General features: G+C 45.7%; 4 protein-coding genes across 7 annotated transcripts; 3 read left to right on the top strand and 1 right to left on the bottom strand.

Moving 5' to 3' along the window:
• The first annotated feature begins 36,485 nt into the window (after positions 1 to 36,485).
• LOC124688337 (F-box protein FBW2-like) lies at positions 36,486 to 38,641 on the top strand. 2 transcript variants are annotated; one of them, XM_047222026.1, is made up of 4 exons: positions 36,486 to 36,767; positions 36,851 to 36,949; positions 37,259 to 37,586; positions 37,669 to 38,641. In XM_047222026.1, exons 3-4 carry the CDS (start codon positions 37,267 to 37,269, stop codon positions 38,339 to 38,341), a joined length of 993 nt encoding a protein of 330 aa, XP_047077982.1. In that variant the 5' UTR covers positions 36,486 to 36,767; positions 36,851 to 36,949; positions 37,259 to 37,266; the 3' UTR covers positions 38,342 to 38,641. The 2 variants fall into 2 exon arrangements, with proteins under 2 accessions (XP_047077982.1, XP_047077981.1); XM_047222025.1 differs by having other exon boundaries at positions 36,486 to 36,949.
• A 7,870-nt stretch (positions 38,642 to 46,511) lies between these two features.
• LOC124693139 (ATP-dependent DNA helicase DDM1-like) lies at positions 46,512 to 51,657 on the top strand. Of its 2 annotated transcripts, none has more exons than XM_047226595.1 (6): positions 46,512 to 46,609; positions 46,812 to 46,864; positions 48,412 to 48,859; positions 48,928 to 49,114; positions 49,205 to 49,419; positions 50,416 to 51,657. In XM_047226595.1, exons 3-6 carry the CDS (start codon positions 48,444 to 48,446, stop codon positions 51,257 to 51,259), a joined length of 1,662 nt encoding a protein of 553 aa, XP_047082551.1. In that variant the 5' UTR covers positions 46,512 to 46,609; positions 46,812 to 46,864; positions 48,412 to 48,443; the 3' UTR covers positions 51,260 to 51,657. The 2 variants fall into 2 exon arrangements, with proteins under 2 accessions (XP_047082551.1, XP_047082550.1); XM_047226594.1 differs by having other exon boundaries at positions 46,518 to 46,609; positions 48,444 to 48,859.
• Positions 51,658 to 52,794: 1,137 nt separating this feature from the next.
• LOC124693137 (polyadenylate-binding protein 3-like) lies at positions 52,795 to 57,133 on the bottom strand. Its single transcript, XM_047226591.1, has 6 exons — positions 56,995 to 57,133; positions 56,801 to 56,894; positions 55,582 to 55,652; positions 53,370 to 53,561; positions 53,138 to 53,265; positions 52,795 to 53,059 (listed from the first exon to the last, which is right to left on the bottom strand). The coding sequence occupies exons 1-6, from the start codon at positions 57,097 to 57,099 to the stop codon at positions 53,011 to 53,013; spliced, it is 639 nt and encodes a 212-aa protein (XP_047082547.1). The 5' UTR covers positions 57,100 to 57,133; the 3' UTR covers positions 52,795 to 53,010.
• Positions 57,134 to 57,514: 381 nt separating this feature from the next.
• On the top strand, positions 57,515 to 58,459 carry LOC124693138 (24.1 kDa heat shock protein, mitochondrial-like). 2 transcript variants are annotated; one of them, XM_047226593.1, is made up of 2 exons: positions 57,515 to 57,746; positions 57,856 to 58,459. In XM_047226593.1, exons 1-2 carry the CDS (start codon positions 57,515 to 57,517, stop codon positions 58,275 to 58,277), a joined length of 654 nt encoding a protein of 217 aa, XP_047082549.1. In that variant the 3' UTR covers positions 58,278 to 58,459. The 2 variants fall into 2 exon arrangements, with proteins under 2 accessions (XP_047082549.1, XP_047082548.1); XM_047226592.1 differs by having other exon boundaries at positions 57,515 to 57,749.
• The last annotated feature ends 12,627 nt before the right edge of the window (positions 58,460 to 71,086 follow it).

The raw sequence follows: 71,086 nt of genomic DNA, 5'->3' as shown, positions 1-71,086 counted from the left end.
TTTCAATTATTTAAAATACAATTTGAATTCAATAATTAGTGAAGTTCCAAAATTAAATTTTAACTATTCAGTAACTAAGTAAAATGTTAAGATTAATTTTATTTCCCATATTTGCATTAATTTAAATATTAGTGGTAATTCATAAACCCTAACTAGTAATTATTTTAATTCTTAAAACCTCTAAAAATTAATAGCATGTTAAAATTATTAATAACTTTATTTCAAGTACTTAATCACATTAATTCTAGTACTAAGTATTACTTTAAGAATTGGATCATAATTTAGAAACCCTAGTTTTATTATAAGTTAGAATCTCGGATCCCATTATTTCATGTGCTCATGTGAATTTCCTTTACATAGAGAACCATATTATGTGACCAATGAATGAATGCTTATGATCCACTAGCATAAACCAAGTCACATGAGATTATCATTCCATGTTTCTATTTCAATTAAAAACCTATATGATTCACTAGTATCACCTAGGTATAAACCCTAACTTGTTAATTGGATTAGTACCATTACTCACCACTCCTATATATCATACCATTAGGATCAACCTCAATCATTAAACCCTAGTAGAACCATAATGATAAACCCTAGTATCAACTTTGTGTAGCAAATCACATCACATGTTCCTATCCAACTAAACCTTACTTAGGAAATGATAAACCACTTAGCTAGAAACCATTAGAGACTATTTAGTAAAGAAATTGTGAAACCATAGTAAACCCTAGTAGCTAATTTATAGAACCATCTGGATAACCATCCTTTGATATGATATCATAATCAACCATAGTAATAAACCTGCCCATACTTGTTGTACATAGAACCAATTCAACTTAAGCACCCAACTAGTTCCTATTAGTGGAACTAAATGAATTCAATAGTAAACCCTAAAAGGCCATAGCTCCTATGCATAGTAGTTCATATTCTTATTTAACTTTGTTCTTCAAAAGTTATTCTTTTGAAGTACAAATGTCAATCAAACCTTAGAAGCCCTATCCTTCTTTGAATACTCATTATTTCTTAAACAACATGTTCTTCAAAAGTTATTCTTTTGAAGTATAGTATAAGTACTCATCAACCATGTTCTGCAGAACCTAAAATTGACAAGCTTGTTCTTTATATATTATTCCACCACTACTCTTTATATGTATGATTGTTATGATGTCTTATATCACTTGATTATGATGCTAATATAACCAAACCCTAATAAGAACCTTGTTTGAGAACCATTCTAAAAGTGCAACCAACCCTAAAGAAATCTTTACAACTCATACATCCTAAATCATCGAGGTTAGGTTACGCTCGGGACGATTGCATCTCATACCATGCATTATAGCATCTTTGCCAGTTCTTTAAACATTGTCCTTACCGGACGATGATGGTATTTCAGCATTTGGAGTTATCACGTATCGAAGCTTTTGCCCGCATAATCTTGCGGTCAAGAAAGGCAAGTTCATCGCTTGCTCATGTCATTTGATTATTTGTATCAAACTATATGCAAAGTACTATACTTATCACTCATGCATTGAAAAGCAAAGTATTATTTTACAATTATGAATATGACTATGTGGTGGGCAATGGAACCATGGTATGTGTTGATATGGTGGAGGTTCCATTGCATGGGTACTACTCATCTAGGACTAAGTACCAATGCCGTCCAGTGATTCTAGCGCCGTACATATCGCGTTATCCATAAGATCTATGAGGGATTGTCCGGAGTACACCATGAGTAAAGCCGTATTATCGGGGGAAGTCTACTGGAGGTGTACGGTTGGACAAAAGGGTGGGTTTGCAGGGTCGCGGAGAAGGCAGTGATTGGCTTGGATCTTATACTGGGCCTCACACCAAAGGAAGTGTGGACGAGCTGAGGACATACTCTCGGCCGGCAACATGGTTAAGATCTCTTGTGGGGTAAAGTAACGCACCTCTGCAGAGGGTATCAAGAATTGTGACTGTCACTCCCTGTTCCGGAAAGGAACTGCGAACGCGGCAGGAAAGGAACTCCACGAAGTTCTAGTCAACTCTGTGAAGACCGACGGGCATAGTTTTCGAATAAAATAAACCTTTTGAAGAAATGATTACAAAAACTTGCATTGGCCTATGACTTTCTGGTCTATGGCTGTAGCTAGTGCATGATACACATATTTCCTAATATGAACTTGCCGAGTACGCTCGTACTCATTCTATCCCATTTGAACCCCCTTCTTAGATCAAGGCACCGAAGGAGAAACTACCGTGGAACTCGAAGACAAAGGAGTCAACTGCAACAAGATGAAGAATCCAATCAAAGAAGTCAATGGAGTCAACTTCTGCATCAGCCATGATGGAAACCTAGACTAGTAATAGAAGGGAACCTTTCCCTAATCCTAGCACCTAAATAGCTAGAGTTCTATAGCAAGCCAATTAGCTCTTAAACTTGAGTTAGCTATAACATAAACTACGAGTCGTTCTTCTGGAGCTTATTTGAAGTTTTACCTCACTGTAAAGTAGGAGGTCTGTGTGGATCTTATGTAAACGAGTTCGTGTGTACTTCTATAGACATACCTTGGACTCGCATATGTTTCTGTTGTACCACTCTGAGAGATGTAATATGGGTGGAACGGTGTTTCACTTGTGTTATGTCAACGACTTGTGTACTACACCATGCAGTGGTACGCTGGGTCACCACAAAAGCTGTCCTTAGTTGTTGTTGCTCTGCAATGGCGTCTGTCGCCTCCATTGCGTAGGCGGCGTACAACAACATGGGTCCTTCTTATCTGCATCAAATAAAGGTGGCCTGGCCCCGCCGTTATTTGAGCACCAATACGTCGATCTACCGTTTGTCAGCGTCCTCGGTCTGACCCCGTCAAGTTCAGGCTTCTCTTGGAGATTTTTGCGGTTTAGGCAGGACGCTACTGGATATCTAACGTTGAATCGAGGCGGTCGTGTGCGCCCTTATCCCTAGCTAGAGTGGCTTCATTGGGCGATGCGCAAAGCTTCGTCTTTTTTAGATTTCCATGAAACTAACAGAGGTAGAGAAAGTCATGGTGTCTGTGAGCGAAGATTTGTAATGATGGAGAGGGTACTGGTTACGAGTTCTCTGCGTGTCGGGTGTTTGGCGACTTGCAGGAGCAATCTTGGCACGCGAGGGTGGCATCACAAGTGGACTGCATTCTTGGTGGTGCTACTCGACTACCGAGGCACGATTTACGCGGTGAAAATTCAAGGTTTAATCTTCATTGGTTGTATCTGACAGGGCTTTGAAGGCATTGTTTTGGAAACTGAGACTTTCTCCGGGATGAAACCAAAGATCTATAAGCTGGCGATGACATTGTTTGTGCATTGTTTTCTCTTGGAGGCGTTGGTTTTGAAGGATCTCGTTCGTTGTATGGGTATTGTGTGTGGTGGTGGTTAGAGTGCTACTGTTGCAAGTAGTCTATAATCGCGACATGGTCTTGTTTTCATTTTCTTTTAGCTGTGTGCATTCTAGTGTAATTGGTATTTTTGTGGTATAAATTATATTTTTTATTAAAAAATACAGTACGTCGGGACATTTTTGTGGACCAATCTGCACCGCTTAGCCAGCGGTGGTGTCCTGAAAACAGTTTTGAGCCATTGGCTTGGCTGCTACTGCTGCTCTGATTTTGCTCTGCTCCATTTCATGGGGAGAAAGGAAACTGTGTCCAGAAGGAACAGAATCGATCCAGTCTCCAGGCTCTGCAGCGGGTCATCATTTGTGATGCAGAAGTAGGGACCCTAGCTGGGCTGTGTCAGTGTGGGTAGAAAACCTGACCTGGATGGTGGTAATGAATGTGAAACTGTGAATTATGATTACGGAATTGCTAAATTTCAGCTAATCGAGACGTAGCTTATATCTCTCTAATGTTAGATTTTATTTCTGCTTAAAGATTCATGTTTGCTCATGTTACTACCTCCATACCGATTTAATAGGCAAATACGCATTTCGAGAAAGAAGTTTAACTACAAATTTGATCAACAAAATAAGTTAGTTTCAGAAATGGTCTGGTTTCTTCTAGTTGGGTATTGCGATCATATCACCATCCGTTTAATTATACACTCGGCTCGGTCGCTTCAGAAATGGTGCACAACTGAAGATTATGACGAGAAATAAGAAAACAGCAGACTGCCAAGGACAACACAGCTATCGCCCATCAGACCTCTGTCACTTTCCCGTATGGTATGATTTTCTTTGATAACGTGTAATTTTTTTACCAAGTTAGAGCATCTCCAGCCGCGTCCCCCAAACCGTCCCCCAAAGCGCGCCGGATCGAGCGTTTGGGGGACGTGTTTTGTTCGTGCCGCGTTTGGGGGACGTCGCTCCCCAGCCGCGTCCCCCAAACGCCGCCCCCAAACATTAAAAGTACTTTTTTTTGCTAGAAAAAAACTATTTACTAATATTCAAATCGGTTGAACATAAATAAATTATATATAAAACTTCGGAAAAATATAATTAAATACATATAAACTATCTACTTCTTCTTCTTCGCTGATGGCCCCGCCTCGTCGTCGTCATCGCGGTGGCGCTTCCTGCTCGTCACCTCTTCCGAAGAGGCGGTGTCGGCGCCCGACGCGTCGGAGTCCTCCTCCTCGTCGGCGGTGCTCGTCGACTGCGCCTTTTCCTTTGCCTTTGCCTTGGCCTTGGCCTTGGCCTTGGCCTTGGCCGCCTTCGCCTTCGCACGGGCCACCGCCGCCGCCGCGTCCTCGCTCTCTTCTTCCTCCGCGTCCTCCTCCCAGCCCAGCCATTCCTCCTCGCCGTCAACCGGCGGCGGGGAATCGTCGCCGCCGCTCGGCGTCCCGGCTCTCTCCCACCAATGGCGCCGACCGACGGGCTTTCCTCGCTCGGAGGTGTCGGACGGGAGCCGGGAGATGTAGCTCATCGTCGGCCGGAGGTGTCGGATGGAGGCTTGGATGAATGGTGGCGTACGTACGGCGTACGTACGGGTCTTATTGAGCGCGGATGAACGGCGGCGCGAAGTCGAAGAGAGCGGCGGTTGCTCTTCCGAGGAGTCGGCGCTCCATTCCGGCGGGGTTGGCGCGTCGTCGACGCGGTTGCCAATGCGACGGTTCCGCTTCCTGGCAACTGCACCGTCGCTACGTATGTGGCGGTTGAACGTCCGAGCCGCTGACGCGTCGGCCCCGCCACTCCCCGCCTCGCTTTTCGTTGTGTCCGGCGTCCCCGGTACGTCCCCTGTGGGACGGGGACGGGCTCGGGACGCCGGACACCGTATAGGGGCGCGCCGGACAAAAAAGGGCTTTGGGGGACGCGGCTGGATAGCATTTTTGGTCCGGCGCACCCCAAATCCCTTTGGGGGACGGTTTGGGGGACGCGGCTGGAGATGCTCTTAGGGTCCTTGTTTTTTTTTGAAAATACCAAGTTAGGGTCCTAGTACGTCCCCACTGCCGACCATCTCCGTACCACTAGACTGTTTAGCCGGTTACTTTAGCATAACAAGTTTTTTTTGCGAAAACATCACAGCTTTTCAAACTGAGAAAAGTCTGCTGACGCTGTTGGTGATGATGATCACCCGTCATTACAGTCATATCACCGTCCGTTTAATTATTCACTCGTCTCGGCAGGGCAGGTGACCGACTCTACTGTAATGCAGGTCGTGTGGTCGCACAGTGTAAAGCTGGGCTTAACAGAGCGTCTACTTGTCTCATTTGGAAAAACAAGAAGTGGCTGCCGATCGATGGGAGGAGGATTCTTTTTGGCATGTGAGCTGTTGGTGATGATCGATAGCACGGCACAGGGCCCAAGTACCCATCGATGGCGTTGTGTTTTGCTGTAGCGTGCACACCTCCGCTCCCCTGTTGTCGATCCGGTTCTTTTCTCACTTTCAGCGGTTGGTGAAACTGTCAAACGAACATTGCTAGCTACCTCTCCGACGAACCCATGAGACCGATTAGTTGCTCACAGCGTTTTCACGTATTTGGGAAATTTGATTTCGTAGAGGGTGTGTGTGGAAATGCAACATCTAATTCACGTTGTGTAATTTGTTTGGTAGCTAACAATTTTTACCCAATTTGTTTGGTAGCTTACAATTTTTACCGGACATCATTGGTGAAGCTAAATCCCCATTGTTTGGTTGCTCAGAAATTGAGTTTTGTGAAATTGACGGGCTTTTTGTTACATCATGTTTCCAGATACCATAACCTTGTAGCCTTTTTGATGAGCTTACTCAGTTAACAAACAATGCTCACAAGGTGTTCGACGCAGTAACAAATGAGACGGCAACAATTGTATATCGCACAATCAACCATGCTAACATAGTTCTAGTAGAGATCAAAGTTATGATCCATGTTGAAGTTATGACCTTACCACCATCCAATCTTCTGCGGGCCACTAGTCCTCCTTGGACTTCCACTTGGGGCCTCGACTTGCTTTGTCCTCCTCCTCCCGACAATGGCGCCAGCTAGAGGTGGGGGATGGCTCCTCCATTTCATCCTTCTCGTTCGCTTCCTCCTCTTGTTCATCCTCGTCGTAGGCCTTGGAATTCTCTTGTGTAAACGTGGCGGCGAGCTAGTATAGGCAAGGTTGATGTCGGTATTGAACCTAGCGCGAGGAGCTTGATCGACGGCGAAACGTTCCTCGATGGGCTCCAAGAAGGAGTTGAGGTTCAAAGTGTGAGCTGATCGTTGTCGGGGTACTCACACGAGGGTGAGAACCTCAACCTTGGCGTCTCATGCCCGTGGCCCTTGGGGGAACATTTCCAGAGAGAATATCGAGAGGGTTTTCGGCGACACGCTCCCTTGTCTCCCCCAAACGTCGGGGCAGTGCTAGCCAGCATGAGATGGAAGCACTACCCTCTTCTTCGCTAACTTTGCTTTGATCATCTTCACATGGGCCTGCCTCACCCTGGCTGTTAGTCAAGAGCACCACCTGGCGTGCGGCATCCGCCGCCCACTCGACGTTAGTCATGACAGGCAAACGTTGCTTTGGTATCCTCAACTTCTTCAGTGGCGTGCTCGTCGAACGGAGGGCGAGGAACTTCTTCAGCAGCATCGCGGCGCGGGCACGACACGACGTGTGAAGTGAATTGGCAGTAGTGGTGGCGGAGTGGCAGGGGAAAATGGTCAATATGGGAGAAGAGAGAGAAATTTTCATCTATCTCCCCAAGAGAGCTAGCCCGCCAGCATTTTAGCTATCTGGTGCTCCCGCTCACTCCCCATAGGCTGGGTATAGCCTCAAGGCGCCAGATAGGAAACTAAGGGCATCTTAGCAGGGCGACTCAAATGGTACTGGGCTGTTTGAAACTGTCTGCGCGGACAAATGGACAACCCGTACACGCTCCAGCGGTGCGACCCAAACGAACTGACTCGAGCAAACTGATCCATTTATGCCCCAAGTTTGGGTCGTCGATGCGTCAGGCCGGACAACGAGCATGTCCTCCCTTGTCCTCTCTTTGGCCAACCCGGGCCCTCTCGCTAGTGGGATGAAGGCCATTGAGAAGACGTCCTATGTCCCAAACTCCTGCTCGCCTTCTCCGTCGTCACCCCCAGGCACCGCCGTCGTCTGCACTTTCGGTTGCCGTTGGCGTCAGCCCGTGGTAGTTATCGATTGTCGGGTAGCGCAGCAAGTACGCCGACTGTTGATGCCAACTACACCGTTGACAAACTTTTCTGGTCGACAGCTGCCTTCCCCGTCATCGTCGACTACTCCCCATTTCGAGGAAGGACGCGAACCTCGCGCGTTGCCGGAGTTGCCTGCGCACTGTCCTCCATGCCACCGGGCAGAGTAGTAAATCTTTTGCGGACGCAAGCTTGGCCGGCTTGCTCGGTTGTGTGTGATTGTGAACTATTCTTGTTTAAACAATATTTACTTTTCTACAAATTAAATTGCCTTGTTCATAAAATTACTATTTGAAAGGCAATGGCCAACTAGCCAGGTCTGGTCAAAGCAAGCACGAACCGTGGGTCGCGTCGCTGTGCGTGCTGTCCTAGCAGGCCGAACAAGCACCACCAAACTGTCCGCTGACCGCCCCAAACAAATAGAAACAAAATGTTTAGAGCATCTCCAGTCGCGTCCCCCAAACGGCGTTTGGGGGACGGCGGACAAGAAATGGGGAAAAAAGCTGTCCGGTCGCGTCCCCCAAAGCTAATTAGAGCCTCATTTTGTGTCCGGCGTCCCGGTAGAGACTCTATGTATAGAGCCTCTACGGGACGCTGACACAAATGAGACCTCATATGCATGCATGCAGCCCCTGGTCCCCACATGCTAGTCTCTTTCCCCACATTTTCTCTCACCTACTTTTCCCACATGGGGTGGTCCCTTTATTAAAATGCATGCATCCGGACGCTGTTTGAGTGACGCGAGCTGGAAAGGGCCTCTTTTTTGTACAGATTTTTGGTCTCTTTTTGTCCGGCGCGGTCTCAAACGTGCCCCAAATCATTTATGCCGGACGCTTTTTGAGGGACGCGACTGGAGATGCTCTTAGGTCAGCGTTTTGGATCGGCCCGCTGAAGATGCCTACACCGCGGTAGATGAAACTACATTGTGGGGAGTGAGCGAGATTTTCTGGTCCTGACACCGCATAGGGTATTTGAGAGGCCTATGGGGACGTTTGGAGATGCTCTAGGCTGCATCTTCGCAAAACAAATGTCTGTCTCGCATACATCGTCAAAGAATATCGACCTAGGCTTCAAAGTGAGAGCCCAGGCTCTCTCAGCTGTCGTCGGAACACCGCCGGAGGAAGGAAGCCGGGAGGACGAGCCGCGCCAAGGAAGCTCAGGCAGTGACACACCGCATATGAGAGAGGGTACCTGAACCTGAGTGGATGGCCCTGCTCGGTTGGCCAGTAGTTGAATGCCCATTTATTCCCCTGGCCGGTGCAGGAGCATTTAGCAATCTTGGATGCAAGCTTCATATGTGCAGTGCAGGGTGCACCTCACCACAGTGCCGTAGCAAGCCATAAATGAAAAGCTCCAAAGGCATCTCCCTGTGCCTGCACAGAAGCGTGCACGTATACGTCCACGCCTAGCTCGGCCGTATTCCTCACAGGTCGCCACCTCTCAACTCCGTCGGCCGATCGCTCTCCACCACCGCCTGCCGGTAGTGCTGGCTCCGAAGGTCAGGCTTCATTTTATTCAGCGGTGGTACAATTTTAAGAAAGGCCCTAAAAACATAAAATTACAGTCAAATCCTTAAAATTCGCACAAAGGACCTTAGAGCATCTCCACTTGTTTGCCCTCCCACGCCGAAATCCGGGGAAATTTACGTCCGAATTGGACGTAAATTTGGCGTGGGGAGGACTAGTTTCCCAGGAGCGATCTCAGTCGAAGACGCCGATCTAAATTTGAAAAACGAAAACTTGACAAAATACGGCAAAAAACGATTGAATTTAGACTAACTTTAATGATATTTACTATATAGAGAGCGAAGTTCATACATAGGGGACGAATTCGACTATATTTCGAATTCGGCCAGGGGAATACAACTCTAAATATTAAAACACGGCGCTCTACATGCCGAAATGGCGGTAGAACACCGTGTAGTCGTCGTCGCCGCCGGCGCCATCATCGTTGGAGCCGTCGTCGTCGAACTGCGGCGGCGCCGACGCCGCCTGGCTGCTGCCTTGGCCGGCGTCTCCCCACCGGCCACTGGTGCGACGCGGATACAGCGATGGCTTGTACCAGTCGTCATCGGACTCCTTGAGGTCGATGACGGGGACGGCGACGCCGGATGGAGGAGTCGTAGGCCGGCGGTAGCGAGCGACGTCCTCGAGGAGCCTCGCCTGCCGCTCCGCCTCCTCCTTCTCCCACTGCTCCCTCGACCAGGCGCAGGCCTAGTCGAGGGGCATGGCGTTCTCGGCGGGGACGAGGTCCTGGAGAGACCTCGCCATGACGGCCTCGAGGATGGCGGCGTCCTCGGCGCTTTCGGCCTCGAGGAAAGCGCGGGAGAGAAATCTCAGCGTTTCGCGCGCTTTCGCTTCGTCCGGAGTCCCCGAGCGCGCCTCGGGGGACCGGGGATGGCGTGGGCTCGCCGAATGTATTTAGGCCCAAATCCGGAGAAAAACGAGGAATCGGGGACGCGACTGGGCCGAAATTCGCCGTCCGGATGAGAAAATCGTTGCTCGGGGGTCTCTTCGGGGAGACGAGTGGGGATGCTCTTAGGAAGAAAACTGAAAAAGGCGATCAGGTTTAGCTCCTTCTCCACTGCAATCGAGCCCGACGCACCCAACCTCAAAGCCTCCAGGGACGAAACCACTTGGTGCGGAGAGGCGAGAGCCAACTGTGTCGACGATGGAGGGCCTCCGCAATGGTATCTGAGCCTAGAGATTGTACTGTTCCATCAGGTGCTGGCCGGAGATCGCCGTCACCCACACGAGAGGCGGATGGGTTGCCTTCCGAGTCTCAAGAACCACAGTGAGGTCGCCACCATGATGAATCTCCCTAGACAGGCATAGCTTCTCCCCTGCCATAGATCCAACCACGCGCTGCCTCTGCTCACCGCCATGAAGAGGAAGAAATGAGATTGAGCCCTCGAGCAGCAGCTGCAGATCTAAACGAGACTAGATCCGAGCTTATTAGAGGAGATGTCGCCTCTGTTCCTTCTGGTAGGACGCAACTCCACGGCGCTGCCACCAAGACGAGCATCGCCGAACGCCACCACATGCCTCTCGGGGACGACAGTGACACATTTCCAGAACATAAAATCGTGCCGAAACTTGGCATGACGCCAAACCCTAACCCTGGACTCCTACTACTACTATTTATAGAGGGTTGGCCTCCCTCCCCCCACCCCTCTAGCCAAAGAAGAGGGGGGAGGAGCTGGGGATGGAGGAGTGACTCTCAACGGTGGAGTTGAGCGAGATGCGGAAGGGGGGAAATGAGAGCCCCTATGCTGGCTCTGAAAAGGTAGAAGCATACATCTCTACACAGCTAAGAGAGTGTATCCTCCTATATTTCCAACTCCGAGTCAAAGGTACTTATGGTCTTCCTAAATTTTAAAACCATATATTGTGAAGTTACGAAAAGAAATGAAAAATGTGAAGATACAGCTAGAATTTGTATCAATCATGTCTAGAAAATGCAAATTCTAATAGAGTAGAGCTCTTTAGAAAAAAAGATGACAAATATAGCTATGAACGGTCAATTTGGGTTACAAATATTGCATATTAACGTTAACAGCGCTGAATTTGTCTCTTTACTACATAATGGGTTTGGTGCTGAAATTTTGTCACACGAAAGATACATGTAATCATGGGCGGCGCCAGGGGTATGCCCCTGTATTCCCAGGCATACCCAAGATTTGGACGAGAAAAAAAATACGTATACATATTCGCTCCATCAGAAACGTAAAAGAAGCCCATCTCGCTGCACTGCTCGCTCATTCGCTCCGTCGCTCGCATCGCACGCAGACGCGCAGACTGTCATTTGCCCCTTTCCTTCCTCCTTTCCTCGACCTAGACCAGGAGCCGCCAGCACGATGCAGATGCAGCCCGGAGCAGTTGATGGCCCCGCGGCGACGGCGGCGCGCGCCCCGCCTCCCGCCAACCCGCGCCCCTCCCGTCCGCCCAGCCCCGCCTCAGTGTCCCCGAGCAGCGCAGTCTGCACAGAAGGTACGGCCGCCTGCCTCGCCCCCAAATCCCCAATGGCCCAATTTTCGTTGCTTGACTTGCTTGTTGCTTCCTTGATTTGTTGATTTGTTTCATTGCTTCATTACCCACCGATTCCTCTTAATTTCTTCGGATTTCCGAAGGGGCTAGACGACTGCGGCAAAAAAAAAATTTCCCTGCGGAGCTGGTGGGAATACCCACCACGATTTTCCTGGCGCCGCCGTTGCATGTAATATTAGTCTTGCGATTTTATTTCATAGTTTTATATACTATTAGATAGTCAAAAATAATAATTGGTGCACTGGGAGTGCTAGATGAATGCATATTATTTTCATAGACAAAAAGGCCACGTGACTAGTTAACGCTGAGATGGCTTACAATGGAAAAACAAGAAAAAGGAGAAAAGCAATGTTCTTTAATTAAAGTGACTCCTTCCATGATTTCCATTAATAGAAAGCTCAGGCTACAAAGTTTCACCAAAATGCAACACCATCAACAGGAGAATCGGAACCTAGTGTTTTCTCGAAACTTTAGACTAATCATAGTGGGGAGTAACATAGAGTAGTAACATGATGCATGTTACTAGCATATGTTACTACCTTCATAGTGAGTAGTTACATAGACTTATCTTGTATATGTGGTATCATGCATGTTATATTTATTAGATTATAGACTTATCTTGTTTTGAGAAGTGTGATGTTATGGTAACATAGCTAGTTACCACCCCACTCTCTTTCTTCATTTATTATCATGTCACCAAAATGCTTTGGGGTGTGTGATGTTACTACCTATGTTACTCCCACTATGAGCAGTCTTAAACCGTTTTTTAATGATTACGTAAGACCAAGCATCAAGCTACACTGTACACTAAGCCGAAGAGACTACCTGCATCCATATTACAACTCAGAGAACATTAGCAGTGGATACCGGTCAGAAGTTCCTAAATCTCCCATGACATTGCAACCATCCTCCAAGCCTAGGTCTCCACATCGCCTAGCCTCTCCCCACCGAGAACACCTCATCTGCGACCCGTCCCGTCAGCTTTGCATCCAACTGTAGCTCCAACTTTAGGCCCTCCGATCCTTGCAAGTTTGCCCACTAGTTAGTCCCAGCAGCCTATTCGATGCAAAACCTTAATTTGTTCAGATGGCCATTTTTTTCAAAACAAGCTTGAATCATTGCTTTCTATATCTTCTAGGAAACCGCAGCCACTTCCATGCTCAACAATTTTATTTTTTATCCTTAAAACTTACCAACCAACCAATAATACAACTATCTGCATTACTAAACTGACGGTTGAATCCCGTGGCACACACAACTACGGTTCGCGTCCAGATGGTTTCCCTGCTGAATTTTATCAGACTTTTTAGGATACCATTAAAGAGGATCTTCTAGATATGTTCAGTGTTTTACACGCTGGACAGCTGGAATTATTCCGTCTAAATTTTGGTGAGGTTATCTTGTTACCCAAAGTTAAGGAGGCGGAAAGGATCCAACAATATAGACCCATATGCCTCTTAAATGTAAGTTTCAAGATATTCACGAAAGTGGCCACCATTAGATTATGTGGTCAGGCCATCACAAACCGCTTTCATGCAAGAACGTAATGTCCTAGATGGGGTTGTGGTTCTACATGAGGCGGTTCATGAATTGCATACCAAAAAGATGAATGGGGTAATCTTAAAACTTGACTTTGAGAAGGCTTACGGTAAAGTAAATTGGTCTTTTCTTTATCAGACACTCAGGATGAAAGGTTTTTCACCTGAGTGGAAAGCGTTGATCAATAATTTTGTGTATGGAGGAAGTCTTGCGATTCGTGTTAATGATGATACGGGACGCTTCTTCTAGACGCGAAAAGGTTTACGCCAGGGTGATCCTCTTTATACGGATGAAGCCTAGTGATCAGGGGGATATGTGAGCACCCCTTCTCCGCTCGACACGTGTCTAACGACGTTAGAACTGTAGACGCATCGACGCGGTCCAGCACGTCGAATGGAAGGGCGGAGAGACGCAGGGAAGGTGCACAGCGACGCGCTTGGCCGGGCGAGACACTGGCACGACCTCAGATGCGTGAGGTGGAGGCCGGCAAGGTGGAGGTGGAGGCCGGCGGGTAGTGGTCGCTAATTAGTAGCAGAATTCAACGGTGGTGGACCAAATCCAACGGTGATAACCGGGTGCTCACGTATCCCCATGATCACCGAATCCACTCTCTTTACCACTCTTATTCAATATTGTGGCTGATATGCTCGCTATCTTGATCAAACGATCTAAATCTGATGGTCAAATTGAAGGAGTGATCCCTCATCTAGTCGATGGGGGTTTATCAATCCTTCAATACGCCGATGATATAATTTTATTTATGGAACATTATCTCGATTAAGCTCGAAATTTAAAGCTAATATTGGCAGCTTTTGAGCATTTATCTGGACTCAAAATAAACTTCCATAAAAGCGAATTGTTCTGCTTTGGCGAGGCTCGGGACTTAGTCGCCGAATATTTGGAACTGTTTGCCTGTGGGCAAGGCCAATTTCCTATCAACTATCTGGGAATACCGATTCATTATCGGGGATTAACCATGGCTGAGTGGAAATTAGTCGAGGAAAGACTTGAGAAGAGACTTAGTAGTTGAAAAGGTAAAATGCGATCTCTTGGAGGAAGACTGGTTCTCATTAATGCAGTACTCATCAACATGGTACTGTATATGATATCCTTCTTCATCTTGCCAAAAGGTGTGTTACACAAGCTCGATTATTATAGATCGAGATTTTTTTTGGCAAGGGGACAGTGAAAAAACAAAGAAATATCGGCTGGTCAAATGGTCCGTCGTATGCCGACCTAGAGATATGGGTGGGCTAGGGGTTCTCGACCTTGAGGTCAAGAACTCGGCCTTATTAGGTAAGTGGCTTTACAAGCTTCTAACCGAAGAGGGCGTATGGCAGACCATGGTTAAAAGAAAGTACATCGGCGACAAAGCGTTATCCCAGATCCTTTAAAAATCGGGAGACTCGCATTTTTGGGCTGGCCTAATGGCAATGAAGAATTTTTTTCTTTAGATATTGTACTTTCAATATTAAGGATGGATCGCAGATTCGGTTCTGGGAGGATATCTGGCTAGGGAATAGGCCTCTCTCTAAACAATATCCAGCGTTATTTAGCATTATTCGTCCCAAAAGTTATACCATCGCATTAGTAATGGCTACCTCATCTCCGACTGTGATGTTTAGATGAGATTTAATTGGCCCGAGACTTCTTGCATGGAATGCTTTACTGCTACGTTTGGAATCCATTCAGAGGATGAATTTCGTTGGAACTTACAATCCAATGGAAAGTTCTTTGTAAGTTCACTGTACAATGCAATTATCCAACCGGAAATAGCAGTTGATAAAAACAAGAAGATTTGGAAGATGAAAATACCGCTTAAAATTAATTTTTTTGGATGGTATTTGCGTCGAGGAGCAATCCTACCAAAAATAATCTTATGAAACTCAATTGGCATGGGAATACGAAGTGTGTTTTCTATCATCACAATGAGACGATTAAACACTTGTTCTTCCAATGTTGTTTTGCCAGGTCTATATGGTCATGCATCCAAGTAGTTTCTGATATGTATCCCCCCGACTAGTGTGGCTAATATCTTCGGTAATTGGTTTCATGGCATCGATCACATATTTAGAACGTTTATTAGGGTGGGGGCGCTTGCCATTATATGGTGAAAGTATAGAGATGGTAAACCTAGAGGGGGGGGTGAATAGGTTTCTACAAATTTTAATTCTTTCTTTGCAATATTAGGCTTTGCGGAATATAAAGATGAGCCTAATGCAAACTAGGTGAAGCAACCTATATGAGGATACAACTAACTCAAGCACGAAGGCTCTCACAGAGCAGTTAAATCACAAGTAAGGAGTTCGGTTAGAGATAACCGATAGCACGCGGAGACGAGGATGTATTCCCGTGTTCCCTTGCTTTGCAACAAGGTATGTCACGTTTGGAGGAGTGGAGGTCCCACGAAGGATTCCCGCGCCACGAAGGCTCACCCTATTCTCCGGAGCCTATCCCACGAAGGAATAGCTCACTCACTTGTGGTAGACTTTGAGGTAGCCTCCAAACCTTCACAATCTTGCCCGGAGCAAATCCACAGCCCGGATGCTTCCGGACTCCTCTTGCCCACCTAGGGTTTCCAAGGAACCCTAGGAAGCAAGCTTCTCAATGAATACAAGGGGGAATGAGATTTGGCTTGGTAGAACGGTAGATCGGGTCCTCCTCTAGTGATTCCCCGGAGGGATTTGAGTTTGGGTGGAGGAGGAGGGAGATGCTGAGGCTTTTGGTGTTTCTAGCAATGGAGTAAGAGAGAGAGAGCTCAAGAACGAGTTCATAGTATGTTGCCTAACCCTTCCAAGGTAGAAGAAGGGGTATATATAGTGTTCTTCAAAATCTGGCCGTTGTCACTTGCCACATCAGCGGTTTCTTCGAGAAACCCGGTCAACCGGATTTGGCGCCGGACAGGCCGGTCCACGGCCGGTCGGACCGGGCCACAGACCGGGCCGGCCGGTTTGCAACCGGAGCTGGGACCGGGACCTGACCGGGCGGGCTTCGGGCTTCTGGATGTCGCCCGGATGTCACGAGCGCAGAACCCGGTCGGCCGACCGGGCTGCTCGGTCCGGCGCCCGGTCGAGCCGGGCCGTGGACCGGAGCGGCCGGTTCGAAACCGGGCTGGTGACCGGAACTTGACCGCGCAGGCTTCTGGGCTTACTGGAACCTGCCCGGATGGCACCGGTTGAGGATCCGGTCGGCGACCAGGCTGTCCGGTGCCGGACCGGTCCGACCGGATCTCGGGACCGGCCGAGCTCTGAAATTCTTGCTGATTTTTCGTCGAATTGGGGGGGTCTCCCGTTGCCTTTTTGTTCCATTGCTACACCATCATACCTCTTTGGCTAATACCTGAAAGTCATCTTGTAGGCATGTATTAGTCCAAATACTCTAGCACGGTGTCATAGATACCAAAATAATGGATAAGGGTAAAATACCCTTACAATCTCCCCTTTTTGGTATACGATGACAAACCGAGCTAGAGTAACACATAGATATTATGATAAGCTCTAAACCTTGATTCCATATAAGATATTACGACAGCTCCCCCATAATGTGTGCACTTGGAGAATTTGCGTTTGAATGCAAAGTGCACCATTTGTGGAATATGAGAAGCTCCCCCAATATCTTTAGGAAACAAGCATGGTATGGACAAGTATATCAACATATATAAGCATAAAGCATGATTATCCATAAAGCATGATTATCCTAACATAGAAAAGCACACATAATAGTCGTCCATACATATCCATACATGAATGATTCAAAGTAGCAAATGGTTCTTGAGAAATCAAAGCAAATACGCACAAGCCATATAAGATCCAAATAAAGCAACTCCCATGGATTGTGACAATCAAGGAACCCCGTAATTTCTAGGCTCTACTCTCTTCTCCCCCTTTGGCATCGGAACACCAAAAAGGCGAAGAAAAGGATAAGAGATGCTAGCGTCCCATCAATAGAACTCGTGCCCCGCGGATGGAGAGCTGCCACCACCATCCTCATCGTCATCCTCTTCATCATCATCCTCGCCATTGTCATCCTCATCACCTTCATCCTCTTCATCATCAGCAGGAGGTGCGGGAGCATATCTAGGAGGAGGACCGAGCAAAGTACGAGAGAAGGATCAAAGTTCCGGAACATCTCATCGGTGAGAAGAGGCATCTCCCGGTCTTGTGCATGGACAGGCTCCAACTCAGGGCCAGGAGGAGGGACAGGCATATTCCTAGCAGCCATGAACTCATTTTGGCGCCTCCTTGTCTCTTGGTTCAAAGCGAGACTTTGATGTGCAACATCATGGGTAGTTTGGCACATCTGCCATAAGCGGGAGAAGAAACGTGCGACACCACGCTGTGGGCGACGAGAGGAGCTGGAGCTAGCATGGTCATGGCTTGCCTTGGACCGGCGCTCAGAAGGCATCATCTCGGGAACATCTCGGTCTATCACCTTGGGCAGGTACCTTGAAAGCATCCAACCGGACCCGCTCACCATGAGTATTGTGAGGTGCGGGCACAACATGGTTGATGAGCAGCTGAACGTACTGGGAAAGATTAGGAGTCAACCGCTCGCGAACACAGCGCCTGAGCTCACAGTAGATGAGATCACAGCCATCAATAAGTTTCCGGTGCTCGGGGTGACGGTAGTACATCAAGTTCGGATGATATGCCCGGCATTCACTTGTATCGCCGGACTTGCCGATGAGGGTCTCACGGAAGAGCTTGGCAAGTATAAGGTAGGAGTAGTACATGCCAGATATGGAGGGAGGTCCAGGTGTGGGTTCCGGAGGATAGCAAAAGGCAATGTCCCCTTTTGTGAACTTCTGCTGAGTGTATATCTTGAAACCAGAAGCACTCCCTCCACCATACCCCAAGGCTTCACAGAAATCAAGATAGGTGCAAGTGAATTTCTGTTTGCCCGTCATCCAAGTCATAGTCCGGGCTGCATCATCATGGAAGAAGACTGTGCAGTGAAACTGCCTCACCAAGGATGGACAATAGCACCCATCAGTAGGTGTCAGGCACATAAGATCATACAACCCCATCCTCCTCAAGGTCGCAACCACAAAGCGAAACTTGGTGGCTGCATACATTTCAATGACATCTTTGATGGCCTTGGGCATAACTATGGTGCCTTTCTTCATGTGCTCGTGGGAGTCATAGTATTCATCCCACATGACTTTTCGTATCCGAGTCCAGAAAAGCTGATCTCCCCCTTTGTAAGTGGGTTCCTCAAAGCGATAGGGGTTGGACTCCCTGAGTCTTCTCCATGCACCAATATGCACATCACCAACATGGAACTCTGGCAACACCTCATCACCATCTTGTGCTTGCATGCTTATCTTTCCTCTTATTGGCGATCGTCTTGGTGCGGCCCCTAGCCGAGCTGCCACCGGGAGGCGAGAGGCACGACCACTAGAACGTCGTGGTGGGTGTCCTGCATGCCTCCCTCTCTTGGCAGTGGTGTCACGGTCCTCACCGCTCCAATCTCCTGTGAATAAGCAATATAGGGCGAGGAGAGCAATGAGGTAAGTGTACATGTCATCAGCATATATGAGGAAGCCAAAAGCATAGCCTATATTCAAGTGTTTCGACGAGATCATGCGAAAAAGCTGGGCGAGCCGGCGCAGGGGCCGGTCAGACCGGACGACAGACCGGGCGAGCCGGTTGGCCATCCGGTTGACCGGGCGGTGCGCCGGACCAGCCGGTCGAGAGGCCGGTTGACCGGGCTGTAGACCGGGTCATGCTGAGTTGTGATGTTTGCCCAGGAATTCGACACAAAATCATGCAAAAACTCACAAACTTGAACATAGATTATACCAGGGGAGTGAACAATGTGCATAGGAGGGGTGTGACACTCTAGGTGGCATGAGGACTTACTAACCCTAACCCTAACCCTAACTTTTCTCAACTTTCCTCAACAATGGGCAATGGAAGAGGGAAAGCAAGAGGGAGAGGGATAGGGAGAAAGATTTACCCGAAGACATTGTCCTCTTGGCCCAAGTGAGCAAGAGGAACTCGTGAAGAAGGCTTGAGGACCAAATCCCCACGATCTCCCAAACGAGCTTGAGAGGGACCAAATCCTTTGGTGAAGGTGCTTGAGAGATCCCGATCTATGATTGTGTGAAGTTTGGGGAGAAACTAGTGGTGGGAAGTGCCTAGGGTGTGGTGGAGATGGTGGAGGCGGCGGCCATGGAGGTTGGAGAGGTGGGGGATAATGAGGAAGAAGATCCCCAAGGGGTATCTTCCTCAAAACATAACAGCCCGCAAGGCCGGTCGAGCGCCCGGTCGACCGGGCCAGTGACCGGACGAGCCGGCGCACAGGCCGGTCCGACCGGGCCAGTGACCGGCCAGAGTCAGTTTTTCCAAAAATGTGTCATTTTGCCTCGTTTTGCCCCTATTCTTTGTGTAAATGTGTGTGAGTGCTCAGATGATGACATGTACATATAGATAGATAGATGATGATGAGATGAGCATAGACATGGGGTTGGAAACACAAAGTTCTCTAGGCATACCCATTGGAGAGAAAATCCAAACAAGATGTGAATAGCAACAATGGGCATGATTCGAAGTGTATATCAAGAATCATAAGTCATTTTGGAATGATTTTTGCAATAAGATCATTTGGCCTTATATAGTCAAATCAATTTATAATGAAGGCTCAATGAGGGGCGGGGGATTACTCCCCCTATGTGAAAGCGCAAATGTCATGAGACCTCGAAGAGACATGCTTGGGTCCATATAATGACATTGGGTCTATTTATGTTGCACACATAGGTATGCATCATACCAAGACATGGTAAAATGACTATCCCCATATGTGCTATACCTCTAAGCTAGATAGCAAGATAAATGCAAGAATATAGTGCAAGAAGTTAATCAATCCAAGTTTTTAGGATCAAGAATACCAAGTTCTCCTCTCAAGTTAACAAAGCGGGCTTCATCCAAAGGCTTAGTGAAAATATCCGCCAATTGGTAGGTTGTTCCCACATGAGTGAGATCAATATCCTTATTGGCAACATGATCACGTAGGAAGTGATGGCGAATGTCAATATGTTTGGTGCGACAATGTTGAACCGGGTTGTTGGCGATCTTTATTGCACTTTCATTGTCACAAAGAAGAGGCACCGTACCAAGAGACACACCATAGTCTTTCAAGGTTTGCTTCATCCATAACAATTGAGTGCAACAAGATGCCGCGGATATGTATTCGGCTTCGGCGGTGGATAGGGCGGTGGAGTTTTGTTTCTTGGATGACCAACTCACCAATGACCGGCCAATAAATTGGCAAGCCCCGGAGGTAGACTTCCGATCAACCTTATCACCGGCCCAATCGGAATCCGAATAGCCAATGAGTTCAAAGGTTGACCCCTTTGGATACCATAGCCCGAGAGTAGGAGTGAGAACAAGGTATCTTAGTATCCGTTTGACCGCCACTAAATGGCTCTCCTTGGGAGCGGATTGAAAACGAGCACACATCCCTACACTTAGCATGATATCCGGCCTAGAGGCACAAAGGTAGAGCAAGGATCCTATCATGGAGCGGTATACCTTTATGTCCACATCCTTCTCACCGTCACATGAACCAAGTTGCCCCTTTACGGGCATGGGTGTCTTCATTGGACTCGCATTGGTCATGTTGAATTTCTTGAGCATGTCCTTCACATATTTTTCTTGAGAGATGAAGGTGCCTTTTGCAAGTTGCCTCACTTGGAAGCCTAGAAAGAACTTCAACTCTCCCATCATGGACATCTCAAATTTCCTAGTCATCAATAGCTCAAAAGCTTGCTTTATTTCGTATGACAATGCCATTCTCATCTTGCTTGTTCTTGAATACCCATTTGGTCCCAATGACATTGATGCGATGATCCTTGGGTCTCTCAACTAGAGACCATACTTCATTACGAGTGAAACACTCCAATTCTTCTTGCATGGCGATTACCCAATCCGGATCGACCAAGGCTTCATGTACCTTGAGTGGCTCAAAACTAGACACAAAAGCATGATGTTGACAATAAGTGATAAGTAATGCATGGTGTCTACGAGTTACCACTCCTCTTGAAATGCTACCAAGAACTTGATCCACTTTCATGTCGCTTGCCCTTGTAGCGGCCTTGATCTTCCGAATGGTTCCTTCATGATCAATGAATTCATCTCTTGCTAGTACTTGATCATGAGGGACCATTTGAGCTTGATCATGAGTTGAGGATGTTTCTTGATCGTCATCATGACCTTGCTCCATGGAATGAGGATCTTCTTCTTGTTCTTCGGATTGTGACTCATCTTGAGTAGAGGATGGTTCTTGAGTTGCACATGATGGTTCGGCTTGAGTTGAGCTAGGCTCCACTTGTGGCGTGCTTGAAACATCTCCTCCATCATCTTGATCATCATTATGAACCTCCATGGGCCGGATGTGTCCAATGCCCATATGCTTGATGGCACTAGATGGATCATCATCATTACCGCAACACATGGAACAACTTGCTCCACTCGGGAGCCATTATCCTCCAAGAACACCACATCACAAGATACTTCAATGGTCCCGGAGGATCGGTTGTAGTATCTATAGGCGTGAGAGTTCTCCGCATATCCAACAAATATACCATCTATGGTTCTAGTTTCAAATTTACCGAGCTTCCCTTTGTTGTTCTTAACAAGGCATGTGCATCCAAAGACACGAATATATGTGACATTAGGCTTGTTACCGGTAAGGAGCTCGTATGGGGTTTTGTTGTGGAGGGGACGGAGGAAGAGCCGGTTGGAGTAGTGGACGGCCGTAGAGATGGCTTCTCCCCAAAAGTTGTGGGGTGAGTTGAATTCACTCAACATGGTTCTTGCCATCTCAATGATAGTCCGGTTCTTCCTTTCAACAACACCGTTTTGTTGAGGGGTGTATGGCGCCGAAAACTCATGCTTGATGCCCTCATCATCAACAAACTCTTGCATAGTGTAGTTCTTGAACTCGGTGCCATTGTCGGTCCTAATTGCCTTGATCTCGGATTCATACATACGTTGAGCTTTCTTGGCGAAGGTGATGAACTCTCTATGGGTCTCGTCCTTAGTCTTGAGGAGAAAGACCCAAGAGTATCTTGAGTAATCATCAACAATGACAAGTCCATACTTGCTCCCACCAAGAGTATCATAATGTGATGGCCCAAAGAGATCCAAATGAAGGAGCTCCAAAGGCCTAGATGTGGAAACAATACTCTTGATGGGATGCTTCTTCTTGAGTTGCTTTCCGGCTACACATGCACTACAAACACGATCTTTCTCAAAAGAAACGCCGGTTAGTCCCACAATATGCTCACCCTTTAGGAGTTGTTTAAGATTTCTCATGTTAACATGACCAAGGCGGCGATGCCACAACCAACCTTCGTCATGCTTGGCCGCCATTAGACATGTGGAGAAGGAGGGGCTCTCTTTCGAGAGGTCAACCACGTAAAGGTTGTTCTCCACATATCCAACAAGGACCAATTTGAGATTGTCACTCCTAAAGACTTGCACATAATATTTAGTGAAATATGAATTGTAACCGGCATCGGCAAGATGATATATAGAAAGTAAGTTATAGCCAAGGTGTTCAACAAGCATAACCGTCTCAAGGCACAAGTCCTTAGAGATTGCTACCTTGCCATACCCAAGTACCTTCCCCTTTGAGTTGTCACCAAAGGTAATGCTTGACTTCTTGTTGATATCTTCAATGAATTGATCAAGCACACCTTTTCCTCCGGTCATATGATTGGTGCATCCACTATCAAACACCCATTTTGGACCACCGGAGGAATACCCCTACAAAATCAAGTAGAGGATTTAGGAACCCATCGATTAATGGGTTCCTTTGCAATGGCCACAATATCTTTTGGTACCCAAATTGAGTACCCTCTATAAGCATAGCCATTAGGAGGGCCAACATAGTTAGCATAAACATCACCATAATAATCAACAAATAATGCATAGTGATCGTTTGGCCCCGTGCGGTCACCACTAGTGGCTTTGCCCCTTGAGGCTTTGCCATTATTAGTGACCTTCTTGTTTTTATCTTGAGCGGGTTTCTCCTTCTTGTAGTTGTTCTTCTTGTGAGACTTGGAAACATATCCAAGTCCATACTTTTGATTGTTTGACCTTTGCTTACTCAAGAGGTCATCCAATCCCATCTTGTTCTTGGCGGTGGTGAACTTTGCAAGTTCCTTTGTTAACCTAACATTTTCCTCAAGAATAGATGCATGCTCACAAGAGGATTCATTAGGATGATAGTCGAGACCATATTTAGTCACCAAGGATTCAAGATATGCATTGGTCTCAACATGCAAAGAGAGTTCCTCTTGTAAACGAACATGTTCCTCAACAAGCTTAGCATGCTCATTAGTAAAAGATGTAGGGGGACTAGCATGCTTTTCAACAACAATGGGATCCTTCATTGATTCAAGTGCTTTCGTGTAGGTTTCTTGGAGTAGGTCATGGTTCTCTCCAAGTTTCTTGAGCTCATCCTTTACAAGCTTGTTAGCTCTTTCAAGGTGGTCAAGATCCCTAGTGAGAGAAGCATGAGCAACTTCAAGTTCCTCTTTTGAGGTATGGAGCACTTGAGTCAAAGATTGAGCCCTATCAATAGTTTCTAGGTCCTTAACTTTATCAAGTTCATAGGTTTCAATTTGTTGCTTAAGGCCTTGAGATATGCACCTTTCGGTTTTTAGCTCTTGTCTTAGGAGATTGAATCTCCGTTCCTTTTCATCCAATTGATATTCTAATTCCTCAATGGACTCATCCTTTTCTTTGAGAGAGTCCATCAAGAAATCAAACTTGACAAGAGCATCACCACGAAGGGTGCATCTAACATTGTAAAGTTCCTTAAGCACACTTAGTTCATCTTGATTTTCATTTTCATCATCAAGAACACTAGATAGGGAAGGTGGAGATTCCATTACCTTGGTTTCCCTTGCCATAAGACAAGAGCCAACGATTGTAGAGGAAGAAGAGTCATCGGAGTCATCATCTTGAGTGATTCTTGCCATGAAGGAGGAACCAACATCATTCTCCGTGGAGTAGTCCTTGGAGTAGTCATATGTGAAGAGTGACCCGGGCTTGGAGAAAGCCAAACCGGCCACCCCGGCCTCCTTCTCCTCATCTTCATCTTCATCATCGGACAAGTACTCGGCTCCAACAAAGGCTCTTCCCTTGTTCTTCTTGAATCGATCGTTGATTGGGTTTGGCTTCAATCTTGGCTTGACCCCTTTGATGAATCTTGGCTTGTCTACCCTTTTCTCATAAGGGCACTCATTTGCAAAGTGGCTATCTTCATCACAATTGTAGCAAGTTCTCTTCTTCTTCTTGTCATTGAGGAGCATTGGAAACTTTGCCTTGTATTTCTTGGCAAAGAAAGCAAAGTCGGTAGCCATGTCACTAGTTGAAGTCATCTCTTCTTCTTCTTCAATTTCAAGGTCTTCTTTGCTTTCATGGTCGGCTCTAGCTTTGAGAGCAAGGTTGTGTGACGCTTCATGGTTGTGTGAAGCTTCATCAACACGGTTCATTGCCTTGAGCCTCTTTCCGGCTTTGGCCATGTTTTCATTAGCGGCCACATAGGAGACTAGATCATCGGAGTTGAGATCGGCACTCTTGGTCATGATTTGCAAGTTGAGTCCAAGGTTGGTGTCTTCTTGTTTGACGGCAATCATAGCAATGACCTTGGATTTTATGAAGGCTTCGTTCATCTCGAATCCGTCATTGTACTTCTCGGCACCAAGACCCTTGATCCTTACTTTCGAGCACCAAGCCTAGCATAGGCATCGAATACGGATTCTCCATCTCGAATCATGAACTGGTAGGCCTCTTGCTTTGCGGTCTCATAGAGAGATGATTGGATCAAATCGGTTCCCTCTTGGAGTACTACGATCCGATCCCACAACTCTTTAGCGGAGACAATGTCATCAACTTGATCTAGAAGCTTGCGGTTGATGCCACTTCTAATCTTGTCACGTGCGGATGCATTGAGTTGACGGTTGTAGAACTCGGTGGAGGACAACCGAGTAGGATCTTGTGGCTCCCGATATCCATGAACAATGAGCTCCCATAGCTCCACACTGCAGCTGCGAATATGAGATTCCATAGCAGATTTCCAATGAGGAAAGTGAGTTCCATCGTAATGGGGAACGGTCCCACTATGGTTTATATGAGGCATGGGTGAAGTGTTTTTGGGATAGTCATGGTTAACATCATGGTAGGATTCTTTAGAGGCCGAAGCCCCACTAAGAGTTCCACCTGCAGTTAGGTTCTTAAGCATGGCAGACATTTCTGTCATTTGGTTTTGTAGCTCATCCTCCTTTTTCTTCTTCTCGGCATCATATGCCAAGAATCTAGATTTCATCTCTTTAACCGAAAGGTTAGAGTCGTCATCTAGACCCTCGAAGAGTTTATCCATCTCACTCTTAAGGCGGTGAAGCCCTTAATAAGAGTCCAGGCTCGATACCAATTGAAAGTATAGAGATGGTAAACCTAGAGGGGGGTGAATAGGTTTCTACAAATTTTAATTCTTTCTTTGCAATATTAGGCTTTGCGGAATATAAAGATGAGCCTAATGCAAACTAGGTGAAGCAACCTATATGAGGATACAACTAACTCAAGCACGAAGGCTCTCACGAGGCAGTTAAATCACAAGTAAGGAGTTCGGTTAGAGATAACCGATAGCACGCGGAGACGAGGATGTATTCCCGTGTTCCCTTGCTTTGCAACAAGGTACGTCACGTTTGGAGGAGTGGAGGTCCCACGAAGGATTCCCCGCGCCACGAAGGCTCACCCTATTCTCCGGAGCCTATCCCACGAAGGAATAGCTCACTCACTTGTGGTAGACTTTGAGGTAGCCTCCAAACCTTCACAATCTTGCCCGGAGCAAATCCACTGCCCGGATGCTTCCGGACTCCTCTTGCCCACCTAGGGTTTCCAAGGAACCCTAGGAAGCAAGCTTCTCAATGAATACAAGGGGGAATGAGATTTGGCTTGGTAGAACGGTAGATCGGGTCCTCCTCTAGTGATTCCCCGGAGGGATTTGAGTTTGGGTGGAGGAGGAGGGAGATCTGAGGCTTTTGGTGTTTCTAGCAATGGAGTAAGAGAGAGAGAGCTCAAGAACAGTTCATAGTATGTTGCCTAACCCTTCCAAGGTAGAAGAAGGGGTATATATAGTGTTCTTCAAAATCTGGCCGTTGTCACTTGCCACATCAGCAGTTTCTTCGAGAAACCCGGTCAACCGGATTTGGCGCCGGACAGGCCGGTCCACAGCCTGGTCGAGACCGGGCCACGGACCGGGCCGGCCGGTTTGCAACCGGAGGCTGGGACCGGGACCTGACCGGGCAGGCTTCGGGCTTACCTGGATGTCGCCCGGATGTCACGAGCGCGAGAACCCGGTCGGCCGGCCGGGCTGCTCGGTCTGGCGCCCGGTCAGACCGGGCCGTGGACCGGAGCGGCCGGTTCGAAACCGGGCTGGTGACCGGAACTTGACCGCGCAGGCTTCTGGGCTTACTGGAACCTGCCCGGATGGCACCGGTTGAGGATCCGGTCGGCGACCGGGCTGTCCGGTGCCAGGGCCGGTCCGACCGGATCTGGGACCGGCCAGGCTCTGAAATTCTTGCTGATTTTTCGTCGAATTGGGGGGGTCTCCCGTTGCCTTTTTGTTCCATTGCTACACCATCATACCTCTTTGGCTAATACCTGAAAGTCATCTTGTAGGCATGTATTAGTCCAAATACTCTAGCACGGTGTCATAGATACCAAAATAATGGATAAGGGTAAAATACCCTTACATATGGTCGTTATGGCTGTGTAGAAATGACAAAGTTTTTAATGATAAGAATTTTTGTCTCTTGTAGGTTATCTATAGATGTACCGCTACTCTTCATTCATGGTCAGCACTACAAAAGGTGGGGAACCGCGACCTCTTTACGAAGTTCTGTACATGGTTGGAGGACACAACGAGGGATACGTTTTCCCCACATGGGTGGCAGCATAATCTACGGATTGGGACTCCGCCTTCACCTTAGGCGTCTTACAGTTGCTCATGTCTGATATGTAATTCACCTTTTTTATTTTTTCAATCCAGACTATTGAGAAGTTTGAAGGGTTGTGTGCATCTTAGCTATGCAGAGATCGGGTGTAATTGCTTCTCATAAGTAATAAAGCGTTCATTATCAAGAAAAAGGAGGGGAGGCATAAGAACAAAATATGGGTTATGCTTTCATCCTGCCCGCAAAATAAGAAAGTTTTAGTACAAATGCCGCTTCTTTTCAACAATATATCTCTAGTCAGAATACTCTTCTTCGGGATCAGTCACAATACTCTTCTTTGGGATCAGTCACAGGAAAGTTCGAGCCCAAACTGGAATTTTGATCTTCCACATAAGTTTGAAAGGCATTGCTCCATAGTTTTGCATAGCAACGTAGAAAGATTCAACATAAAACAATTTAGAGGAGGATAGCAACCAAATTAGTTTGTCTTCATCCATTGTCCAGAAACGTTTACACACTGCTCAGTATTTTTTCCATTCTGTGAGTCTTACCTCAACTAGAGTTCTCCTGAAATTCAAGAATCTCTAGTCACGACAAAAGCCCTTTTCATAGTTATGTTATGTTTAAGTATATCCAGTGAAATCGTGTGGCCAAGCAATCATCAGTGACCCACCTATCCTTCTAGAATCGTGCTTTCCCTCCATATTCGACTTCAAATCTACGACAAGATAAGAACAGAGGTTTTACTTCCATAAGCCCTTGCCAGAAGTGGGAATCACCACTCTTCTGAACACATTGGCCCAAAGTAGTATTCCTAAAAAAAACTATAATATAGTTTGCCACTATCCCTTCCCATTGAAAATTTTACACAACCACTTTGATAACAATGCAATATCCATGACTTCTAGGACAATAACCCCTAACCCCCCATGGTCTTTTGGTAAACAAAAAATTCTCCATTTCACTAAGTGTTATTTTTTCTTGTCCTTCTGCCCACTCCACAGGAAACCAGATCTGGTTGCATCATATTCTCCTATTCCCAACGGGGATCCTATAGAAAGAAAACATGTGCAATAAGATACTGGACAGTGAAGTGTTAATAACCAGTGTTCTTCCACTGGTATTTAGATTTTTCCCATAGTAAAATCCTAGTTTCTTCTCCAAATTTTCTCCAGTAGGATTCAAGTCAATTCTTTGAGTCTTTTTTCATTTACAGGGAGTCCCAAATCTTTGAATGGAAGTGTGCATACTTTACAAGTAAGAATTTCCCCAAATTGTTCACTTCTCTCTTTTGCTTCTCCCAGGCAATATACTTCGTTTTTATGGAATTTCTTTTTAAGCCTCACATTTGTTTAAAGCGACGAAGTATGAATTTCAAATTCCTAGCCTGTTCTAAATCATCCTGGAAATGCAAGATTGTATCATCTGCGTACTGGAAAATCGAGAAGCCCTGCTCCACCAAGTGACGACCAGATAAACCGCTAAGGAGTTCATTATCCACGACTCCATTAACAAGAATTTCCAACACATCACCAGCAAGATCAAATAGCAATGTAGATTAAGGATCTCCCTGCGGAAGGCCCCGATGTGTGTTAAAGTAAGGGCCAGTCTAATTGTTTACCTTAATTCCCACTTTCCCTCTTGAAATTATCTGTACCACAAGATCATTAACTGACTAGGAAACCTTTTATTTCAAGAACCTGGAGAAGGAATGGCCACTTGATCTTATCAAATGCCTTCTTGAAGTCTAACTTGAAGAGCACCCGAGACCCCTTACTTGAGTGTAAATCATTTAAGGTTTCATGTAGCATCACAACACCATCCATGATATATCTATTTTTAATGAACATTGTGTGAGAAATACTTCTCACTTTCCAGATTACTTGATCAACCTGTTCACCAAGATGTTTGATAATTTTGAAGACAACATTCAACATACATATGGGCCTATACTTTTGTATTTTGTCAGCATCAACACCTTTTGGTACTAAGGTGACAACCCCATAATTTATTCTATCTATGTTCATTTTATTGTCATAAAAATCATTGAGAAAAACAATGCTGACATTGACAACACGTTCTCACTCGGATATTGTCCGTGACTTCCATTGTAGCGGACAATTCTCCTGATCGACACCCCGTTGACACCATCATGGCACCAGTGAACATCTCTCCAAGAAGGAAACTCAATCTCATACATTGGCCAACATCGACTCTCCATTCCATCAATGATCCGTCATGTCAAAACCGAGGCGCCAACGAAGACAACGTCATTTTCGGTCAAGAACTCCAAATGCACCAAAAGACCAAGATGATCACCAACCATATGGTATGTCTGCTATACTCACCGGCTTAGGGCATCTTCAATGGTAGGCGCCTAGTCAGGCGCTTAAGTGAAAAAGTATCCGGAAATTAATCCTAGCGTTTGTGCATAAGACAAGATCTCCAACGGCAATAAACTCCAGACTCTTAACCGGGATTTCACCAACCAATCCAGTCCGTTTTCTATGCCACACAAACCCAAAACTGACCAAGCGCCGGCGCAAAGTTTTGCAGCGATGCTTGAAAATAAGCGCTCATTAACCGGGATTACACACTGCAACTGTCGAGCGGCCGGTGGAAAATCCTGGCGCCTCTAAACAAGCGTCTCCATCGTAGATGCCCTTAGAGCATGTGATGCCTACTCCAGCGCTAGCTAGCTACTCCATTTCCTCCATCCTCAAATAAATACTATACTTCTACTTGTAACTTAAGTCAAACTTTTTGAGGACGGAGTACAAGTGTGCAGCCCTTTTGTTCAAATAGAGTTTCTTTCGAGCATGAAAAACGATTTAGCTTTCATTTATGTCTTTTTTTTACTTGGTTTTTGTGTTGGCCCTCGCTTTACGTCGGTGCATTTGTGTCTGAGTTCTGGTTGGCTATGTGTACTCGGTCTTTTTTTTTTGAAACACGTGCATTAGAGCATCTCCAGTCGCGTCCCCAAACCGTCCCCCAAAGGGATTTGAGGGGCGCCGGACAAAAAAACGTTCTCAGTCGCGTCCCCCCAAAGCCTCTTTTTGTCCGGTGCGGCCCGATACGGTGTCCGGTGTCCCGAGCCCGTCCCTGCTCCACAGGGGACGCTCCGGGGACGCTGGACACACCGAAAAGCGAGGCGAAGCGACGCGGGGCCAACCCGTCAGCGGCACAGAGAAAATTCGTCCGCCGCTCCCGCCAAATCGTGCCTCCTGCGACAAAAAGGCCGAGGAAAGGTGGGCGGCGCTGCTCAAGAGGCAAGAGGAGAAGATGGAGCTGAAGAAACGGAGGGACGACATGTCCCTGCTGAGAGCGTCGACAGAAGGAATGTCTCCCCGGACGCGGGCGGCGCACAACTTCTTCAAAGGCCAGATCCTCGACGACATCAAAGCCAAAATGGCGACGGCCGAGGCGGAGTCCGAGGCGGCGGCCCAGGCAGCTGCAGCGGCAGCGGTAGCGGTAGCGGCCCCAACCTCGGAGCAAGAGCCGACAGACGCATCCGCTAGTACACCTGCATCGGCCTGTGCCGCGACGTCGGCGACGGAGCATGTACACCGGGCAGATCACAACGAGTTCATCGTGAACGACGTGCCTACGTCGACTCAGGATGCGTTGTTGACATCGGCGTCGGCATCGCCCTACATCAACCCCTTCTTTTAATTCTATCGTTGGCATGTAATATGATCGCGCGCCCAGTACTTTGATCGCCGCTACTCTGATCGCGACGACTTCGGCAGGAACGATCTCTTTTGAATGCAAACTATTTAAATTTCTCATTGGGAACGGCGTTTGGAGACGCGACTAGGGAGCGACGTCCCCCAAACGCGGCACGAACAAAACACGTCCCCCAAACGCTCGATCCGGTGTCGTTTGGAGGACGGTTTGGGGAACGTGACTGGAGATGCTATTAGGGACCTGAATGATGATACATGAAATTATTGAAAGACCGGCAGCATCACGGTGCTTACGTACGTTTGCAGTTGGAAGCTACAGCTTACGTACATATGCATGCTTGTGCGTGCACGCTAAACCGGTAATCATTTTGTCCATGCCAGTCGATCAGGTCCACAAGTACTATCAAGGAGGACATTGTGGGTCAGAAAAAACCCGTCCCTTTTCTCCAAGATGCACGTAGCTGCAGCCGGAAGAGAAAGCGATCGAGCATGTAGGCGGCGATCTGTGAAGAGGACCACCTGCAAGCACGAATGGGTCCAAGCTTGCGATGCCGTCTCGTCTCGGTCATGCATGCGGTTCGATTCGAGCAATTCTTGTTTCGTTTCAGCCTTTCAGGGTACGAAGTACTTTCTTTAACATACATATATACCATGTATACTCCGTAGAGCATACCATACCAGTACTTTCTTTAACATGAAACACCAAAGGACAATGATTGGCAGCAGCCCAGCTGCTCTACGTACGTACCCTGCCCACTACTCCAGCTATATTATACGTATAAATTAACATGGCCTGGTGCAAGGCTATTTCCGGTCATATTTTCTAGTACGGTACTTCTATTTTCCTTATGGTAGCACTCTTCACCGAAGTCTGATCGAAGCTCAAGTATATAAGATTGATGCCCTAGCTAAGCTTTTGAAAAGTTCGTAGAAGGAGGCTATGCACTGTATTTACAACAATGCTACACTTACGGGTTGTTTCTTCGGAATTCTAGTTACAGGCAAACGTTCCAATAATCACAGGAGGGAAAAAAAATTGTGCCAATCGAATCGCTCCACCTCATCCCGTAGAAATATCCCGTAACTCAAGCATTATTGTTATATTTATATTCAATACTCTCCCTCTCACGGCTAGGCAATTCAGTTCTTAACGTTCGGTGTAGGCCGCAAGATTTTTTTTCTTTATTTTTAATAATACATGAGCATGTTCTCAAACTTGAAACCTTTTGGCTCCGATACCATATACGATTCATGCAATAGTTAAGTTTTTTAAAAGTCCGAAAATTGATGAAAGAAGACTATGCAGTATATTTATATTTAGCAAAGAAAACTTGCGGTTAATTTTTTGAAGGTACTCTTAATTAATTTTTGGGTAACATTCTTTTCCATGAGGAGCTTTGGGTTGTTCTAGTAGTGGCAAAATGTTGCCCTTTACTACGTAGAGAAATGAATTATGGTAAATAAGAAACTGTTGGTTGGCATGTCCACATCACAGAGACAGACGAAGTGAGCAGAGAGGGCGCGTTGCATTTAAGCTGATTCAACCATACTCTGGTCTGGTGCCACAATATATTTCCTCAAGAAAACTTATCTAAGTTACTCCCTCCGATCCAGAAAAACTATCGGGTAGTACATTTTGCGAAAAGGCCCTTAGGTTTTCTTTTCTACCAACACGGGCTCCACAATTACGGGCTCATCATCCCTAACCGGCACCTCTTCGCTCCACCCTGCCCTCTCTCTGCTACACTCATCTATCTTTCTCTGCTCCTCCGCAACACTCCCCTCGCCTTGCCGCCGCGCTTCGCTCTCCTCGCCTCGAAAACCACTGCTCCAGCACAAGCTCCGGCACAAGCTCCTCCCCATCTACCAATTCCATGGCACAGAGGCCCCGCAACGCCACCCTCGCGGCAAATCCTAGATTCCCAAGATGCTCACAAGGGGCACCGCATGGTTCCCTCCTTCTCCACCTAGTACTCCTCCTCCAGCCCCATCTCCGGCACCCCAGATCGACAATATCCTGCTGATTGGTCTGATGCTTCACCAGATCAAGATGCGGGATTTTCGTACCGCACCAAAGTGGAGGCTATTTTATGATTTTAGACGGACTTATTTATAATTTTTGACGCAATTGTACTACCGGCTCGACACTTTTTTCGGACCGGAGGGAGTACTTGAAGCTAAATAATTTTGCGGGGAGAAGGTATCGGTATATGTGAACTCGTGTCTAGCTTTCTACGAATGGTGACCACTAGTACGTCGTAGGACATTGTTCCACAGATGCACCCTCGTGCTCATGCAAAACCGTGGTCTTGGAATATGAGACACACATGATGTCTCACGAGCCAAGAGCACTGGTTGCCGGGTAGCAACTTGCTGATCGATTACGATCCACAAGGTGTAGGGCACTCCGATGTGCGGCCGGCCGACAGGGGCACGGTGCGGCGGACCCCTAATTCAACTCCCAGCAGGCGAGGAATCGGATCTTGCCCTACGTTGTAAACTTACGTGCTGGCATAGATTGACGTTTGCATGCATGCGTCTCCACGAACGTACGCGCGAAATCAACAGCATGAGGACGCGTTCACGTACATCATCACATGCACGCCAGTTCATAGGTTCGTACGTCAACGAACATTGAAGCACCCGTGCTCCCTGTTCAATCCCCTGCAAGTTCAAAGTTGTAGCGTCGTGCTTTCCCACCTATTGTACTGCCTTAGCAGAGCTTAACAAATTGTCTTGTTTTCTTTCTTCTCGGAAAAGTCTATTCAGTTGGCTTGTACCTACATCTGTTGGGTTTTTGCAGAACACAGTATCCACATCCATAATTGCCAGTTTGCTGGAAGAAACGCTGATGCATTGGCTTGAAGATAACAATGGTAGTACCATACGTACATCCATGGTATGCGTACATCTGCTGCATTTATTTATGAAACGAAGCCACCTGCACGATTAATTAGTTGCACGTTACATCGCCGGCATCGTATCGTCAAGCCCCTGCCGAACTGCTGCTACACGGCGCTCATTGGTCTTCACGCAAACGATTAAGAAGGCTGTGAATGGCTATTCATCTGCCTGTTTAGAAAGTTTAGCATAAAGACAGACATGATAGGGAAACTCTAGATCCTGGATGCCTAAAGGTAAAATCCTGAATGGGACAACTTAAATAGAAGAAAACGATTTAGGAGAATATAGTCTTTTTTTTCGAGGGTACGCCAAAACGGCGTACCAAAATTTTATAGAAGATAGCAAAGTTGTATATACAAGAGGCCAAGATCATATTGCTGACAATATGTCTTGGCAAACTCCACCCCAAACCCTATAGCCTACTCTCGCGGCATCAAAGTACTCCCTCCTACTCTCGCACGTTTCCAGAGCTCAAACTCATCCGTGATTCTCTTAAGCAACTCGTGCGTGTTGGATTGCTCCGTCCTATTACCAAAAACCATCGAATTGCGCTGCTTCCAAATCCTCCAAGCTGTAAGGATCACCATGGTATCGAAGCTTTTTATGTCCCTCCTCCGAATCAAACTCCTCGCCTCCTCCCACCAAGGCTCCAGCTTGCTCTCCATAGATGGCTCCGTGATGTTTAGGCCCGCAGCTGTGAGACAGCCGAACCAGGTTTGGCGGGGATATGGACACTGCATGATCACATGATCGACCGTGTCGTCCTCTTGAAGACAGAGCGAGCAGGGGTCGACATGATCCTGTAACCCATGGCGATGCCTACCATCTGAGGTCCACAAGCGGTACCGAAGGGCGAGCCACGCAAAAATCTTGCATTTGAGAGGGGCAAAGGATGCCCAGATCGCCTCATGCATGTTGAAGCCGATGGAGCCTTGGCAAAGTAACCTGTAGGTATCCTTTGAAGTATACTCCCCGGACGCTGAGCCAGTCCAAGAGAACTTGTTCGAGTCCTGATCATCATGTGGCACAGCTTCGATTTCCTCCCAGAGCCGTATGCACTGCGTGTACCCATCCAAGGAAAGCTCCAGGTCAACATCCGAAAGCCATCTATTCTCCACGAGTGCCTCCGCCACCAATTGCTGTTCTTTCTCCTAGTCGGGACCGTCGCAAACACTAGCGGCGCAATTTTCTCAGCAGATCTCCCATTTATCCAGCGATCTGTCCAAAAGAAGGTTCTCCTGCCATCCCCAACCGTGAACTTGGTGAAGCTCTGAAAGACTAGTAAAGTTACTTCCTCTGGCTCGTGCTAATTGACTTAACTTTATCTAGACACGGATGTATCTAGTTAACAAACACGCTTATACATCTATATCGAAATAAAGTTAAATCAATTAATTTAAATCGGATGAAGTATCAATTTTTAATAAAATATTTTTCTATACGAACAAACATGTAATGTGAAATTTTTGTACCCGTTGATTGTTGCAAAATGGTGAAACATGCCACCGTCAGTAACACAACCGAGATCTCGTCCGAGTCGGACCTCACTCACATCACCACACAACTCCAGGAGCTCATGCACCACAGATGAATCTCCACACAACTCATGTTGCTCTAGTGTGATCTGCAGAACCGGAGCCAATATTCTATCTATATACCCACCCACAGAAACAACCGACATAACATGTTGCGGCGACTGGACTACCACAAGAAGAGAAACAACAATAGAGTTGTTCTTCCTCAAACACCGATAACTTCTGCCCAGATTAGCTGCTATTTTTGTAGCAACCCTTTTGGCTCTTAACATTTCTCTTCGGACAACGTTGCCAACAATCCTAGCTTAGCAACTCCATCACCAAAATGAACCACATGCATGTTGAACTCAGGCGAAGAGAAAGACTACAACATCGACATACAAAGCCAAGTGCCTGACTCGGCAGCAACCAAGATCTCGTGCGAGTCGGACCTCACTTTCTCGATGGAACAAGGCATAACCACATTACCTCCCAACTCCGTAAGCTCGGGCACCGCAGATGAATCTCGAGACAACTCATGTAGCTCTAGAGTGATATGCACAACTGAATTCAAGATCTTATCTATATACTTGTTCTTAGAGGCAGCCGACACAACAGGTTGTCGCGACTGGACTGCCACAAGGAGAGAAACAACAATAGAGGTGTTTTTCATCAACCATCCATGACTTCTGCTCACATTAGCGGCTATTTTTGTAGCAACCCTATTTGGATCTTGATATTTCACTAGTACATTTGGTCACGGGGCGGTCCTCCTTGTGCAATTTAATCAGATTTTGTAAAATTTCCCATGAACATATGAATACATATTAAATTCCCAGACCGCAGCGGAATCAGGACTGCTGTTCTGATGATTAGCAAAGCTTGTTGTGCTTTCAGCTCATCAGGGATAATTTTTACTTGCAATCAAATATTTAATCAAAAGAATCAATTTCCAGCAGTACGACGTATAGCCGTCAACAGCGATCCGCCGACGGTGACTTTGTTTATCCTAGAGCCACGGGAGTAGAGAAAATGATAATAATCCCTAACTGTCTTCATCAGTCAATTGCGGAGTAGCGTCAGCAGCTCCTCCCTTCCTGCAGTATCACCTCTCAGACTCTCTCTCTCCGCTTCACCAGTTGTTCCCTCGTGAAGATCCAAATTGGAACTCGGGCCATCTTCTCCACCATCTACCAATTTGGTAAATTTGCAGGCCATACAGCACAATCTCTCTCCCACAACTGTTTCTTGCAAATTCATCTAGGAAAATAACACATATCCTCCATGTCCTTATCTATTTTCAGTTTGAGCAATTTTGAAAAGGTGGAGGCTTTCAGTGTTCTTTCCCACATAATATCCAGATTGCGTGTGGACTGCGGAATTGTGGTACATAGATAGGCGCCAAATTGTCATACACACACACACACACAGAGACTGTCTCTAACCTCTTATACAGCCCTGCAAGCGACCTTCTTTTTAGATCTGTGCCTTGCTCTTCCTGGTACTCCCTGATTGGAGTCCCTAGCTACCAGTCAGTGCTTAATTAAGCCCTCTCTATCGCCAACTTTTGGGACGCAGCTTATATCTTACTCTCCTGGCTTGGTTCTTGGATAGGCTTCCGCATTTGGGTTTGCTCACAGTGTCACACTGGTCATCTGCTCTGAAGAGGCTGCCGCTTTTAGCTGCTCCTCTCACTCTTGAGTGATCTACAAGGTAAGAACCCCCACTTCAGTGAAGTAGAAACGGAAGCTTTTGGTTCTTGGTTTGGAGCAAGAAATTCAGCCTCTCTGTGTTCTTTCATGGTTCTTGGGATGTAAAAGTTGTATGCTTGCTCCTTCGATTTTCTTATGAGCTTTTGCTTCTGTTGTATGGGATTGTGGTCTAACTCCTTGCCCCAGTTCTGCTAAGAACAGATAACTTTTAGTTTGTGAATTTGTATGATCCCCTTCCATTTTTCAGTTCGAATTGCTGCAATTGATCTTGGTATTTGGAGGTACTCAAGGTATTGTTCTCTGGCGGCAGGTTGGGCCATGGGAGAGTGCGGCGGCAGCGAGTACCGGTGCTGGGAGGAGCTGCTGCCGGACGCGCTGGGGCTCGTGTTCCGCAACCTGCCGCTGCAGGAGGTGCTGACGGTGGTGCCGCGAGTGTGCAAGTCGTGGGGGCGTGTGGTGTCCGGCCCGTACTGCTGGCAGCAGATCGACATCGAGGACTGGAGCCAGCAGCGGCAGAGCCAGCCGGAGCAGCTCGTCCGCATGGTGGAGATGCTCCTCCGCCGCAGCTCCGGCTCCTGCCGCCGCCTCAGCGTCTCCGGCCTGCCCAGCGACCCACTCTTCTCCTTCGTCGGCGACCAGTAAGCATTTTCTTGATCGATTTGTCTGTTAATTATGTGATGATCAGGTTGGAATTTACGAATTGTTCTTTCGATTCGCCAGCGCGCGGGCTCTGAGGACGCTGGAGATCCCACGGAGCGAGATCAGCGACGCCGTCGTGGAGACCGTGGCGCCGAGGCTGCCCAACCTGACGTTCCTGGACATCAGCAGCTGCACCAAGATCGGCGCGCGCGCGCTGGAGGCGTTCGGCAGCCACTGCCGGAGCCTCGTCGGGCTCCGGCGCGTGATGCACCCGATCGACGTCGCCGGCCGCAACGCGTGCCACCAGCACGACGAGGCCCGCGCCATCGCGCGCACCATGCCGCGGCTCCGCCACCTCGAGGTCGGGTACATGCTCGTCACCACGGAGGCCATCCTGGAGGTGCTCGCCCGGTGCCGGGAGCTGGAGTTCGTCGACCTCCGCGGCTGCTGGGCCGTCGACGAGAGGTTCCTGCAGGAGCGGCACCCCGGGCTCAGCTTCCTCGGGCCCGGGGTGGACGACTGCTTCGAGAATAGCTACTGGGAGGAGTGCTCCGACGACGAGGACGATGATGACGTGTACTCGTGGGAGCTCATGGACGACGACGAGTACTACGCCGTCGTCGGCAGCGATGACGACGACGACGACGAGGCCGTGTGGGATGACGGGCAGGGGATCGAGAATCTGGAGGTGAGGTTCTACGGCGGCGGGTTCAGCGAGAGCTACGCTGGGTTCGACTGGCCGGCGTCACCGTGACAGACCCGTGCGTGTTTACCTGACAAAAAACCCTTCTTCGTGCTGTTCCTGATTATGGTTGCTGATAATCTGTATATGTAATTTTAAGTTCGGAGTTTACATGAAGCAAATCAAGGTGGTGAAAAATTCACATGTATCCATGAATCAATCGCACATGTATCAGTGCCATCCTGCCCTACATTGCAGATTGCACTAGTACCAGGTTGTGATCCTTTGTATTTCCGTGGTTGGAACTTTGTACTTTTATTTATGTGCCACGGTACAAAGATGGACTGCGTACTCCCTGCAGCATCATCTATTGGACGAGACGTGTAGCAGATGTGGCCTGAGAGCATCTCCAGTCGCGTCCCCCAAACGATATCCGGGCAAAGCGCCGGATTAGTCGGTTGGGGGATGTCCGGACAAAATTTTCGTTTGGAGAAGGTCCCTTTTCTAGCCACGTCCCCCAAATGCGACCTCCAAACAAAAAGTAAGTGTAAAAGTCGTGTCCGGCGTCCCCGGTAGAGACTCTATACACAGGGATGGGCTAGGGACGCCGGACAACATTTGGAGCACGTCCGGACCGAAGCGGCCTTTGGGGCACGCGATTGGGACGTTTTTTTGGCCGGCGTCCCTCAAATCTCTTTGGGGGACGCTTTGGGGGACGCGACTGGAGATGCTCTGATAGTGCTGTGCCAGTGGAAGAGCAGTGCACTAATAGAAAAAGTACTATGTACTCATTTTCAATTTTACATGTCAACGCAACGCTCTCAATCTCATGACAATACAAGACCTACTGTTAAAAGCAGCACTACACTCGAGCAAGATATCCTAGGATTTCCATCCAAAATCATACTCCCTCCCTTCTAATTAAGTGTCAGAGGTTATATAAGTATACACTAAAACGCTTCTACATACATGTACATCTAGTTCAAATCAGATCAAAGGTGTGACACTAAGTTTATAACAGAGGGAGTATGGTATTTACCTATCATCTCGTTGTTGTCCATTAGTATTATTACGTTTGGATGCAATGTTAATTCCAGTATTTATATGAAGCAAATCCAGTATTAGAGTCATCCTAGAAAATCATAAATGTAGCCCGAGCTATATGTAACTTGTTTTTTTAATCAAAAATGTCATTTTAAAGTTTTAAAATATATGTAAATAAATCTACATGTAGACATGTTCCTACAAACGCGCAGATTTTTAGCTGAAAATTGACCTAGCCAATGATGTAACCTATCAGGTGTAAAATCGCAAAGCTAAATTCTTTGTATTGTGGGCTACACAAAAATGAAAAATCTGATAAAATTTGAACATTTGAGAATATGGGTACTGAGATCCACACATTTATCATTTTTGTGTAACTCGGAATGGAAAGTATTTGAAATTTATATTTTGCACATTTGTGAAATACATCGTTGACTACATCCGCAAAATTTCAAAAAAAAACTTATAAATATAATTTCCATTTTTTTTATTAAATTAACAGGATCAGTGATGACTTATAAATATGTTTTTCGAAGTTTTCAAATCAACAGGATGAGTGATGCCTGGGAGACAAAAAAAAAAAACTCCACTTGTAAATATGAACTGCCTACTCCCTGCAGCCTCATCTATTGGACGGGACTTGCAGCAAGCGTGACCTGCTGTAGCTGTGCCAGTAAGGCAGACATCAGTGCAGGCAAGGAAAGACAAGTACCTTGCTCTCGTTTTACAATTTTACACGTCAACGACACGCTGTCAATCTCAGGACAGCACAATACATACCAGACGGTTAAAAGCGACCCAGCTTTTAGGCCGGGCCACGGTGACCACATGAGCCAAATAGATATCGATTTTGGTCCAGACGATCTTTTCAGAAAAGAGCCCCTTTGCAAGATGCGGGATTCAGCTGGGTGTAGGGGCGTTCCCAGTTACGATGTCTGCAGCTTATTATTGTAGTATATGCTTTTGTTTTGCGAATATTGGAGTATCTGCTTCGAGGCATGGCATTTTCAGGTCTGGATGGATGTATGACGATATCCTCTGTCTCTGCCCAGAATATTTGATGCTCTGGGATGCCATCCCGCGCTAATTTTGAAATGGCTGCGACATGGATGCCATCCCGTCGTAGCTCCACGTTATTTTGCAGCTGCTGCCATATCAACTGTGTTTTGATCCTGTCCTGATTCAGAATTCAGTTGATCAGACAAAGTGTTTGCTGCACTGCCTCTGGATTCAGTGGACATGGGCAAGAAATCTATCCTACTCTGTACAGACAACACCACAAGTCCAAGCCCAAGCATGTGTGCTAGTAGTATGCTACAGCCATATGTTCTTTTGAAAACATGGCACTCTGCATGTGCAAGATCTTTCTTGGTCAGGGCGATCTCGAAAGGATGGAGAAAAGGATAAACTCGTTTGGTAATCGACAGTGAAGCACCGGCATTAGGGATTTGTTAACGCGATTCTCTGAATGGGATGTCTGTACTTTTGCTGCCCGCCCAAGCCATGTTCCCCTGCACTTTGGTTTCGCGTTTTTCCGTGTGTCGTCGTCGTCGCCCTCAGCTGCCGTTCTTTTGTCCCTTGCCTTTATCGACTTTGCGAGATTCTCTTGTTGGGACTTGCAGTTGACAATGGTATCATTTGGATTCTTGGGCTGCTCAAGCCTATCGACCCGCTCGTTGCCGCTTATACTGTGACCAGCATCTCTGTTAACACTGAGAGCATGTCTAGCCGATCTTTTATGATTTAGAGCATTAACTTTTTCATTTAGTTAAAAGGTTTAAACTCCAAACTAAAATGAAAAGTAAAATGAAAAGACGCAATACAATTATTCAGGTAGAAATAACAAAGACACGTAAGACAACAGAGGACCAATCATGTTAGATAAAAGTATCCATTGTCGTGTCCTTCAACTGATCGCTATGTAGACGATAATAAGCGAAATGTAGTTGTGTACCGGTACATAATCTGTATAAGAGATAGTTTTTATCAGTAAAAGCATTATCATTTCTGCATAGTCATACCAATCAAATAACGGCAATCACTCTCACCCTAATGAGTAGTTTAAATCTATAATCCACACCATTTAACTAATTGCCAAATATATTTGCAACATTGCAGGTAGGTAAAACCTATTTAGATGGTGGGTAGGTAAAACCTATGTAGATGACTGACCATATAGATATACCAAATTTGCACTAGAAGCATAATTGTTTGATAGACTCATCCCGAGGATAGAAGACACGTTTTTTTACCTCTATGTCAATCGCGTTTTGCAAGATTGTCTTTAGTTAGAATTACACCGCTGCGAAGATACCACGCAAAAACTTTATTTTTTTAATAGAATCTTTACCTTTCATTTTTTTTATCCATGGTACATCTGGCTCGATAGGGCGTTGTACATAGAATCTAGGAAGAATTTACTACTCTCTTGCAGATTCCATTCAAACTCGTCATGCTTTTGTGTTAAATGGACCAAAGTTAAATGTTGTAGCAACTCATTCTAAGATGCTAGTCTAGGACCATTAAGATATGTTTTGAACGTCAGATTCAGAGGAAGTTTCCAACACCTTGGCAAGTGCATCACTTTTGTGGCGCACAATATTGTACTCCCTCATGTTCCTAGATATAATTCATATAGTTTTTGGCACGGAAAATAAAGAACACATATTAAGGAAAAATTACACCATATTTGGGCAGGATTTACCCTAGGCAATTGGCATGGCCTAATAAAGGATTTTTCATAAGATAAGGAAACATAATCAAATTCCTAAAAATATTGTCTATGAAAGTGGTGTGGCAAGTGCACCTTGTATTCTGAATTTTTCACAAAAAACCATGTAGCTTATATATAGGAAAGGATGGATGACACGACTAGATATTATTCTCAGAGCGTGGCATTACCTACCCATTTGTCCTCCCAAAATCTTATTTTCGAATCATCCTTAATATAGGACAAATCATGCGAAAAGAAGAATCTCTTTATCGCCATTAGGCCAGTCCAAAACTGTGAGCCGCTTGGTTTCCAATAAACATGTGATGGTGCACATGGGCCTGTGTACGTCTCCTTAGAATAAATTGGCGTGCCCCATCTTTGGTTTGAAGCTTGAAAAGCTATTTACCCAGGAGGGCTCTACTCTTGATCTTGAGCTATGAATCCCAAGTCCTTGATCTTTAGGTCTGCACATTACATTCCATCTAGCCTGGCGATATTTCTTTATCTCGTTATCACCTTGCCAAAAGAATCTTCATCAGAAGTAATCTAATCGCTGCAAGACCCTTTTGGGTAACTGAAAGAAGAAAATCTTATACAGTATTATACTTAGTACTGAATTAATGAGAAATGGTCTTTCACCAAGGGGCAATAACTTTCCTTTCTAGGTACATAAACGATTTTGTAGCCTCTCCTCGATGTTTTCATCCGGCGATCCCGATCCTCCGATAATGAATCAGAATTCCTAAACGACTAATTGGGAATTGGCCTTTCCCACATCCAAACATCCAAATAACTCAGCATAAAGGTTAGCCTCGTCCTAGGATTCACCGAAGCAAAACAATACACCTTTGTGGAAATTAACTTTATGACCAGAGAGGTGCTCGAAAGCTGATAATATTAGTTTCGGATTTCTTGCTTTTTCAGCATACTGAAGAATAGATAGTCCACCATCAACCAGGTACACCCTCAATTTAACCATTGCTTTTTGCACGTTGTATGATTATAGCTAACATATCAGCCACTATATTAAATATCATTTATGATAATGGAGATCACCTTCAATTAATCCTTTTTTTTTTGTATGGAACTATCTACCTACATCATCATTGACTTAGATAGCAATACTTTATCTGGAAAAAATATATTGATTAGAGGACGTCGCTCATCAGAAAATCCTTTCATTCTAAGAGTTTGTTGAAGGAAATACCAGTTAACTTTATCATAAGCCTTTTCAAATTCAATCTTTAATATCACTCCAGACAACTTTTTTCTCATGAAGCTCATGAACCATTTCATGCAGGGTCACCACCCCATCAAAGATATTTCTTCCTAACTACTGCAAGTGCACAATTCGTTTATATCTAGTTTCAAATTAAGAGTATCGAAACCACGGAGAGCTAGATTTCAAAAGGTCCTAATGCTCCTAATTACCATTATTAGAGTATACTTATGTGAAGTCTACTAATTCAAGTAAGATTGTTTTTATGAATGTTTGAGAGTGTTTGTGTTTGAGTAAACTAAATGCTAGATAACTAGAGAGATTCCAAGCTAGGGGATGGGTTATGTAGGTTTTTAGATGAACCTGCAATAGGCTAAAGATTTCTCATGAATATGTAGCTACACCGCTAGCAAGGTATTAATCATAATTAGGATAATATATCCCTTCCTTCATGTGTATGCATGGGGCGGAGCTCCATAATTTGATGACAACGGATCAGCCATCAATTGTCATCCCTCATAACCACCATAGCTATTGATAGTCAGCCACTTCAATCTGACTATAATTAAGGGTTTCCCCGTGGTTATGGATAGGATCAGTGAGTCTCATCATACCTCGCTTGGATAGGTAAAATGAAGATATGATGTGACATGTCACGTAGCACCTTCAACAACACCCTCTACCCAAGAGTAGTTCCCTCTCTCGTCCCAAGGAAAATCTTGTGTGGTCGACTTCACACAAGATCAAGAGAGATAACTAATACATACAATCCTAAATTAATTAATGAATCATCTTTATTTCACAGCATAGTGCTGCTAGGGTTTCCCAATCTCCCCAAGAACAAGGCAAACTACTCACTCATGGAGGTGTAATCAACATCATCATAATAATATGCATGGTACATAAGTGGATGGATGAATACTTGTGCAAATCCACAATGGATTCTAGGGATTACAAGAAGAATGGAGGTAAATGGATGTAGATGTTGATGACGACGGTGGTGATGGCGATGACGATTATGAAGATGTTGCTTGAGCCTCCAAGGATCTTCGTGATTGCACGAATCGATGTCCTCTGCTAGTTCCCCCTCCAGGTCCCTCCCGGAGGTCAGGTTTCCGCGAGTTCTGGTGTTTCGATGTGTTGGATATCAGATTCGTCTGTAGGGGTGAAGGTATTTGAAGAGGCGGATCCGCCGACACCAGATACGGGCATCGATACGGGCAGGTTGTGCCCGTATCGTTGCTCGTTAAAGTCTATGACACTTCTCTCTTCAATGGCTTTTCACCCAGTTACGTGGATAAACATTCAAAGACCTTCTGCAGTTTCAGTTTGGCGAATTTATCTTCAAGAATAATAGCTTTAAAAAGGCGTTTCTATCGCTCCTTGAGATTTCGGGATCTTGACGAAACAAGCATAGAAGGGTGTGCACTAGTGCGATAAAATATAAAAATCGTAATGTAACTAGTGCAAAAACAATAAGGTAAAAATGTTGCAATTTGTACTCATCAGTCATCACTTCCTTGCATAAAAAGAAGTCTGAAACACACGTACAACATGATCAACTACCGAATTTTGCCTAAGAGTTGTGGTTTTCGTGAATATTTTGAAGCTAACATTTAGAAGAAAAATAGCATATATTGTTAGATCTTGCTGTTTCATTAACCTTTGACAACAAAATTATAGCACCAAAATTTAGGCGAAATAGTTCCAACTGTCTAGTGTGAGGAGCGTTGAATAGCTCAAGTAAGTCAATCTTGATCATTTCCGAGAAGTTCTAATAGAACTCAACTGGAAAACCGACTGTACTTGGAGTTTTTTTGTGTGTCATTTGAAAAATCGCCCTTTTACCTTCATCCTCTGAATAAGGTGCAATAAGATGGGCGGTTTCCTCCTCAGAAACGTGCAAAATGTCATCCGGGTTCGAGTTTCTTCCATGGAGAAGTTACCCTCTTCAGGTTTCCCAAATTGACTTCCATAGTAATTTGTTATGTAAGATTTGAGTTTCTCATGACCTTCAATCGTGCCCTCGTCTCGAGCCAAAGAATGACTAAGTTTCTTCCAGTGTATGCCCATTGTGACACTATTGAAGTATCTTGTATTCGATTCTTCTTCCCAAATGAATTGGGCTTTTAAACGTTGGTACCATTTGAGCTCCTCTTCACGTAGAAGACCATCATTTGTGTATTGGATTGATTTTTTAATTCAATCTCTTATAAGATAGCGGCCGAACATCTGCGGTAGCCTCTAAATCATCAATAATGGTGATAGGCGAAGATTCTCATTTTTTACCTGCCCTGCCATATGCCTAGCCCAACCACCAATGTGTTTACCTGTTGCTCGTAACGTTTTGTTTTGCCTTTAGATTGGGCTATGGTCAGCAACACGTTTTTTTTCCACATGTTGTTAACCATATCAAAAAATGCCTCACGATGCAACTATTCCAATTCAAGCTTGAAGTGAGATTTACATTGTGGTGTAGGCGTTCCCGTGCTATCACTTAACTTCCTTTAGTTTGTCCTCTAAAGAAAAACGGTGAAACCTGTGTGACCGCGGACATTTGAGAACCGTCGCTGGGGCCGCTACCACCCGGGGCCGGCTCTAGGATTTGGAGGGCCCCAGGGCGAATTCTATAAATGGGTGCAATTTAGGCTGCGTGCTTGCTAGATGGGCCTAATTTTTTTCTTCTACCTTTTTCTATAATGGGCCCCGTTTTGGTTGGGCCCCGGGCCGTCGCACTTCTTGCCCTGGGCCAGAGCCGGCCCTGCTACCACCCGCATCCGGGCCGCGATATTTTTCTATATGCGGACCGACGGACCCAGATCCAGACAAACCGAAAAACGGTCCAAAATAGGGCCGTTTGGAACACAGTTTCAAAAACCGTACCGAACAGACGGTCCGACCGGAAAAAAAACCGAAACCGACGCCCTAGCCATGTTTTTTAAGTGGCACGGGTCCAACTAGAAGAAAACCAGAAAAAATGTTGAAAAGTATTATGTTTTCAGACCTGCAACCTGTCACAATGCCCAAAACATCTCTCCCGCGGCCCTATACCACTTTCTTTGTGATATACTACAGAAGTAAATTAAATAAACATAGAGGATTTCGTGCTAATGTTTTCCAAAAGTAGCATAATAATTTATTAAATTTAGCGGTTTTTATCGCACCTGAATCAGTGAGCCAGTCACCTTGCCGGTTCACTCGCCGATCCGGTTTTTAAACTATGGTTTGGAGATGGCGTAATTCTCCCCATTTTCCTTCCTCTGTTCCTCGAGCCCACACTCTCCCCTGCGCTCTTCGTCACCCACATACCAGGAGGCGACTGAAGCTCACGTCGACGTCGAAGGCGGCGGCAACAGCCACGCAGGTGAGTTCCGCCACCGCCTGAAGCATTCTTCCTCCCCTCCCCTCCCCTTCCCCATGTCCAGCGCCTCTACCCCGCCCCCATGGCACCTCCCCCCCCCCCCCCCCCTGCCTGTTCTGTCATAAAAACCCTAGAAATCAGGCCACCCCTAACTCCCAATCCACTTCCTGGTTGCATAAATCTGATCCCATCTTCCCTCTTTCAGGTCAGTTTGGTGTTGTAGACAAAGTTTCGGTAGGCAGGCAGATCAAGCCCGAGGTAATGTGCATGGAAAGATCGATATTTTGTTACATTCTTTGATGTGCTACTATGTACTGTCCGTCTACTGTTCTCTTTACCAGTTTTTGTTGCATCTTCTTTGTTAGTAAATACCCCAATCTTTGTTATCTAGGCAGCCTTATATTCGGTACTACTGTGAATATAATCGGAATTACCCAATCTTTGTTACCTAGGCAGCGTTGTATTCGGCCGGTACTACTGCGAATAGAATCGAAATCACCCAATCTTTGTTATCTAGTCATATATATTTGATATTACTATGAGTTAGTGTGAAATCTCCCCAAAACAAGCATTTTTTTCAACTGAACTATTACAAGCATCAGGTATAGGATATTTCAGTCTCTTCTCGAACAAATATACATCACAATAGTTTGATGTTGCTGCTGTAGCAATCTAAGTATGAGGTGATGTTTGTGGCTAGTTTAAAGTGTAAATATGTTTCCCATGTTAACTTCCTTTATATGTTGTGCAATATTTACTTACATCATTTTTTCTGCTTGCATGCTCTGCTTGAAATATGTGTAGCTGCACCGTGTCAAAACAATCTTTAGATTCGTAAATGCACTTTTGATCTTGGGTGCATATGCTCGATCCTGCCACCGGGAAAAAACATTTTAAAATATCAAAAAAAAAAATCTAAACAAAAATTTTGCACGTATATGTTGACATTCTATGTGCGCATGCCAAGTTTCACGGAAACCCAATATTTTTTGTGTCCTATGGAAAAAGAAGGAAATGTCGTTTGGGCAGCTTATTTTTAGCACCAAATTTTGTCTTTTCTACACATGACACAAAAAATATCAGTTTTTTCGTGAAACGGTTTGCGAACACATAGAACATCAAGATGTATTGTGACATTTTGTTTCAGAATTTTTTGACATTTTATAATACGTTCAAAATTCATTTCAAAAACCAGGAGCATATGCTCCCGGGTGCAGAAACGCCATGTCCCTTTAGATTTGCTTCCTTGCATAACTGAGGAAAATAAAAGGAGGAATAGGAGAAAGACTATGTTGGGATAACTTCTTTATGCAATTCTTATTCTGACCAAGGGACATTGGCTATTTAGTGATGACGAGGAGAAGCATACAATTAGGAGGTATTTGCTGAAAAATATTTGTGATATGTCTTAAGTAACATGCTATGACTTGTCAACTATATTGTGTGCGACGATATGTTTGATGGTTACCAAGTTAGCCGTGCATCAATGGAAACTGAATAGATTGTAGGATTGCTAATAATGGTGTATTTTATTTTCTAGCTTGATCTTGGGGTACCAGCAAAGCATATTTAAACGCCTCTCCTGATTCAGATTTTGTGATAGAACCGTATGGTCTGAGATTCTGTCAAGATTGACCTCTGATTTAAGTTCGAGCACATGAGTAGCAAACACTTTTAATTTGATGTGGAATGTAAGGAGTCTGCTGAATGATGGATATTGTTAATAATGCTCATGCACTTGCTAATATAAAAAAATGTTCATGCACGTGCTGAATGCTAAATTTCTGTATTTTTCCCTGTTGAAGTTCTCGAATGATTTGATTCTTTTTGCGCGAAGATGCCAGAATCTGAAAGACATGCGTCTGATCCTCACCAAGAATTTAGCATGTTGGATGAGATTGTGACACAAACCCAGCGCTATTCAGAACTTCTCCATGATGAACTACCTACGAAATCTACTGCTGATGAAGCTGCCCTAACAGAAGAAGAAAAGTGGGAAAGAGAGCAAACCAGGCTTGTTCCATTAATGACTGGTGTAAAGCTGAAGCCTTACCAGATAAAGGGTATCAAGTGGCTAATATCTATGTGGCAGAATGGGTTAAATGCGATACTAGAGGATCCAATGGAATTTGGGGCAGTAATCCAGACACTTGGGTTTCTTGCTCATCTCAAAGGGAATGGTCTGCATGGTCCATACATGATAGTTTTGTCCCAGGACGGTGATGCTATCCCTAACTGGTTGAAAGGAATAAGGTAAATTTTCTGAAGTTACACTGTATTCATTGTTAGTTGATGTCTTACATGGAGATACTTGGTTCCAGACATTTTCCCACTATGAAGACACTGAATTATTTTAGAAATGAAAAGACTTGGACAGTGCAGAGGAAAGAGTTCATGAACGGAACTGTTGGCCCTGATTTTCCAATCATATTGACTACATATTCTATGGTCGTGTCGGATAAAGAATGGTTTGCTCATTATAAGTGGAAATATGTTGTTCTGGATGAGGTGATGGAAGAATACATGCCCAAAATTATTGTCCTTTTATCTTTTTCTCCCTTTCTTATATACTTGTCATTTACATACATCTTTTTCCAGAGTCATAAGATGATGCAATGGGAACGCAAATTGTTGGAGCTGTTAAAACCCCAGCCAATGGGTACTAATAAGCTGCTTTTGTTAAGGTCTGTTCGTATGATGAAGAGCATGGCAGAGGTGACTTGGTACTCGGCCAGGAAAAAAACAGAGCCGCAGTCTCTATTGAAGTTTGCTTTGCCCTATGAGTTCTCATCTCATGAAGAGTTTGATTCATGGTACCACCCTGTACCTCATGCACATTTTACTTGCTATTCTATAATTGATCTATTTATTTCATGGGATGGAAGCAGTCCTTGTGTTCATCAGTTATGGGGCTAAAATCACTTATTGATTATATTCATAGTTACCTGAATTTTATTGTGCAACATTACCCATCTCTCAAAAGGGTTTTGTCCGATATGGTGGTTCTGGCCAAGACATGTACATATTGTGGTTAAACCAATGCAAACCGGCCTGTTAAACTAGGGAAATACAAATTTCTCTTTCTCAGTTATCTTTCATAACTTCGTAATTGTAGTGATTTCACTATTTGAAACTGATCTTTTTTCGATAAAGGGCGCTTTATTGAGCTCATAAGTAATACTCCATCCGTCTATAAATAGATGTCTGAAGTTTTTGTCTAAATTTGGATGTATCTAGACACTAAATAACGTCTAGGTACATCTAGTTTTTGACAAATCTCAGACGCCTATTTATAGACAGAGGTAGTACTACTCTTCTAACAGGTGTTCTCCTGTAGTTTTATGTAATAATTATATACTATGAGGTTCTGCAACTCTGTTTTCCCACTACATCATCACATAGTAAGGTTCAGAAGTTCGGTGTCATATGTTCATTTTCTTATTGTAAATTCAAAAGTTTTAGCCTTTGTGAAGCATACTAGCCAGAAATTAAAATTCTGGATTAGTAAACATGCATTATATTTTCTCTTTGCTGATTATTGTTGTCACTGATTGTTTTGTCTGCTAAATTTTCTATTAAATGTTACCGTAGGTTTATTTTTTGTATTTTGCTTATCTCTATTGCAAAGTGATATCTTATGTTCGCTTAAAAGCTTACTGATGAATCAAGTAACATCTGCATATTTCTAACTACAAATTATACATATTTTGACTGTGTGTCACTTTGGTTACACAGGCACAGAACTTGCTTTTTGAATATGTGTTACTCTTTTCTTTTTTGCCTCTGGCTGACAACAATATTCTTTACAGGTTTGATTTTGGGGATAAGAAAGACAACGACCAACGAACTTTTGAGGAAAGACAGGCCCATCTTTCAAAGCTTCATGCCATTTTGCGTCCATTCATTCTAAGGCAGATGGAGGATGTAGAAAACAAGGTTCCCCAAAAGAAAAGTGCCACATGTGACACGTCCAAAGTTGTTCAGCACTGGAATGCAATTGGGGTCACATGCTCTAAAAAACATGCAACAAAAGAAGCTACAAGGGCTGGTGCTGAGAGTTGTCAAGCGTTAGTAGCAAAGGTTCCCAAAAAGAAGGGTGCCACACGCGCAGATGCGCTTAGCGTCACACGCTCCAGAGACCATGTAGCAATAGAAGGTGCAAACACTGGTGCTAAGAGTTGTCAAGCGGTGGCAGCAGAGGTTCCCCAAAATAAAGGTGCCACATGCTCAGATTGGATTATCGCCACTCGCTCCAAGGACCATGCAGCTATAGAAGGCACAAGGACTGCTGCTGAGGGTTGTCAAGAGTTAGCAGCAGAGGTTATGTCTGAAACTGGTGGTGAAAGTAGTTCTAACATGCGATCCAGTCAACTGTCCCTGGAAGGCAATAAGCTTGTTAAGAGGCAACGAACAAATGATGCGCTTATTGGTCCTCTTGATGAAAGCAATCCAGCTGTGCACGTGCAAGTGCGAAAGTCAACTTCCTCTGAGTTAATCTTCAAGACACTCAAAGAGATACCTGGCTTAGCCCGTGCTGATATTCTAAGAGCATACAGTACTCTTATCCGTGATGATCGCCTGTTTGAATCTCTTATAGCACTCCCAATGGACATGAGGAAGGATTGGTTGCTCATGGAGATAGCAAACAAGTAAGGCTTGCTTATTATTGCTCCAGCAGCATGACTGGATTTACTTGTTTAGATGTTGCCTGATGGAGTGAACTAATGAGCCTGATGACTCCCTCCGAGTAATTAGCCTCACTCATATTGGAACTGTGTGATATCTGATATGTATGGCGCTATTCTGATGTTATTTACTAGTGTGGAGTCTGCTTAATCCTCAACTGTATTGTCATTTACTTTTGGCTCTGGTGAACATTTAATATGAGTTGTAAATTATCCTAGAAGTATCCCCGGATGCATGAGTTTCTGCTCTGCTTATTTGCTCCAGTTCGATCTGTACTACCCCACCATTGAGTAGTGAAACAAATGAATCGGTGGATTAGTTGATGTTAATGTTTTACAAAATCCATGAACTTTGCAGAGTTTGTACATATGTCTTATGGATGCTCCGTCGTGATTTTGAAGCACCTTTGACTTTTTCAAAGAAAATAAAAAATGAAGCTGAGCTGTTTTTTTTGACAGTTTGTAACCCTCTCAAATGTCTCAAGTGTGCAAGCAAGATTTTCTATGTAAATTTTCAAAAACAATCCACTCCAAGGAGCTTTCGAGAAAATATCAAAAAACAATCAAAACAATGCAAGTGCTATAATATGATTTTTTATGAACTATGAAACTCCTGGAAAACTCTATTAAAGCCTTAGCATTCTTAACATTTTCGTTTATTTTTGAAAATTTTGAACACACCTTTTGAATACTTTGATACTTCGGCTTGATTTAGGTAGCCAACCAGATGGGATCTGCTCGGCTAGGTGTCTAGCTCAGCGGGGTCTCTAGAATTTCGCTATGCTCAGCACTTTGGTATTTTATTGGTCGGGAAGCTATGTTGAAGTGTTGGTCGCACCCACCTATATCTGCATAGTGTATAGATATATCCAAATTTACATAAATAACTGCATTAGTATTTCTTCTTGGACACTTTCCATCTCTGAACCAGTTGGTTATGTGTTTCTTAATGATCTCCCTTTGTCCCATATTAGTTGTCGCTGATTTAGTATGAAGTTATATTAAATCTGCCACAACTAATATACCAGTTGCCGCTCGTGCAGATGGGCGGATGAAGTGCCCTCTAACAAGGTCACAGTCATCTTATTCCCTCGTGCAGAGATAAAACGCAGAGGTGACATTGCATTCAATTACCCCTGAAGAAGCTAAGTTGGCCATGACTGTACTGAAATTCATCTAAATGGTAGCTGACTAAACGCAAGAGGTGATATTGCTGTACAGAAGAACTCGCCGGGGAATGAGCGGAGCAGGAGGCACAAAAGACGAGCAGCAGCACCACCGCAGTCCACAGGTCAATAGGGCAAGGTTCACCACAACACCAGAATACCATATCTGTGGACGATGAATCTGGAGCCAGCTTATGACAGACTAATCATAGTCTAGTTCTATACACAGACACAGGATATCCGGCGACTCCCTACCCCGAGCGAGCACAAGGACCGCAGAGGGTCGCCGCCAGCAACGCCGACTCCTCTTTAGTCGCTGTTTTCTCAGCAGGGTGCGGTGGGGCTACTAGTACTTAAGTTGTCGTCACATATACATCATTCTGATGTTTTGGGTTTTGGATAATGCAAGCCAACGGTACAAATAGAGCTTAGAGGAACAGGATAGCATTCTCCCAGCAGATTATGTCTACTAGTCAAATATCGGAGCAGCATGTAGACTAATTATTCCGCACATCGACTATGGCTGGCATAGCACTTCATGACACGTCCTACTTCAGTAGTAAGGCCTGTAGCGGGTTGGCCGACGGAATCTGGGAACTCTCCTGAAAGGGCACAAAGATGAGAGTTAGAAAGGAACATACAATTGGACATCTACGTTGTACAAGGCTTGCAAAACTCACCCATAACCACCATACGGTGGGAAATAGGGTGACCCATATGATCTATAAGGGTAACCATGGTAAGGATTAAATGCTCCGCGTGGCGGACGCTGCTTCATCCCAGGGACATTGGTCCTCTTTGGTGAGACCTGTTGAGCACAGAGTCAAGTTAAGTTCAATTCAAGAGAAAGACATTGTTCAAAAGAGGTAGTGGAAACGAGGTCTCGGTGAAAGTCTACTGAATATTTCTAACCTTGATCTGACGACCATGCAGTTCAGATTCATTCAAATTAAGAGCCTCCTGAACTGCTTCTTGTTCAAGAAATTCCACATAAGCAAAGCCTTTTGGTTGTCCAAACTTGTCAGTCAAGATCGTCACTCTGTTGACAGTTCCACAAGCTTGAAAATGCTGCTGCACTTCCTCAGGCGTACAAGCATAATCAACCTGTAGTACATGATTATGTCAGGAAGAAGGAACTTTCACTGAATATACACGAAAGATAAAACAGCAGTTATTAAGCTAAATAATTAACTGATACAAAGTCTACTCGAAATTGCGTTTGACACGCTTGCACTTGTGGAGCTGAAGAATAACTATATAGTTGTAAACGTTACAGCCATAATTTTAAAACACATATAGCTGGTTTCTGCGCTGATACACAGTGGCAAGGTTAAAGTAGATAGGGAAATGACACAGTAACCGAGGGAAGGTTATGTAGTTATTAACATTTGTAAGAAATAGCTGTATCTAGCAGAGAATTAGAAATAATAAAATATTAAAATTCTTAGGGAAATTGTGAAGTCATGAAAAAGTATGATTCACGGGGAACATTGAGATGATACTTTTTTTTGAAAAAAATGATACTTGATAACGATCTGAGAATGATCTAAAAAGACAAAAATCATATATGCATAAGAAAGTTGTGTCTGCTATGGGGTGACAAATGGAAAAGTTAGATGTTAAGAAACAAGTGGAAAGCTCGAATCCATTTTAAGAGCCTAGACTTGTGTGTAGAAGATGCAGTATCCAGAATCTTTTGTTCACACAGTCTACATTGCAAGACATTCAAGCAAAGTAGTTCAAGAGAAGTTCTGTTAGAATCAAACTATTGTATTTCCCTCATCGAACTACAGCCCCTTCAAGGATCTTTAACACAAAAAGGAGACATAACTTCCAAATAAAGTTATGCATTCCAGAATTCCACATGTCACCCTATGGGCCGTATACAAAATCGGGCAACTGTACTTGCATTTAGAGTACGCAATCCTAACTAAAGGAATGCTTGGTTGAGGATTAATCATAAGATGGCCATAGAGAGGGAAAAGGAGCAGCATCAAAAATGTGTTTGGTAACAGTGTAGCACGGTAGCACAGACAGACAGTTCTAAAGTGAAAAGAGGGAGAGAGGAGGGGTAAGCTAGCACACATGCAGAAAGAGCAAATGAACAGAGTCAACATATGTCTCCCTTCTGATGGTAGACTTACATGGCATACCTATGCGCCATTAGGTGACTCCCAATGGACAGGTGATTAAGAATCGCACCACATCACAAGCAGGTCCAAGTCTCAAGCGCCACTTGTGTGTACAGCAGCTTTCTAGCCATCCTTTGCTTCTTCGGCGAGGCAACCTATTCTATAATATATCTAAATTTGCTTTTTTTCTTTCCCTTTTTTCTCTTTTTTTCTCTCTTTTCCTTTTTCTTTCCTTTTTTCTCTTTCTCTTTCTTTTTTCTTTTTCTGTTTCTTTTTCCCCTTGATATATTTTTTCCTTTTCTTTTCAGGGATACTTTTTTTTTGTTTTTTATCTACTGCTAAACACTAATACTAAAACCCAACATAGCATTCAACCATATGGACTTGATTTCAAAAGGCTACACCTGCGACCATCACCATCATTCAATCAATGCACCAGAGCATTATAATAGCAGAACATGCCAACAAAGAGAATGATAATAGATTCCTTCATTGTGATGGCAAAGGCAACCGTCAAGCCACAACTGGAAATGAGGGTGGCAAAGCCAACCAACAAGCCACAACAATGCAAAACTACAAATGGAAATTATCCTTCATTGTTATGGTGAATGGCATTAATCATAAACTACAACTTTAAGCAATTCAGAAACTGAGAGCAAAGACAGGCAGGTTAGTGCATTTCAAGACCCACCGGTCATGACATACTATGCCTTTTAACATTTGAACATGTATAAGAACAGATGATAATGAATCAGGCCATCTGACATAAGTATCTTTTATCTAAGTTAAGTGCACCAATAAGTCATGTTCAACTAACTGATGTGAGTATCCCATATCCAACGAAGTTTTGCATTAAACTCCACATGTTATGCCACAAACAAAACTATAGGAATACCTTGGCAAGATAAGTACATCTACCATAATGCAGACCCGACATTTAGCATGCATGGGCCATGCATGTGTGATGAAAGAGAGGGCTTATAGAATCTTACATTTCCAACATATACAGAGCGAGCGTCCACTTGCTCCTTTGCCTCAGCTGCAGCTGCATTGGCATCTCCTCCTACAAAAGAAAATGAGAAGCTGCATAAGAGAAATGGTTGTGGTTGCATGGTCCAAGATGATGCAAGAAAACACTGATAACAAATAATTCTCATTCGTGTTAGAGAACTTACACTAAGCACTACATCACAAGTAAAAATGAACTAAACTCTAACTCAAATCGCAAAGGCTCATACAGATAGATATTTAATGGGGGTGATGTTACCAATACAAGCATGCTCTTAAACAGTAGAAATCATGTGGAACCCTGCTCCCGAATTTTGAGGACAAGACATAATGTTCATCCCACACCCAAGAAAATTACCACAATCTCCCAAAAAGCATCCATGCCAAAACAAAATAAAAATGAGCAACACATTTGTGCAACTACTCAAACTTGAGAAGTAACAGGACAGAACTACAACAAAGCCATATCTTCATTGCAAACACTTGAGTCCACTGTTGGTGAAATTGAGAAGTAATCACAAGAAGTAGAATGGTTGGAGAATAGGCGAGTATCATATATCATATAGAGAAAAAACAGAAGATGCACCAATATATAGTATAAAATACCATTATACAAGGGTGGAGTTTTGGGAGATCAGGGTACAAGGCAATTGAAATTTTAGCAACTTTTGAAGCTCATGTCCTTGATAGAACAAGACAAGGCATACAACAAATGAGCCTAAAGGAATCAGATATCTAGAGTCCAGGTCAGGACTAGATGCAGAACAGGCAGAAAAGGTTGTGCATAATGAACTTTTTTTTTGCGAAGGATGCATAATGAACTTCAAAGATAGCGCTGATGCATGACTGCGAACTTACACTGTATGCAAAAGACGCAGCTTAACCTGCCCCAAATTACAGAATAGGCCATCATATAACGAACATGCCAACTTAGCAGACACTTGCAAGTTCATTCACAATTTACTGAGCTACCATGAAAAAATCGAGAATCTGGTAAAATTGACGGGCGACCAATCTTAAGCTCGTAACTCGTATACTTGATCAAATAGCCCGATGGCCTACTCTGCGCGTTAGATCATCGCAAGGCATAGCCAAACAGATCCAAAGCGCCTAAACCAACCTAAGTAAATCGCAACAGGAACAGTCGTGCAGTGCAAGCATAGAGATAGGGTAGGGGTAGGAAGAGCGCATCTAGAAGGCAACCTTGCATCTCCTTGGCGACCTTGGCCTGCATCTCGCGCAGCGCGGCGGCCTCCTCCTCCATCTCCTTGAGCCTACGCTTCATCTCGTCGAGCTCCTGCAGCGGGCAGAAAGCGCGGGGTCAGAGCCTCGGGACTAACTAGGGTTAGGGTTTAGCGCGGGGACAAGGATCCAGGAGACTGGGGGTAGGGTGTGACCTTCGCTGCGTCGTCTCCGCCGGCGGTCATGTCGACGTCGCCGCCCTCCATGTCCGCGTCCACCGGGATCTCCTGCCCGTACACCTCGTGCTCCTCCTCGTCCATGGGGATCGGGGCGAGCTCTGCTTGTCTCTTCGATCTAAACCCACGATTTGGTGGATTTGGGATTTTTTTTTCCCGTATAAGTTTGGTGGATTTTGGTATCGGAGTCGGAGCGGGTGGGCTCGATACTCCGGCTATGTTTCCAGTTGGGCCTATGGGCTCTCGTATCACGGGCCGCTGTCCGTTGGGCCTGTTTCCTGTCCGTGGGCCTAGGCATTGCAGAGGAAAAGTGCATGCTGCATTCGCGTGGCTTCTGGATTGTTCTACCGGAGCGGCGCCCCGGCAGACTCGCGAACCTTCTAAATTCTTCCCCAAGCCCCGCCGCGGGTATAAATCTCCACAGTCTCCGGCGATCTGCGCCATTCCCACCGCAACAATACATCCAGAAACATCCCAAGAAGTAGACAAGCATTTTCCAATGGCTTCAATGGTGGCTTCCAGGAGGATCCAGCTGGCGCGCGCCATGGAGAAGCTCCTGGCCGCGCGGTCCGCCCCGGGCACCGGCCCTGTCCTCAGGCCCGTGGCCGTCGCCGGCGGCCTCCGCGGGTACAACTCCGGCGCGCCCCTCCGCCGCTACGAGAGGGAGGAGTCGGAGGACGACGCCCGCCGCGGCGCCGCGCGCGACGTCGCCGTGCCCGGATTCTTCTCAGGTAGTCGTCATCTCGTACCGTCTCATTTCTCTGCTTCGCGATTTGATCAGTTCGTCCAGTTTCTGTTGCAGAGTGTTGCGCTGACGTGATTCTTGTTCTGAAAATGCAGACGTGTTCCGCGACCCGTTCAGCGCGCCGCAGAGCCTGGTCCGGCTGCTGAGCCTGATGGACGACGTGGCGTCGCCGGTGTCGCCGGTGTCGCGCGCGGTGGCGCCGCCGCGGCGCGGGTGGAGCGCCAAGGAGGACGAGGAGGCGCTGCACCTGAGGGTGGACATGCCGGGGCTGGGGAAGGAGCACGTCAAGGTGTGGGCGGAGCAGAACAGCCTGGTGATCAAGGGCGAGGGCGACAAGGACTCCGTGGAGGAGGACGGCGCCGCCGCGCCGAGGTACAGCGGCCGCGTCGACCTCGCCGGGGACGTGTACCGGATGGACCAGATCAAGGCCGAGATGAAGAACGGCGTGCTCAGGGTGGTCGTGCCCAAGGTGAAGGAGGAGCAGCGCAGGGACGTCTTCCAGGTCAACGTGGACTAGGGGAGAAATTCTTCCAGAGTTTTCGTGTCACGAAATCGCAGATCACCTCGTGTTAGCCAGCACTGTCCAATAAACAGGTTCTCTTGAAGAGTGTTTTCGTGTGGTAATTTCGTGTTCGATGCGATGGTTTCTGAAATACTTGTACGAGTACGAATCAATAGAAGCATCAATCTTGTTTTTTATTAATAGTTCATTATTAGTACTAGTTAAATATTCGGGTGCTGCCAGTTTTTTTCATATATATTTTTTCAAATTTTGGTGGTGTGCGAAAGAAAATCTTTCCCAACAACATTTCAATGGCAACACCATCTAGAAAAGTAGTTCCATAAAATCGAAGAGACTGAATAGACAAGTTGAAACTAGGCAAATGCTACTCAATTATTTTAAGAATCTGTTGCACTATTAGTCAATTGCCTAGTGACATGGGTATACCCTTCGGGTACCCAGGCTTAGGCTAATATGGAGAAGGTCCAACAAGACAACCCGAAGAAGTACGACTAAGACTCTTGAAACCCTAGGCTGATTGCATATATAAAGCCAGCCAGGACACCCGAGAGAGGGAGAGACCACAGAGAGACAACATAGCTTCGCCTATGGCGACACCCTGTAAACATACATATGATCATATACTGAATTGCTAGTAGCACGTAGGGATCCTCCATCGAGGGGACCCGAAGTTGGGTTCGTCGTATGCTTAATCTCGCTCCCGGAATCTTCATCGTCGCTCTCTCCCGAAACCCAAGTCTACAATACGTAGGCATTGGTGAGGTGATCCCTCGTTAATTCGCGCCGATCGTGAGGATGCGTGACGACTGAATCTTGTTATCCGGACGGGATCCCTCACCATCAACAACGATCAGATCACATCTGACCGGCGGCACGTTCAACTTCATCGACAAAGCATGGTGATTCCATCATCATCAACAGTGGCGTTTTCTCCGTTGCCACGCCAAGCCAGAGGACACGGGCGAGACTTCCTCGCGCCGACAACCTATTCACCTGTTTCACCTGAGCCAGTCTTCTTCGGTGCGACCGGTGCCCGCATCATCACCTCAGTAACAAACGTCTTTCAAGATTTCCGATCTGATCTACAATGGTCTATGTGGATCTGGCTATGAAGCACGAAGTCCAATGGCCGTCTTTCTCAGTCTACGACTACGCGTCGAGGAGCTGCCTCAGTGAATCTCTGCAGGAATTCATTGTTATTTGAGCACGTTGTCTCAGGCGCCGGACGTATCATCAATCCATCTATAAAACTAACCCATCAAGTTCCAAGAAGCTGTTGCAACCTACGTGGTTTGGTCTGGTCTAAGGAAGGAGTCGGGCGTGAACAAGGCGCTTGCCGCTGCGATGTTGCCGAAAAGGGAAAAAAAGTCTACGTGAGAAATCCGGGGCAATCCATCTTTGTCGATTGTCAATCAAGAAAAGTCTATGGACCCGAAGCAATCTAAAAACATCCGAGGCACTTGAAGAAAAGCAGTCGCGCAAGGACAAGCAATCACGTATTTTGGTGCCATCCAGAAAGTCACAAAAAATGGCGCCGTGAACTTGTCATCCGTCAGAGGAACCATCAGGTGCTATATTTCCAATTACGCAAAAAATATTTTAGCCAAATATTTATGGCTCGTGCTATTATCTGCGCGTGAATTTGCGCACTATAATATAATTGCAGATTGAAACAAAGCGCCGACTACTCTACTTGATCGACCACGTCTGCCATTGCGCACCCGCCATGTGCTCGGGGGCTCGCCTGTCTTGGACCCGACATTGCGGACTCGATATACTTGGGTGTTCGCCAGTCGCAGATCCGCCACATCGATTGCGTCCTCTTCATCGACTACTTTCGGCCAGGCGTCGGGTGACTACTGTTGGAGATATGCCCAAGAGGCAATAATAAAGTGGTTATTATATATCTTTATGTTTATGATAAATGTTTGCATACCATGTTATAATTGTATTAACTGAAACATTGATACATGTGTGTTATGTAAACAACAATGAGTCCCTAGTAAGCCTCTTGTATAACTAGCTTGTTGATTAATAGATGATCATAGTTTCATGATCATGAACATTGGATGTTATTAATAACAAGGTTATGTCTTTGATGAATGATGTAATGGTAACACACCCAAATAAGCGTAGCATAAGATCACGTCATTAAGTTCATTTGCTATAAGCTTCCGATACATAGTTACCTAGTCCTTCGACCATGAGATCATGTAAATCACTTATACTGGAAGGGTACTTTGATTACATCAAACGCTACTGCGAAAATGGGTGGTTATAAAGGTGGGATTAAGTATTCGGAAAGTATGAGTTCAGGCATATGGATCAAGAGTGGGATATTGTCCATCTCGATGACGGATAGATATACTCTGGACCCTCTCGGTGGAATATCGTCTGATTAGCTTGCAAGCATATGAATGGTTCATAAGAGATGACATATCACGGTACGAGTAAAGAGTACTTGTCGGAGACGAGGTTGAACGAGGTATAGAGATACCGATGATCAAACCTCGGACAAGTAAAATATCGCGTGACAAAGGGAATAGGTATCGTATGTAAATGGTTCAATCGATCACTAAGTTATCGTTGAATATGTGGGAGCCATTATGGATCTCCAGATCCCGCTATTGGTTATTGGTCGGAGAGAAGTCTCAACCATGTTTGCATAGTTCGCGAACCGTAGGGTGACACACTTAAGGTTTGATGTCGTTTTAAGTAGATATGGAATATGGAATGGAGTTCGAAGTTTTGTTCGGAGTCTCGGATGGGATCCAGGACATCACGAGGAGGTCCGGAATGGTCCGGAGAATAAGATTCATATATAGGAAGTCATTTTCTAAGTTTGAAAATGATCCGGTGTATTTATGGAAGGTTCTAGAAGGTTCTAGAAAAGTCCGGAAGAAATCACCATGGCTCCACCTTGCTTGGCCGGCCAGCCAAAGGGGGGAGGAGTCCCAGGTGGACTCCACCAAAGGTGGCCGGCCACCCCACCAAGGAAAAGGGGAGAGTCCCACCCCAAGTAGGATTCGTCCATATGGCAGTTTTGAATTGCGGTCTTATTCGAAGACTTTGGGTAAACCCTTGGGGGTTCCACCTATATAATGAGGGACAAGGGGAGGGGGTCAGCCACATCAAAGCCACCTTGGCCGCACCCCATAGAGTCCGGCGCCCCCCTCTCCCCAAACCCTAGCCGCCCTCCTCCTCACACCTCTCCCGCAAACGCTTAGGCGAAGCCCTGCCGGAGATCTCCACCACCACCGCCACCACGCCGTCGTGCTGTCGGGATTCCGAGGAGGATCTACTACTTCCGCTGCCCGCTGGAACGGGGAGAAGGACATCTTCATCAACACCGTACGTGTGACCGAGTACGGAGGTGCTGCCCGACTGTGGCACCGTCAAGATCTTCTACGCGCTTTTGAAAGCGGCAAGTGATCATCTTCTTCAACAACGAGATCTAATCTCATAGGCTTTGGAAATCTTCGAGGGTTAGTATCATGATCTTCTCGTTGCTACCATCTTCTAGATTGCATCTTAGCTTGTTATTCGTTCTTGCGGTAGGAATTTTTTGTTTTCTATGCTACGAATCCCATCAACTATATCAACTATGTTCGCCACAGGACTTGCTTCCACGTCGGCTCCACCGCAGCGGATAAAAATAGCTAAGTATTTCTGTTCCGAGAGTCAAATATTATTTACTTTCGCCACACCCAAATACTCGGGGGCTGCGCCGTTACATCATTGCAACAAATACACCTGATACTCGGGGCTACGCCATTACATCGTTACCGCAAATACACCATTGAATTTATTTTCTTCGACTCCGGATATATCTCCCTTGGCTAAGTGGATTTATTTTCTTCGGCTCAGTGGATTTATTTTCCCCTGGCTCAGTGGAATTATTTTCTTCGGTTTACTGGATTTGTCTTCTTCGGATTCATCTTTAAGTGAATTTATTTTCTCCGGATTCATCTATATGGATATTACTAAGTTTACTCTTATACAATACTACCCGATGAGCTTCCGGTCAATGGATTCATCTTCTATGGTTATTACTGGATTTATTTTCTTCGGGTCAATAGATTCATCCTCTATGATATCGACGGATTCATCTTCAATATATGCTTCATATTTAATGGTTGGATTCATATTATATTGTTGACAATGGCTTCATCCTAAATGGATTCACCTTATATGATGTCGCGACTCCGTGAACTTCTTCCGACATCATGGCTAATACTCGGGGGATCGACAACGACTTCGCCGCGGGTCACAACTGCAACACGGCGCCTAAGAAACAATCATGACATTACCCCAGCATCGCTCGGGGGCTCGGTTATTTCTTCATCAACAATTTGGCGGCATCTATTTTCGCTATTTGGTGGTCGTTTCTACTTCGGCTCGAATTCTTTTCTGCACTCGAAGACTTCATCGCGCGTCGACTTCGTCATGCCCAATAAACTAAGTGTTCCTTTAATTTACACAAAGTTGATTATCATTTACTTTCGCCGCACACGACACTCGGGGGATGTGCGGCATAAATTCACTTTACATATCATCGAATCCGAGCATCTGACACCGCATGCGAAAAAGAGAGTCAAGGGAAAGATAGAAAAAGTTTATTTATTTGTGCAGGAGAAAGCAAATTTCAAAGTATGCAAGTTATTGAGCCTATGTCCGGATGCGCGCACCCGACCATAGCCTCGGGGGCTACTCCCATCGGGAGCGCTGGCCGCGCACCCGACGAAATCTTCTTCAGGGAGGACCCGACGAAATTGTCTTCAAAAGAGAACTCGACGAAATCTTCTTCAGGGAGGAACCCGATGAAATCTTCTTCACGGAGGAACCCGACGAAATCTTGAGAAAACCCGACGAAATTGTCTTCAGGGTGGAACCCGACGAAATCTTGAGAGAACCCAACGAAATTGTCTTCAGGGAGAACCCGACGAAATTGTCTTCAAGAGAGGACAGGACCCGACGAAGAATTTTCCTCAAGGAGGACCCGAAGAATTGTCCTCGGGGAGGACCCGAAGAATTGTCCTCAAGGAGGACCCGAAGAAATTTTCTTCAAGGAGGAACCCAAAAAAAGAGGGTGGAAAAATCTTCGGGTTCATTAACTCGTCAGTTATTCCGAACAAGAGCATCGGCGAGGTACCTGACGACAATATAGAAGAACCCAATATATTCGGCTATCCCATCACGCCGCGAAAAATATAGAAGAGCCCGAAAAATGGGTCATTACATCAGCCGAACAAGGCACTAGACAATATATTCTCGGAGCGCGTCCGCCGCGGTAAAAACTCCGAATGCCGTGACTCGTAAAAAGGTCACGAAGGTAAGACCCCAGGATCCGTCCTGTGTGGCGTGGCATCGCACCCGAATGTGCTCTGCCACTTTTTCCACATCAACAGATGTGAAGAAAAATCCCGGCGGACGCGCTTTGGACCCGATACTTTTGCTGGAATTCAGTTTCGGTAAGTCCTAAAGCGGCATGTTCTGAATTACGCCAATATCCCGAATTCGTGTCCGAGGACGCGAGTTTGAAGTAGGTTTATCCGGATTTGCCACTAGAGCAATTAACTGTTACCTGATCAGTCAGATGAACCAGCCGCATTTACCAATATCCCCGTACAATATATTTGACGAAGAAAATATAGTGTCTCTTTGGTCTCGAAGAATTTGAAAAAGAGAAAAAGCATGGAAATTTCATTCGATTTTGTAAATATATAAAGGTTTGTAGACTCAACCCGACTCTGCGACTCGAGTAGAGCCTACTCCCATCGGGAGCACATGGATTTCATTAAGTCCTCCAACAGGAGTCGATAAAAAGAGGGGCTGCGCCCAGAAATATAGTCAAGTTCTTCATCGAGTAGTACAACTTGAGTCTATGCCCAAGTGCAAGCACTTGCCCATAGACTAGGGGGCTACTCCCATCGGGAGCGCTGACCGCGCACCCGATAGAAAAATAATTTCGAGGCATCATCTACGCTACACATGATCTACGACATGGACCTCGCCTTGTATTTCTTCGACTTCAGAGATGATTATGCTTGGAGTCTCTACGCAAGTCTTCGACTTCCCTAGACACTCGGGGGCTACTAACATGGGTATACCCTTCGAGTACCCATTATTAGTATACCTGGCTTGGCTCGGCCCAATATGGAGAAGACTCAACAAGGCAACCCGAAGTAGTCGACTAGGACTCTTGTAAAACCCTAGGCTGGTTGCATATATAAAGCCAACCAGGGCACCCGAGAGAGGGAGAGACCAGAGAGAGACAACATAGCTCCGCCTATGGCGGTACCCTGTAAACATACATATGATCATATACTGGATTGCTAGCAGCACGTAGGGATCCTCCACCGAGGGGACCCGAAGCTGGGTACGTCGTATGCCTAATCTCGCTCCCGGAATCTCCATCGTCGCTCTCTCTCGAAACCCAAGTCTACAATACGTAGGCATTGGCGAGGTGATCCCTCGTCACTTAGTGAGTTTAATTATCGAAATCAACATAATCCACTATCATATTTAACCATACATATTAGATTAAGGACATTTATGTGAGGGTCTTTTTGATTCATAGGTCTCATATAGGAATTGTAGGATCTAGATCCTATAAAAATTTCCTACACTTGTTGCTTGATTCTTAGAAACATATTTTTATAAAAATCTTACAAATTTTTTTAATATAAAATTTAAAAAATGAAACATTAGGTCATGCCCAGAACCATGGCCCCCTATGCTATTATTTTACTGAAAGCCCCCCTACAATATTTGTGTATTGGTTCCTGAATTTTCTAATATTTACCTATTTGGCTCCCTCCAAGCAATGTAATATTTAGTTAGTCCCCTTTAAATAATATTTCTAGCTCCGTCCTTGGTCACACTATGAAAAATTTTCTTTGGCACAATCAAACACAAATCACTTTCTATAAGATTTAACTAGCCATGACATCTCAATCTTATGCTTTTCCTATTCCTATGATTTTTCTATCCTATAAATCAAAGGAGGCCTAAACATGGCACAAATAGCAGTGCGGGATAAGAGAAAAATCACGTACATAACGATCGAGAAGGTCACTCCAGCTGCGGCCTATGATGTAGTCAGATTTGTCGAGGAAACAGTCGAACCGGTGAAGAAAAATACGAACAACAGAGTGCAGGATCTCAACGGACGGTGTTTCAGTCTCCGGAACGCCCGTGCATGTAGTCGTCGGGATGGGAAGGACTACAGAGTAGTACAACAAAAGAAACCTCGCGAGAGAGACATAGAAGGGATGAGTACTCCATATCTGTATTGTCTCCCGGTGGGAGAAGAGCTGACCGACCGCATCGTCACACGTAGGAAGCCAGGGACACACTGCGAGTATGCACACACATGGTCGACACGTAGCCAGGGACACGCGATGAGCTGACATGTACTCAACTCAGTTGGTGCACCAAGTAAAATATTTAGCCTTCCACAAAATCGATTTCGAACTCGAACATGAGTCACGAAACGCGACGCTCGCGTGCGATGAGTGGCGGGCGGCGAAGGAGGAGTGCACGAGGGCTCCTTCCCTTCTCACTCAGTTCGAAGGACTGGAAGAGTAACCCATGTAAACCACTCAAACTCACTTCTAGTGGGACTGAACTACACCTGGGCAAAACTCGGGCCGGGCCGGGTTTCGGGCCAAGCCCGAAAAAGTCCGAAGCTAAAATGTCAAGCTCGAACCCGGCCCGGCCCGACAGTCGAGCCTATAAATCGAGCCTGAACCCGACCGAACCGGCAAAAGCCCGGCCCGGCCCGACAAGCCCGGCCTGAATCTTGCCTAAATCGCAAAAACTGCAAGCCCGAGCTCGGCCCGGCCCGGCGTTCGGGCTTAAAAATCAAGCCTGAGCCCAACCCTAAGTGCAAACCCGACCCATCCGACCTAAGATTTTCGGGCCGGGCTGCTGATACGTCCCGAACGTATCTATAATTTCTTATGTTCCATGCTAATTTTATGATGATACTCACATGTTTTATACACATTATATGTCATTATTATGCATTTTCCGGCACTAACCTATTGACGAGATGCCGAAGAGCCGATTGCTTGTTTTCTGCTGTTTTGGTTTCAGAAATCCTAGTAAGGAAATATTCTCGAATTGGACGAAATCAACGCCTCGTGGGTCCTATTTTTGCACGAAGCTTCCCGAAGTCCGAGGAGAGACGAAGTGGGGCCACGAGGCGCCGCCACAACAGGCGGCGCGGCCCGGTGGCGGCCGCGCGGCCCCGGCGTGTGGGGCCCTCGTGTGGCCCCTCGACCTCGCCCTTCTTCCTACTTAAAGCCTCCGTCGCGAAACCCCCAGCACCGAGAGCCACGATACGGAAAACCTTCCGAGACGCCGCCGCCGCCAATCCCATCTCGGGGGATTCAGAGATCGCCTCCGCACCTCGCCGGAGAGGGGAATCATCTCCTGAGGTCTCTTCATCGCCATGATCGCCTCCGGATCGATGTGTGAGTAGTTCACCCCCGGACTATGGGTCCATAGCAGTAGCTAGATGGTCGTCTTCTCCCCATTGTGCTATCATGTTAGATCTTGTGAGCTGCCTATCATGATCAAGATCATCTATTTGTAATCCTTCATGTTGTGTTTGTTGGGATCCGATGAATATTGAATACTATGTCAAGTTGATTATCAATCTATCATATATGTTATTTATGTTCTTGCATGCTCTCCGTTGCTAGTAGAGGCTCGGCCAAGTTGATACTTGTGACTCCAAGAGGGAGTATTTATGCTCGATAGTGGGTTCATGCCTCCATTAAATCTGGGACGAGTGACGTGAAAGTTCTAAGGTTGTGGATGTGTTGTTGCCACTAGGGATAAAACATCGATGCTTTGTCTAAGGATATTTGTGTTGATTACATTACGCACCATACTTAATGCAATTGTCTCGTTGTTTACAACTTAATACCGGAGGGGGTTCGGATGATAACCTTAAAGTGGACTTTTTAGGCATAGATGCATGCTCGGATAGCGGTCTATGTACTTTGTCGTAATGCCTCGATTGAATCTCATAATACTCATCATGATATATGTATGTGCATTGTTATGCCTTCTTTATTTGTCAATTGCCCAACTGTAATTTGTTCACCCAACATCTCGCTATCTTATGGGAGAGACACCGCTAGTGAACTGTGGACCCCGGTCATATTCTTTACATCCGAAATACAATCTACCGCAATTGTTCTTTACTCGTTCTTCGCAAACAAACATCATCATCCACACTATACATCTAATCCTTTGTTTACAAAGCAAGCCGGTGAGATTGACAACCTCACCGTTACGTTGGGGCAAAGTTCCGTGATTGTGTTGTGCGGGTTCCACGTTGGCGCCGGAATCCCTGGTGTTGCGCCGCACTACACTCCGCCGCCATCAACCTTCAACGTGCTTCTTGGCTCCTACTGGTTCGATAACCTTGGTTTCTTACTGAGGGAAAACTTGCTGCTGTGCGCATCATACCTTCCTCTTGGGGTTCCCAACGGACGTGTTAACTACGCGCAATCAGCTGCCTATGCCCAGCTGTAGACTGAACTTTATCTCCAACGCCTTCTCCAAACTATCACTAAAGATGAGTCTTGAGATTTCAGACATTGTACGCTATATGAGTTGCAGCCTATCTACATCGCATAATTAAGCACAAAAGATAATAGGGACACTGGACTTGAAAATGCACCGACCACACTAATATCAGAAATGGGAAAAGCAAAAAAGGCTCCAGCAACCTTAGAGCATCTCCAGTCGCGTCCCCCAAACCGTTCCCCAAACCGCGCCGGATTGAGCGTTTGGGGGATGTGATTCGTTGGTGCCGCGTTTGGGGAACGTCGCTCCCCAGCCGCGTCCCCCAAACGCCGCCCCAAACATTAAAATACTCTTTTTTTATTTTTTGCATTTTTATTTCAATAAAAAGAAGTAATATTCCGCAAACTAATACATAATTGGGAACGTGGTTTACACGAAGACATAATTTGGAGCATGGTTTTGCACAAACTAATACATAGTTTGAACCATGGTGGACACAAATATAAAATATTGCAAAAAAAATAAATCTGACTAGGCCGTGCATCGAAGGTTTCGTGTGTTCGCTGCCAAGAAAGAACACTCGAGGGCACACCCAGTCACCCAAACTGGAAAATCCAGCTGGTGACGGTGCCCCTGTTGGTTCTTCCGAGGAAGAACAACCAGAGACCTCCGTGCACGTATTCGCTGCAAGAAACAACACTCTTCATTAGTCGTCCTCCTCATCGGTGCTGTTGCCATGGTAGTCCCGGCGGCAGCGCGTCTCGTCAAAGACCTTGACGCTCATGTCCCTGTCGCCAAAGTAGGAGAACAGGAGGACGAAGCCGGCTTCGAGGCTGTGGTGGCGCGCAAACTTCTCCCAGTCGATGTGGAGGTACATCTTGCCGCGCGCGTCGTAGATCACGTCGACGATCCACCGGTAGTAGCCGCACGTAGGCTCCCGCAGATGCAGCGTGCCCGGGCGATCGTCGATGACGACGTAGGCGGCGAAGGAGTCAGGCAGCCTTTGGATGCCGCGTGGGTCGCCCTTGAGGACGAGGACGAACTCGAACTGCACATGGCCCTCCACGTCCATCTCCGACGATGAAGACGACGACGCGGCAGGCGACAGCGAGCGTGTAGCTCTGCCGCGGCCACGACCACGACCACGACCGCGAGCTCGGCCTACGCCTCTCCCAGCCATGGCGTCGACTCTGGTTGAGATGGTGGCGGCTAGGGTTGGGGAGAGAGGCGCTAGGGTTTGTGTGTGAGAGGGACGATGAGAGGCGGACCTTTTTATAAGCCGGAGGGACACTGGGGAGCGGTGGCGCTCATTAACGCCGGCACGCAGAGCTAGGCGCGACGAGACGCTTCGCTGCACCTCTGCGGGAACTGCACCGTCGATGCGCCTCTACGGGAACTGCACCGTCGTTGCGCCTCTGCGGGAACTGCACCGTCGCTGCGCGCCAATAACTTCCATCGCGAGGTAGGCGACGATTAAGTTAAAATTTATTGTGCCGCTGACGCGTCGGGCCCGCATCGCTTCGCCTCGCTTTTCGGTGTGTCCGACGTCTCCGGTGAGTCCCCTGTGGGGCGGGGACGCGCTCGGAACGCCGGACACCGTATCGGGGCACGTCGGACAAAAAACGGATTTGAGGGACGCGATTGAAAGCGTTTTTTTTATCCGGCGTGCCCCAAATAGCTTTGGGGGACGGGACTGGAGATGCTCTTAGTCTCTTTTTTTTGTGAACAAATCTTAAGTAAATGTAGGAAAATAACACGATGCCAGGACAAACCCAGCGATGGGAAATCAACAGGATTCCACGAGGTGCCCGCGCTCGCTGATTCCGAGTACCCGCGCTCAGTTTGGGCCAAAATTCGGACGCGCGCGCGCTCTTTCTTCTCTCCTTTTCCTCGCGCTCTTCTTCACCCACATCGAACAGAAAGGATAGCAGAACCAGGAGGCGACTGGAGCTCCCGTCGGCGGCGGCAACAGCGACGCGGGTGAGTTCCGCCACCGCATGAAGCCTTCTTTCCCCTCTCCCCTTCCCCATGTCCAGCGCCTCTAACCCCCTCCCATGGCACCTCTTCTCCCCTTGCCTGTTCTGTCATGTAAACCCTAGAAATCAAACCACCCCTAACTCTCAATCCCCTTCCTGGTTGCGCAAATCTGATCCTATCTTGCCTCTCGCAGGTCGGTTTCGTGACAAACTTTGGGCAGCCAACCAGATCAAGCCCGAGGTAATTCGCAAAAAAAAAAAAAAAAAAAAAAAAAAATCAAGCCCTGAGTTAATGTGGATGGAAAGATCGATTTTTAATTTTTTATCCATTCTTTGATATGCTACTATGTACTGTCTTCTTTTACCATTTTTTGTTGCATCTTTTGTCAGTAAATCCTCAAATCTTTGTTATCTAATCAGCGCTGTACTTAGTACTACTGCGAGTTGATTCAAATGCATCCAGTCATTGTTATCTAGGCATATGCATTCGGCATTACTACGAGTTGATGTGAAAATCCCCCAATAACAATGCAAGTTCTTCAACTGAACTTGTAGGGTATTTTGAGTCTCTTATCAAACAAATATTACATGGCAATAGTTTGATGTCGCGGCTGTAGCATCTGAGTATGAGGCGGTGGCTATGGCTAGTTTATATTGTAAATATGTTTCCCATATTAACTTCCTTCACATGCTGTGCAATATTTACTTGCATCATTTTTTTTCTGCTTATGCTCTGCTTGAAATATGTGTAGCTACAATGTGTCAATACAATCTTTAGATTTGCTTTCTTGTGTAACTGAGGACAATAAAATGGGGAATAGGAGAACTTCTTTATGCAATTCTTGTTGTGACCAAGGGAGATTGGACTCTTTAGTGATGACGTGTAGAGGCATATAGGAGGTACTTTCTGAAAAATATATATGATGGGTCTGAAGTAACACTGTACGAGAAGCTGTGTTTAACTAAAATAACCTTCCGTGACTTGTCAACTATATTGCGTTCAATGATATGTTTGGTGATTACCAAACTAGACGTGCATCAATGGGAGCTGAATAGATTGCATGATTGCTTATAATGGGGTATTATGTGTTCTAGCTTGATCTTGGCGTACCAGCAGGACATATTTGAATGGCTTTCCTAATTCAGGTTTTGTGATAGAACCATATGGTCCGTGACTCTGTAAGATTTAATTCTGATTTGAGCTCGAATGCATGAGTAGCAAACACTTTTAATTTGATGTAGAATGTAAGGACTCTGCTGAATGATGGATCTTTTTAAAAT

Source organism: Lolium rigidum, chromosome 2, assembly GCF_022539505.1.
Source record: "Lolium rigidum isolate FL_2022 chromosome 2, APGP_CSIRO_Lrig_0.1, whole genome shotgun sequence".
Classification (NCBI taxonomy): domain Eukaryota; kingdom Viridiplantae; phylum Streptophyta; class Magnoliopsida; order Poales; family Poaceae; genus Lolium; species Lolium rigidum.
This window is presented reverse-complemented; position numbering and strand designations above follow the sequence as displayed.

Bases quoted from the DNA above. Each gene is read 5' to 3' on its own strand.
- LOC124693139 (XM_047226595.1), top strand. From the start codon at position 48,444: ATGCCAGAATCTGAAAGACATGCGTCTGATCCTCACCAAGAATTTAGC. The intron at 48,860-48,927 runs GTAAATTTTCTG...ACTTGGTTCCAG, and splicing joins AACTGGTTGAAAGGAATAAG to ACATTTTCCCACTATGAAGA. The intron at 49,115-49,204 runs GTGATGGAAGAA...ATCTTTTTCCAG, and splicing joins AATATGTTGTTCTGGATGAG to AGTCATAAGATGATGCAATG.
- LOC124693138 (XM_047226592.1), top strand. From the start codon at position 57,515: ATGGCTTCAATGGTGGCTTCCAGGAGGATCCAGCTGGCGCGCGCCATG. The intron at 57,750-57,855 runs GTCGTCATCTCG...CTGAAAATGCAG, and splicing joins GCCCGGATTCTTCTCAGGTA to ACGTGTTCCGCGACCCGTTC.
- LOC124693137 (XM_047226591.1), bottom strand. From the start codon at position 57,099: ATGGACGAGGAGGAGCACGAGGTGTACGGGCAGGAGATCCCGGTGGAC. The intron at 53,562-55,581 runs GTAAGATTCTAT...CATGTACTACAG, and splicing joins GCTCTGTATATGTTGGAAAT to GTTGATTATGCTTGTACGCC. The intron at 53,060-53,137 runs GTGAGTTTTGCA...GTGCCCTTTCAG, and splicing joins CCACCGTATGGTGGTTATGG to GAGAGTTCCCAGATTCCGTC.
- LOC124688337 (XM_047222026.1), top strand. From the start codon at position 37,267: ATGGGAGAGTGCGGCGGCAGCGAGTACCGGTGCTGGGAGGAGCTGCTG. The intron at 37,587-37,668 runs GTAAGCATTTTC...TCGATTCGCCAG, and splicing joins TTCTCCTTCGTCGGCGACCA to CGCGCGGGCTCTGAGGACGC.